This window comes from Saccopteryx bilineata, chromosome 6, assembly GCF_036850765.1.
Source record: "Saccopteryx bilineata isolate mSacBil1 chromosome 6, mSacBil1_pri_phased_curated, whole genome shotgun sequence".
Classification (NCBI taxonomy): Eukaryota; Metazoa; Chordata; class Mammalia; order Chiroptera; family Emballonuridae; genus Saccopteryx; species Saccopteryx bilineata.
The window spans coordinates 105393965-105466053 of record NC_089495.1 but is presented as its reverse complement, the minus strand read 5'-3'; the positions used below and the strand labels follow the sequence as shown (position 1 = coordinate 105466053).

At 38.8% G+C, this 72089-nt stretch overlaps 1 protein-coding gene across 2 annotated transcripts; it reads right to left on the bottom strand.

Annotated features, from left to right (window-relative positions):
• Window positions 1–13672: 13672 nt before the first annotated feature.
• Window positions 13673–41821, bottom strand: ITM2B (integral membrane protein 2B). 2 transcript variants are annotated; one of them, XM_066236321.1, is made up of 6 exons: window positions 41520–41821; window positions 21203–21346; window positions 18945–19151; window positions 17320–17430; window positions 16305–16455; window positions 13673–13926 (listed from the first exon to the last, which is right to left on the bottom strand). In XM_066236321.1, exons 1-6 carry the CDS (start codon window positions 41634–41636, stop codon window positions 13841–13843), a joined length of 816 nt encoding a protein of 271 aa, XP_066092418.1. In that variant the 5' UTR covers window positions 41637–41821; the 3' UTR covers window positions 13673–13840. The 2 variants fall into 2 exon arrangements, with proteins under 2 accessions (XP_066092418.1, XP_066092419.1); XM_066236322.1 differs by having other exon boundaries at window positions 21218–21346; window positions 41520–41818.
• Between the last annotated feature and the right edge of the window lie 30268 nt (window positions 41822–72089).

Genomic DNA, 72089 nt, shown 5'->3' with positions numbered 1-72089 from the left:
CAATGTGATTCAGCATGATCACAATCACGGGTATATTAGAGGTAATTTGAACTGTAGACATTAAAATAAGAAAATAAATTATGGCTACTGAAGATACAATGTCCAGTTCACTTTCTTAACATGGTAACACAATTAATATCAAATTTGCGGTATATATAACTTGCATTCCCATGGCCTAAGTAACTTGTGTTCCAAACCCTAAGTAAAATTCTGTAACTAAAAGGAAAGAAAAACACAGAAAGGGAGGTTTGGCTTAGTTTGACACTAGCCACTGAACTCTATACAATAATGTCATTTTTTTTTAGAAGACTATATAGAACCATGTTAAATATACTTAACAAAATTAATTCAACAAATGTTTATTGAGTATGTACTATGTGCTAGGTGCTATTCTAAGTAGTGGGGATATTGCAGGAACAAAAAAAAAAAGTGTCTGTTCTCAGGGAACTTACATTTTACTTGGAAAACAAATAATAAAGTGTGAAACAAATATAGGTCAGGTGATAAGAACCATGAAGAAAATAAGGCATTGTGGTAGGTAATAGCCAGAAGACCCTTAAGGGGACAGAATGGAAAACTCTTAGATCTTACTGGAGTGCAGGCATAGACAGGAGATTGTCAAATCCACAAAGACACCCAGGCTTGTTGATCCGTCTCAATGTGTGAAGAATAATGATAAGATAGTACAGTTTGTTTCTGGTTGTTGAATGGCTAGGTGTTGGGAAGCAAGACAGTGCTCAGTTCTGTGATCCTCTAACCTGGTGAATATCTCACTTCTTGTGGGCTGAAGAGACCACCAATCATGAGCAAACGTTATGAGGAAATAAGGGAGGCTGTGGGAAAAGTGTCCCCAGTCACTTTGTTTATTCTTTGCATTGCTTACTAACTCTTTTAGGACTCTTGAGCCAAGTTCTAGCCATCATTTTTGCCCATTTTGAACTTGAAGCAGTCTTCATGGTTTTGCCTGGGTAGGGCTAGGTAAAAATACAATACAGGCCCTGGCCAGGTTAGAGCACTGTCCTGATACCCCAAGGTTACAGGCTCGATCCCCAGTCAGAGCACATACAAGAATCAACCAATGGATGCATAAGTAAGTGAAACAACAAATCAATGGTTCTCTCTTGCTTCCCCTTTCCTCTCTCTTTAAAATCAATCAATAAATTAATTAATTTAAAAAATACAAAGGCTCTGAGTGGAAGTAGATGTGAGGTTCTCAGAGGCCAGATTACTTGTGGCCTTACAGTCAGTCCATTGTAAGAACTTTGACTTTTATTCTGAATAAAGATGTTGAGATTTGAGCAGAGGAGTGATATTATGTCTCTTGAGATTTAGAAACAATCACTCTATCTGCTCTGTTTATATTAGGTTCAAAGGGCTAAATACAGGAGCAGGAAGACCAGTTAGGAGGCTATTACTAATCCAAGCAAGAGATGATAGCACCCTTGCCTGGCCTGTGGTGGCACTGCAGATAAAGCATCAACCTGGAACACTGAGGTTGCTGGTTTGAAACCCTAGGCTTGCCCGGTCAAGGCACATATGGGAGTTGATGCTTCCTGCTCCTCTCTTCCTCCTCTCTTCTCTCATAAAAATGAATAAAATCTAAAAGAGAGAGAAAGAGAGAGAGATGATAGCACTCTTGACTATTTTGTTAGCAATAGAGAGAAGTCACTGAATTCCTGGTCATTTGTATATATTTTGGGTGCATAGATTTGCTGATGGATTAGATGTGAGGTTTATGAAAAAGAGGAATTAAAAACAACTCCACATTTTCAGCCTGAGAAACTGGGAGGTCAAAAAGAATGAAAGCAAATGTGAAGGCTAGGTTTGAGGAGAAAATCAAGTTTTTCTTTGAATATGTTAAATCTGACCTGCTGGGGATTTGAGAAGAGAGCTGCCTGTACCTTTTGGGGGAATTTAAGTGAGAAGGCATCCAAACTACAAAGTCATTTTGAAGGGATAGGTTATATATCTAGCTTGGACTTTAATTTCAAAACAATGAGAGATTAAAACTTACAAGTTGTTTTTAAAGCTGTGACTATAATCATACTGGGATTGCTATACTTTCATGTTACCCACTCCTCCCATCATAAAGATATGAGGTTTACAGTAAAAATGCTATCACAATTAAGTCACTAAACAAAGATTTTTAAATATGAGCTGTCCACACATAAATGTGCATAGCAACTTTATTTATAGTAGCCAAATATTGGAAACAACCAACATATCCATATTCAGGAGAAATGATAAACAAATTGCGGAATGTTAAAAATAAAAGTGAAATACTACTCAGCAATAGCAAAGAAAGGACCACTGATTCATGCAACAACATGGAAGGATGTCAGAAATGTGGAGAGAAAAAGCCAGACTAAAATATTACACACTGTATGGTTCCATTCAAATAAAGTTCAAGAACAACCAAAAACTAATCTATGGTCATAGAAACCAGAAAGGAGTTGCAACAGAAGGAGGAGGGTTGGAAAGGGCACAAAGACCCCTTCTGGGCTGAGGAAAATGTTCCAGTGACTGTTACACATGGATTCATAAAATTGTCAAATTTCATTGAATTGAATACTTACATGCATCTTGTTGCATGTAAATTCTATCTAAAACACAGAACAAAACATGAGCCAACTACCAAAAGGATTATATACAGAAAAATCTTTGCTAAAAGGAATCTACACAAATTTTAGCTCCAAGTTCCCTGCAACCAAAGCAAAAGGGGAACAACTTGTTTAGTTATATCACCTAATGTCAGAATGTACTAGAAGAGGACATTTTTCTAACAGTAAAGAATATTTAGATAAGAAACACCAGCTATCATGTAACATTTTCACTAAAACTTTCATAAAAGTTGAAGAAACATTTTTATCTTTTACAAAATGATAGCAACTTCAACTTTTATAAAAGTTGAAGGCTCATTGTTTTATTTCTATCACTCCTCAACCAAAGCTAAGAGAATCAGCTATGGGTCTACGAAGGCGTTTCTTTGGGAACTAAACAGCCATTGAAGGTAGGCGAAGTAGCTTTCTAGAGTGCCAACTAGAGGAACAAAGGATTCTCAGAGTTCCAGGGTCACCTTTCCTAGACGCTTAGGACAGGGTTTATGATGGGTTGGATATCAGATAATCAGGGGTTAACTAAAGTGTAATGCAGGGGTCCCCAAACTATGGCCCCGCGGGCCGCATGCGGCCCCCTGGGGCCATTTATCCGGCCCCCCGCCGCACTTCTGGAAGGGACACCTCTTTCATTGGTGGTCAGTGAGAGGAGCATAGTTCCCATTGAAATACTGGTCAGTTTGTTGATTTAAATTTACTTGTTCTAAGACAGGTAATAGCAAATGTTGGAGAGGCTGTGGAGAAAAAGGAACCCTCATACACTGTTGGTGGGAATGTGAAGTAGTACAACCATTATGGAAGATAGTATGGTGGTTCCTCAAAAAACTGAAAATAGAACTACCTTATGACCCAGCAATCCCTCTACTGGGTATATACCCCAAAACCTCAGAAACATTGATACATAAAGACACATGCAGCCCCATGTTCATTGCAGCATTGTTCACAGTGGCCAGGACATGGAAACAACCAAAAAGCCCATCAATAGATGACTGGATAAAGAAGATGTGGCACATATACACTATGGAATACTACTCAGCCATAAGAAATGATGACATCGGATCATTTACAGCAAAATGGTGGGATCTTGATAACATTATACGAAGTGAAATAAGTAAATCAAAAAAACCAGGAACTGCATTATTCCATACGTAGGTGGGACATAAAAGTGAGACTAAGAGACATTGATAAGAGTGTGGTGGTTACGGGGGGAGGGGGGAGAGGGAGAGGGAAAGGGGGAGGGGGAGGGGCACAAAGAAAACTAGATAGAAGGTGACAGAGGACAATCTGACTTTGGGTGATGGTTATGCAACATAATTGAACGGCAAGATAACCTGGACATGTTATCTTTGAATATATGTATCCTGATTTCTTGATGTCACCGCATTAAAAAAATAAAATTATTAAAAAAGTTGAAAAAATAATAATAAATTTACTTGTTCTTTATTTTAAATATTGTATTTGTTCCCGTTTTGGTTTTTTACTTTAAAATAAGATATGTCAGTGTGCACAGGGATTTGTTCATAGGTTTTTTTATAGTCCAGCCCTCCAATGGTCTGAGGGACAGTGAACTGGCCCCCTGTATAAAAAGTTTGGGGACCCCTGGTGTAATGTTTTCTGGAGTTAATTAAAACTACCATATTTCCCCATGTATAAGACGCACCTTAATTTTGGGGCCCAAAATATTTTTTAAAAATTTTACATAAAGTTATTGAACTCAAGTTTTATTCATCATAAAATTCATACAACTCCTCATCACTGTCAAAACTCCCATCTATTAGCTTGCCCTCATCTGTGTCTGAGGACTAATCACTGTCTAACAATGAGCGCAAAAACAAGCACAAAAAAGCAGGAAATGCAAGTAAAAAAATCTACAACCACTGTTAAGATGTATCCAGTTTTTAGACCTCAAATTTTTCGAAAAAAGGTGCTTCTTATACATGGGGAAATACGGTAGGTAGGGTGTAGCTACTAAAATTGTATTCAGCTAATTATCTTTTGTGATAAGAAATGTTCTAAGACAATGCCATATTCATGTCCAAAGGGAAAGCCATGCCTGGCTCTACTAAGTTGGCAGTGGCCGGGATGTGCGGAGAGTTAATGGATACCTTGGTTCCTGGAATTCTGAAAACTTAGTTCTGAGTCTCCTTCCATGCTTCCCAGCAGGAGTATAACTGACAAATTAGGCAAGGCAATACTGTTTTTTTGTGCAGGACTCCTTATTTTTATGGCATTTAGCATCCTTGGCCCCACGCACTGAATATAAATATCCCCAGTTATTGTGACAACCAAATGTTCAACCTACATTTTAAAACTTACTACCACCCCTTTGTTAATCACTCAGCCAGAAGTGTTGCTAACCTTTTGAATGTGGAAGAGCATCAGGCCCCAAATCCCTCTCTGTAAAGCATGCAAGACATAATCTTGGTTTGAAACATTTGGAGATATATATATTATCAGTCATCCACTCTGTCATATAAAAAAGTCTTGGTATGGCCCCATAGAACGTTGTATTGAGAATGGTGCTGTGTCAGCACCACGAGCCTGCCAGGGTGAAATAGCCTCCCAGTTAAACCCGCACCTCCTGAGTGAGACGATCCATAAAATGTAGTTCAACAAATATTAATTGTCCATTCAAATGCTGAAAATTACCTGCCAAGAAATACTTTGGTCTTAATAAAGTTGATATAGGACTTTTTTTTTTCTATCTATGGTTGATCAAGAAGTTAGTTTATTCCTTCATTCAGTGTTAAGACCTACTATGTGCCAAGTGGGAAGGACACAGCGGTAAGCATTACTCATAGTCTACTGCAGTGACTCTCAACTGTTTTTGTCTCACGGCACACGTAAACTAATCACTAAAACTCTGCGGCACACCAACAAATATAGTTTTTGCTGATTTGACAAAAACAATAGATGTAATTTTGATTCATTCACTCCAGACAGCTATTGTTGTGTTGGCTATTGTAATTTTTTATTTGACAATCTAAGGGAAAGGAGGTCAGTGCATATTTTAAAAAGTCTTGTGGCACACTGGTTGAAAATTGCTGTTCTAGTGAAAGGTTTTGGGGAGACAAATAATAAAAAGAACTCTGATGGTTCTATGAGGAAACTTTTAATCTGAGATCTGAAGAATGACTAGGCGTTAACTATATGCTTTTTGTGTGCAGATGGGAGGATGGGGGAAGAAAACTGTTTCAGGCAGGGCCACCAGCTTACATGAAGGCCAAAACACAAAGAAGAGGTTAGGCCAAAAAGAGAAAGGTGATAAAAGTCTAATGAGAGAAGAGTTTTAGGGCTTGGAAGGAATTGGGATTTTTTCCTAAGTGCAGAATACCATCATAGAATTTTATAAAAAGGACATTATCAGATTTCTATTTTGGGCAACTTACTTAGATTCAGAGTGAATAAATTTGAGGAGAAAGCTAGAATAGATTTTGGAAGACACATCCAGAAAACTGGTTGGGAACTGTCACATTATCCAGGAGACAAGGTGGTACAGAAAGGAATGATTCAGTCACTCAAGTAATTATGAGCTCCAAGCAGGTGCCAGTTACCCTATTAAGGCTATTGAGGAAATTTAGTGGGGAAATATATTCATCAAACAAGCAATAATGACAAAATATAAAATTGTAATCATCTTCAATACCACAAAGAAAAAATATATGCTATAAAATTGTGAAACAGGAGCAGCTTTCCTAATGCCTCAGGAAAGGCTTCCTTGACTAAGGGAAATCTGATCTAAATTCCAAAGGCTAACTAGGTGTCTAAAAGGGTATAATGGAGAATGGATGGTTGCATCTATTTTACACTTTCACGGTAAATGTAAAATAGCCAGTGTGACAGGATGCAAAGAGCAAAGGCTGTGTGATTAAGATGAGTCTGGAGAGGTGGGCTGGGACTGAACCATGCAGCATTAAGTATTTGGGTCTTGCTTGGCCTGTGGTAATGCAGTGGATAGAGTGTCGCCTTGGAATGCTGAGGTAGCCAGTTTGAAACCCTGGGCTTGCTGGTCAAGGCACATACAACAAGCAACAAGCAAGTAATGAAACTAAAGTAAAGCAACTATGAGTCGATACTTTTCACTGCCTCCCCACCTCTGTAAAATCAATAGATAAAATGTTTAAAAAAAACACTATTTTGGTCTTTATCCTAAGAGCCAGGAGAATCCCTGATGTTTTAAGCAGGGGATGTAATAAGGAATACATCAAATTCATGTTTTGAAAAGATTGTTGATTGCAAGTATGAAGAATGGATTTGTAGGTAGGGGTGGAGAAATGGATGTTATGAAATGGGTTAAGCCATGATTGCCTAAGACCAGAAAGATGTTGGGAAGTAGAAGATTTGGTGACTGTGAAGAGTATGAGATTTCTGGTTTTTGTGTTCCTCAACACACTCCCATAATCTAACCTGAAGGTGTATATCTTTTTACCCAGTAGGGCAAGAACCAGGTTGTCTAAAAATTACATTCTACATTCAACTGTATTATTTGAATTTTTCAAAAATGTAAATATAAGTTTAAAACATGAATATAGAAATCTCATCAAATTATTTACAAGTGTAAGCAGAACTAGGCCTATCCTGTTTTATGCTATTTAGGAATGGATTTGGAGCCCTCTCCCAGACATTCTGTAATACGACGGAAGAATTTAGAGTGGGATCGACAAAAAATACTTCAAAAACATTATCATACATCATGATTCATATTTTCTCAATAAAGCTGAACAATGATCAAGAGTTAAGAGAGTTGAGACTAAACAATGCTTCTTCCTGTTATACATTAAATGACCCAGAACGAAAAACGCTAGCACTGACTTTGGTAGAAACATTGAACACACTGACAGTTCTGTAGTTTGTGGAGATGAGGGGTTGTCCTTTTTATCGATATAAACAGACATGCATGAAGTCCTTATCTAGAAAACTAAGTGTCAAAGAGTTAAACATGCAAGGATTGGTGTCCAACACCCAGAGTAGGATTTGTATAATTCTGGGCAACAAACTCTTTACTAGGCAGAAGAGGGTATCTAGTAAATATTAAATATGCACTTAGCAGAAACTTGCGGATTCAGCCAACATGAATTCATAATGCATTCAAATATGGGTTTGGGACCTGTTCATTACAGTCATCTATTTGCTTTTCATTTACATGATTAAACTGCTTCTGAGCTTCTTATACTCTTTAGTCGCACTTCTGCTATTTGAGATAATTACCCTTTAGACATTGCAGGAAAGGGTTGTTTGTTTTGGGGGTTTTGTTTGTTTGTATCCCACTTACTCACATGGATATGGAGACTCTAAAAGTAATACAGGAAGAGGAGAAATGTAAAAATTTGCATTAAAAAGGAAGACTGGTGTTTACTTGCTAACAGATGGTAGTGACAGGGTTCACATAATGCCCACTACCATACAGAGCTATACAAAGCACTCACATCTAAAACATCTATATTTCATCACCTTTTGAGAGAGATTCTCACTCGTGTCATTATCAGAGTCCTAACAATTTGCCAAAATTTCATCTTCTCACTTCTGTGCTTCTCTCAACCAGTGCGACAGGGCTGGAACGTTGCTGGAAAGGAACTAGGTTTTGGCTCTCTTAGGTAAATACACACATACACAAGCGAGTGCCTACGGAACTCAGACAGAGAAGGACCCAACAGAAAACTGAGCAGACCTCTCTGCCTGCCTGATTTTTAGTCATCTTTTCATTATCTCCCAGAGCCTCAGGACGTGTTTTTCCAAGCCCATGGCTTCACCAGGACTGTCAATGGCAGGTGAGTTCAAAGGGTGTATTCCAGAATCACAGTTGAAGTTCCAAAATTTCTGGGAGACAACTGACAAAGCTGGGGTGAGAGTGTCCCTTCATACAACATTTATTTTAAATTTTTTCTATTGATTTGAGAGAGGAAAAGAGAGGCAGCAACTCGTTTCACTTTATTCCATTTAGTTGTCCACTCATCAGCTGCTTCTCATGTGCCCTAACCAGGGATCAAACCCACGACCTCAGTGTGGTGCACAGGGAGGACACTGCCCACTGAGCCACCCATCCAGGGCCTCATCTGACTCTTAATAAGGGAAATTGTCTTAATAATGATGGAAATAAAGTAAAATCATAAGTATAGTAGACTAATCTTGTCAAATCAATGAATATAACCAAAAAACCACAAACTGGTATGTTTCTGTGGGAAAAACAGTAGTGATATGTACTCAATCTGATAGAGAAGATTGAAATTTTTATTATTAAATTTATTAGAAATTATGAAAGTTAAAAAAAGGTAATTAGTGGCTGTGGCCGGCTGGCTCAGCAGTAGAACCTGGGCTAGCATGTGCAAGTCCTGGGTTCAATTCCTGATCAGGGCACAAAGAATCCCACACCTGCTTCTCCACCCCTCTTCCTTTCTCTCTCTCTCTCTCTCTCTCTCCCCCCCCCTCCTGCATCTATGGCTCGAATGGGTTTGAGCAAGTTGGCCCCAGGCACTGAGGAGAACTCCATGGACTGCCTCAGGTGCTGAAATAACCAATGGCCCCAAATGGGCAGAGTGTCGCCCTGTAGGGGTCTTGGCAGGTGGATCCCAGTGGAAGCTCATGCAGGAGTCTTTCTTCCTCCCTGCCTCTCAATGATAATATAAAGGTAATTAGCTTAAAAATGGGGTACCATAGTACCACTTCTTAGCTTTGAGCTGAATAGTCATGGTAACATAAATTCTGATGACTGAAACTTTGTCCTGTAACTACACTGCGAGTAAAAGATGAGGGCCTACATAGGTAAGTGTATGTAGTACACGTGTGTAAAGGGAAATGAATATGTAAGGTGTAAAAACTTACTTGACCTAATAAAAGATAAATGCTTTTAAAGAGATATAAAGGTTTCATATATAAGGAGCTTAGAAGTGCCCTAACAAGTAAAAAACAGAAACCCCTGAAAAATCAACAATTCTTGGATCCATAAGAGAAGGGTAGACCCAGGACAAATGACTGCCTCCAAGATCAGAGATAGAATACAGGTAGTCACTGCTTCCCAAGCAGAGACTCACAAAAGTAGACTTTTAAATTACAGAAAAATAAAAGGTAAAGAAAACATCCTGGGCCTTGGCTGGTGGCTCAGTGAATAGAGCGTCAGCCCAGTGTATGGACATCAATTTCATGTCAGGACATACAGGTGAAGTGACCATCTGATCTCTCCCCTTCCTTCTCATCCTTTTATCCCTCTTCCCCTCCCACAGCCAGTGGCTCAGTTGGTCCGAGTGCATCAGCCTTAGGTGCTAAAAACAGTTTGGTACTCAAGCATCAACCCCGGATGGGGCTGCTGAGTGGATTCCAGTCAGGGCGCATGCAGGAGTGTGCCTCACTATCTCCCCCTTCTCTCACCTAAAAAAAAAAGAAGAAAAAAAAACCTGAAAGAAGCCAGAGGAAAACAACTTACCTACAGAACAAAACTAAGAATTATGTTCAAACTTCTCTGAAACCATGCAAGCAAGAAGAGAGTGGAGTGAAATTTAAAGTATTGATAAGGAAAAAAAAATCAAAAAAACATAAAAACCCCTCACCAACCTAGAATTCTGTATCCTGAAAAAATTATCCTTCAGAAGCAAAGGAGAAATATTTTCCTAGACAAAACATGAGGAAATTTCTTGCCAGTAAACTAACTGTTAAATGTTAAAAGTTCTTTTAGAACAGGGGTCGGGAACCGTTTTGGCTGAGAGCCATGAACACCACATATTTTACAATGTAATTCTGTGAGAGCCATACAACGACCTGTGTACGTTATGCATTATCCAGTAAAAATTTGGTGTTGTCTGGAGGACAGCTGTGATTGGCTCCAGCCACTTGCAACCATGAACATGAGCAGTAGGAAATGGATTGTAATACATGAGAATGTTTTATATTTTTAACATTATTTTTATTAAAGATTTGTCTGCGAGCCAGATGCAGCCATCAAAAGAGCCACATCTGGTTCGCGAGCCATAGGTTTCCGACCTGTTTTAGAAGGAAAAAGTGTCAGAAACTCAGAGCTACATAAAGCAAAAAAGAGCACTTAAAGAAAAAGGTAAAATAAAACACTTTATTTTTATTAATTGGTCTAATACTACTTCAAAATTGTAATATCAACAATGTCTTCAATTATGTATATATCTTATGCATACACCATAGGTTTGTGTGTGTGTATAAATTGAGTTATGACAGTAACTCAAGGGACAGAAGAAATTATTTTATTATAAGGTACTCACACTACCCATGAAGTGGTTGTTATTTGAAAGTGAACTTGATTTAGTTGTGAATGTATATTGTGAACTCTAAAAACACCACTAAAAAGAATTTTTTTAAAAAGTATAACTGATATACTAAGAAAAAAAATGAAATCATATAAAATGCTTAATTAAAACCACAAAAGTCAGGACGAGTGAAAGACAAAAATAGGAATAAAAAATAAGGGCCAGAAATAGAAAATGGTAATCCAAGTATATCATTAATCACTTTGAATGTCAATGGACTATGTATCAATTAAAACAGAGGTCTGCCTGACCAGGGGGTGGTGCAGTGGATAGAATATCGTTCTGGGATGTGGAGGACCCAGGTTTGAAATCCCAAGGTCACTGGCTTGAAGCCCAAGGTTGCTGGCTTGAGCCCAAGGTCACTGGCTTGAGCAAGGGGTCACTCACTCTGCTGTAGCCCCCAGCCAAGGCACATATGAGAAAGTAGTCACTGAACAACTAAGGTGCCGTAACAAAGAATTGATGCTTCTCATCTCTCCCTTCCTGTCTGTCTGTCCCTATCTGTCCCTCTCTGTCAAAAAAAGAGAATGTCAGTGACTCAAAAAGCATAATCCAACTACATGTTGTCTATAAGAAACTCACTTTAAATATAGAGACACATGTAGAAAAAAAAACAAGTTTATACACCAAAATAACAATAACAACAAAACTTCCAAAAACACAAAGGTGAGCTAGTAGTAGGGAATACACAACTTTTTTCCCTTGTCTTTTTCCATATCTACCAAGCGCACATTGCTATTATAGTAATGTTATTAAACACTGTATTCAAAGTCTTTTTTTTTTTCCTGGGTGATAGAATTATAGGTGATCTTTATTTTCTAGTTATCAATTCATTCATTCATTTTAATGTCCATTTGTGGCAAAGACAATGCTATGTGTTCAGCAAATCATTTAGGTATCATCTTCCTAACACTTGATGACTATATTTCACCATCTCCCTTATCACTGGCTACTAGTTGTTTGGCTGAGCACTGACCAACCGAAATGGGGAGAAGTGATATATGCCTGCCAGGCCTGGCCAGAAAACTCCTGCAGGACCTACCACTCATCTCCTTCCATGTCAAGTTTGGAGATTCAAAGCCAGCACTATCACAAAGTGAAGAAGTCTGCATCCTTGGGAACTTACAGCTTGCCACAATGGAATATGATGAAGCCACTGAGATGTTGCAACTATTATAGCAGTTCAACTATCTTAACTAATACAGCATTACTATTCTCAGTGGGAAACAGAAACAAAGAGCTCCTTCCAAAATACAAACCTTTAATAGTGGCCCATGATCTACTCAATGAAGTCTCCAGCACAGCATGCAAGGACCTCCATGACCCGTCCCATGCACTTTACATTCTAAAAATCTCACTGTCCCTCCTAAGTCCACCCCCAGTCCCTGAACCTGTTCTTCCCATTATAGTACTGATCACAACTGTATTGTAATTGAATGGTCACTCATCAGTCCCTTTCACTAGTTTGTAAGTCTCCAATGAGGCAGCAGCTGTCATTCTTCATAGATGTATCTTCGAAGCTTAATACCTCATGTGCTGGATGCAAAGGATGCTCAGTAAATATTTGCTGAATAAGTAAATGTGCTCCTAAATGTTCATAGTCTGATAAAATACCATGAAATTTTAGAGCCTGGAAGGTAGGGAAAGCAATTTTCATTTTATCAGAATATATTCTCTTCTAAAATAAATTCTCATCCCCTGAATATCTGACTGGCTAGCATAAAGCTCTTACGATATTACTGAAATGAAACCAAGAGCCAAAAGTCAAATAACATCCCTTTGGACTAGAATTAGTTTTTAGACTAAATTCTTTAAGGGTTTGTGAGGCTTTAAAAAATTTGACTCCTTAAATTCAAAAGTAATTTTTTTTTTCTTGGAATTCTGCAACAAAATTATTCTTAAGTAATGTAAATGGTGGTGGATTCTGATTTATTTCACATAGGAAGCAAACTCAGAGATACAAAAATCACCACATAACTCAAAACATTTCACTTGTAAGGAGACATTACCAGAAAAGCACTGTATTTTATGTAACTTGGGAACTTTAGGTTTAATAATAGCCATTCCATTAAATACAAAACCATTATTTTAAAGTATATTAAACTGAATCTTTCAAGATTGAGTCCCAGATGTTACTATAATAGTATTCATGAAGTATAGTTATTTTAAAAGCTTATTTTTTTATTTTTTTTTAAATTTATGATTTTGCTCAGTGTACATAGAGAACTAGATTTTTAAAAAATACTTTCTTCTATTAAATGGATTTTATCTTAAGATATGAAGAACCAAATTACTCTTTGGTTTATTACATGGGAAAAACAACACACAGGCCTTTAGTCAAACAACTTTGTGATATTTATATTCCATTGCACAGATATGGGTTATACAAATTAGTAACACAAGTTATTTCTTAAAGTCCAAACATTTTCTAAAATATTATTACAGCATATGCCTAGGATATTAAAACACTGAGGTGGAAATCATACTCTAAATAGTTAAATATGACACTGAAAATACTGCATATTTTTATTAAAGAAAACTTAAATTGTGTGCTCAAATGCTCTAACAACTAAGTAGCAGGGCAACTAATAACTACAAATAAATCACGCTGGTCCATTTTTATGTATGCATTTATATGATTATTCTTTATATAACCACTGCTCTTGAAAATGCATAATTAAAACATAAAATCTCCATAGCTAAGATCTACGGTGAAGTGTACTATTATCTATGACTTTATATAACTACTAATTCAAAGATAAAGACACCACACACTTGAAAAGAAGAAAAGATTTTTTAAAAGGAAATGGTTTTAATTGAATTAATGAGATGAAGGGATAGTGAAGCCCTGTTTGCTACTTACATGAAAGAAGATTTTAAAAAATAATCACTGCACAAAATACAAAGGGTAGGGTTATGCTGTGATAGTAAATGTTTCTCCATGTTTTTCTTGACTGTTCAAGAACAAATCAAAGTTTCCACAGCAAATTTGTTTTCAAAATGCCGAATTGTAACACAATTGCCAACTTCACGTTTCTGAATACCTGTTTAGAAGAAAAAAGGTTATAAATTTTTGGTTCTTTAGTAATATTCACTTTACTTCTTATAGTTACCATTTAGACATATAAAAATATTGTACTCTATATTTTTAACATTCAAGAAATAAATATTTGGCCCTGGCCAGTTGGCTCAGTGGTAGAGCGTCGGCCTGGTGTGCAGAAGTCCCGGGTTCGATTCCTGGCCAGGGCATACAGGAGAAGCGCCCATCTGCTTCTCCACCCCTCCCCCTCTCCTTCCTCTCTGTCTCTCTCTTCCCCTCCCGCAGCTGAGGCTCCATTGGAGCAAAGATGGCCCGGGCGCTGGGGATGGTTCCTTGGCCTCTGCCCCAGGTGCTAGAGTGGCTCTGGTTGCAACAGAGCGACGCCCCGGAGGGGCAGAGCATCGCCCCCTGGTGGGCAGAGTGTCGCCGGGTGGATCCCGGTTGGGCGCATGCGGGAGTCTGTCTGATTGTCTCTCCCCGTTTCCAGCTTCAGAAAAAAAATACAAAAAAAAAAATAAATAAATAAAATAAATTTTCCTCTCTCCTGAACTGCATGTCTTAATAGATCTTAGTAACAATAATACCATATTTATAAACTTAGAAGTATATTTGACTGCAGTGCTGCTTTGTTGAAACTTCACACTAAAAAGAATTTTATTATATGCATAAATCGACTTTTAAAAAAAATTATGGCCCTGACCAAGTGGCTCAGTGGATAAAGAATCAATCCAGAGCACTAGAGGTCATAGGTTGGACCTCGGGACAGGACACATCCAAGAAGCAATCAATGAGTACAAAACTAAATGAAGCAACTAAGTGAAACAAGTTGATGCTTCTCTCTCTCTCTCTCTCTCTCTCTCCCCCGCCCCCTTTCTCTCTTACATCAATAGAAAATTTTTTTAAAATTATGAACCCTGGCCCTTGGCCAGTTGGCTCACCTGGCATGTGGATGTCCCAGGTTCGATTCCCGATCAGGGCACACAGGAGAAGCGCCCATCTGCTTCTCCACGCCTCCCCCTCAAGCTTCTCTGTCTTTCCCTCCCTCCTGCAGATATGGCTCATTTGAAGTTAGGTGGCCCCAGGTGCTGGGGATAACTCCATGGCCTCAGCCTCAGGCGCTAGAAAGAGCTTGCTCGCTCTGTTGCTGAGCAACCCAGCAGCACCCCAGATGGGCACAGCATCACTCCTAGTGGGCTTGCTGGGTGGATCCTGGTCGGAGTGCATGCGGGAGTGTGTCTCTTTGCCTCCCCCCTCCTCTCACTGAGTAAAAAAATAAAATAAAATAAGTTATGAACCATTGAGATAATTTAAAATGTTAAGAAATCAAGCAGCAGGTTTCAGGTGACTCATCAGCCTGAGATAAGAGTATAAACTACTAAAAGTGCTAACAAAAGCCAGGAAAGCACTTTTACTGGGTGCTGAAGGTCCAAAGAAATTGCATCACAGTGTATTTGTTACTACTTCTTACTTTCCTACAGCCCTGTCACATATACTTTCATTTCATTTTTATAATGATCTTGAAAGGAAACAGGGACACACTGTCATCCTTATTTATTTTATTTTTTTAATGAGAAAGAGAGACAAACAGATAGGAAGGGAGACAGACAAGAACAGTCAACTCATGGTTGCACACTTTAGTTATTCATTGATTGCTTCTCCTATGTGTCATGACTGGGAGGCTCCGGTCGAGCCAGTGACCCCTTGCTCAAGTCAGCATCCAAGGGATCATGCTGATGATCCCATACTCAAGCCAGCAACCCCACACTCTAGCTGATGATCCTGTGCTCAAGCTGGTGACCTTGGGGTTTCGAACCTGGAACCTCAGTGTAAATGCCCTAGCTACTGAGACACCACCAGTCAGGCCTGTCATCCTTATTTTTTAGTTGAGAAAACAAGATTAAGTGATTTAGCAAAGCTATATTAGTAATGTCAATGATTTTAATTCTTTAGCCAAATTCCTCTGGAATTAACCTGGAATTATCCTCAATGAGATCCAAAGGCAAATGACTTTCTCAGAATCCATATCCTTAAGAGCGTACACCTTAGCCTCTCTAGAGACTCTCTGGGCAAGAAGAACCCTTCCAGTATGGCTGCACCAAAGGGGCAGGATGGAAAGCTGGACTGGGTAACTACATGGAAAGTAACCTACCAGCAAGCATCACAAGGCAATGACATTTCACATTCACCTATTCTATCTGAAAAGTGTGGATTTAGAGTTAAGATAACCCTTCAGATATCTACAAATACATAGTGATAAAATAGTATTTTTTCTCACTCATGGCAAGCATATTGATAACAATGACTAGCCTACATCTAAATCTATAGTAGTTTAACACAACAAAGTGAAACAAACTTTTCTGCCAGCACTTTAAAAGGTATTACCTTTAATGGTGTCTCTGCGTTGCAGTTTGTAAGTTTCCTTGTCATGGCACAGCCGATAAATAAAGACGCCCAGGAGGTCAATGTTCTCAATGCGATCGGTGATAACCATGTGTTCATGAATCAGATATGACTGAGGCAAATAGGTGCCAGCCTACATTTGAAAAAGAATATATTACATGTATTTCTCAAGGTGTACATTGAACAGAAAGGAAAAGAAACAAAATTCTTAGAGATTATAATTGGAACACAGGCAGGCAAACTACTGCCCACCATCTGTTTTTATAAATAAAGTTTTACTGAAAAACAGTCATGCTCATTTGTTTACATACTGTCTATGGCATCAGAATTGAATAGTTGTAACATAGATCTTATTTCTTGAAAGCCTGTTTATTCTCCAGCCATTTTGGAAATCAAATATAATTTTTAAAATGGTATTTTAATTTCAAAATTAGAAGAAAAAAAAACAATCAAAACCACCCTGGTTGCCCTGGCCAGTTGGCTCAGTGGTAGAGCGTCGGCCTAGCGTGTGGAGAACCTGGGTTCGATTTCTGGCCAGGGCACACGGGAGAAGCGCCCATTTGCTTCTCCACCCCTCCGCCGTGCTTTCCTCTGTCTCTCTCTTCCCCTCCCGCAGCCAAGGCTCCATTGGAGCAAAGATGGCCCGGGCGCTGGGGATGGCTCTGTGGCCTCTGCCTCAGGCGCTAGAGTGGCTCTGGTCGCAACATGGCGACGCCCAAGATGGGCAGAGCATCGCCCCCTGGTGGGCAGAGCGTCGCCCCTCGTGGGCGTGCCAGGTGGATCCCGGTCGGGCGCATGCGGGAGTCTGGCTGACTGTCTCTCCCTGTTTCTAGCTTCAGAAAAATGAAAACAAAACAAAACAAACAAACAAAAAAACCCACCCTGGTTCCTCTTAGCTGTATTTCCAGAAAAATGGGCTCCTATAGTTAGTTTACAATGAGAAATTCCAAGATGCTATAGCAGCATCATTAATAAGAAATATTTTAAAATTTTATACCTTTATGTTAATAAGTAACTCCAGCAGGTTTCTGGGTGGCATAACAATGGAAGTGTTCAGAGGAATCACATAGCACTTATCCAGATTAATATCTAAGTAGGCCGTGAGTTTCTGGAAAGAAGATACATTTTTGTTAGATTAATTGTTATAATACAGGCAACAACCAGAACAAATTAAGATTTTGCTGGGATAGAAATGAAAGCAGTAATGGGAGAAGAAAAATTATTGCTACTAGTAAGTAAAATCCTTATCTGGAGTTTCTATAACTGATAATAAGCTATTAAAATTAACTGAAAATAACCTATCATCTGATTAAAAGACTTATAAATCCTAACGCCCTCCAAAGGCATTCATTGTATGTAAAAATGAACTTCTCATGTATGTATCTAGAATACCGTTAATAAAATCCTTAGAGAATTGAATAAGTCCATTAAATGATTGTCTGTGTTCTTGAAGACCATCAACAGAATGGTTTTGAGGGTTAAAATGAGTTTAACTAAACCATGTAAATATACTTAGATTTTAAGAGCTCAGCAAATGTTAGCTATTATTATTTACTATCTGATTTGTATAAAGTTTATTACCTTGAAGTAATTTTTCAAATTGGCTTGTAAATATTCATCAGATGTATGTTATCAGGGATGAAATGTTTGCAAAGCCAACTTCAGTTATAGGTTTGAATGTTCAAAATGGCAAACACATACCAGTGTAAAATCTGCAGGGACTATGTGATCTTCTGAATCTTGGTTTTAAAAAAATATTCTTGAGACAAATATTATTGCAGGAATTTAAATATCAACTAACTATTAAAAATACTATATTATTATGTTAATTTTCTTAGGTTATGCAAATTCCTCATTCTGAAGAGATAAAAGCTTAAGTATCTGGGGATAAAATCTCAATTGTGAGAAAAAGAGGTGAGCAAAATAAAGAGACAAAGAAAATTGATAAAATCTTGTAACCAGGTGGAGAATTTGGGATATGAACTGAATTTACACTTCAATTTTTCTGCACGGTATAACAATTTTCAATAGCTGGGGAGAAATGTAAAATGAGAACTTAAAATAAATTAACAAGACATCAAATGTTGATGAGTTCTTTTGTAAGACAGAAGAAACTCAAATTCATGTTTTTAAGTAAAAAGTAAACTCTAGAATAAATTAGTAAGTGCTGAAATTAAAACTATAGCCCCAGCTGGCTGGCTTAGCAGTAGAGCATCAGCCTGCCATGTAGAAGTCCTGGGTTCAATTCCCAGCCAGGGCAAACAAGAGAAGCACCTATCTGTTTCTCCACCCTTCCTCCTCCCCTTTCTCTCTATCTCTCACTTCCCCTCCCACAGCCAAGGCTCCATCGGAGCAAAGTTGGCCTGGGTACTGAGGATGGCTCCATGGCCTCTGCCCCAGGCACTAGAATGGCTCAGGTTGCAACAGCTCAAATGAGCAGAGCATAGCCCCCTGGTGGGCATGCCAGGTGGATCCCAGTCAGGTGCATGCAGGAGTCTCTCTGTCTCCCCACTTCTTACTTAAAACCAGAAAAAACAAAACAAAAACAACAACAAAAAAATCTATAAAAAACATAAATTTAAAAATTTGCATTCTTTTTAGAGTTTGGGACACCTGGCTCACCTTGTTAAAGTCATGAACAATGTTGGCAGGATCACTATCAGCAAACTCTGGGACAGGCACACTGATGAATTCAACTTCTTCTTCCTCAAAGATCTTAATATTTTCCTCAATTGTCTGGTAGCGAGCAGCTGGGGCATCTGCAGAAGGCTCATTTAAGATGACGTCATCTTTGATGTACTTGATTCCACAGTAGTACACGTCATCTGGCTATGGAGAGTTTAAATACTATTTCAGTAATTCAGTGGGGACAGGTTTTTAAATGTAAGCATTACTTAAGCTGCCACCTCTATCTAAATAGTAGTTTGCTTGCAAACTCTTACTTTTAGATGACAAGTCAGACAGTTTAATTACAGAGTTAAAGCATTCTTTAAGATCAGGTTTTGAAGTCCTGTAAACAGCTTTAGGAGAAGAAAAGCAGCTGACTCCCCCATTACTTTTGGTGGTCCACAGAAAGAAAATACGAAAGCAATTATCCAGCTGGTAACAATAAATCTGAAAAAACACACAGGTCTGTTTCTACTGGTAGGCTTTATTTTTATAAAAGAATATACTCAGAAATCAATGTATCTTCTGAAAGAACTTTTAAAACTTCTGATATAATTCACTGATTTTATAATTTTTCTCATTAGCCAAATGAGGAATAATTTTTCTGAAATTTCCACAGGTAGACAGGTCTGAATTTTCATATATATATATATATATATATATATATATATATATATCACAATTAAGCGTAAAATATCATATCACAGCAAATCATTATAAAGACTATACAAATTATACATATATGATAAAGACCAGGAGCCTGGCTGTGTGGCGCAGTAGACAGTGTCAATCAGGAACACTGAGGTCACTGGCTCGAAACCCTGGGCTTGCCCAGTCAAGGCACATGTGACAAACAAGCAATGAACAAGTAAAATGAAGCAACTATGAATTGACACTTCTCCCTCAACCCCCACAAAAACATTAAACAAAATCTTAAAAAAAAAAAAGACCAGAAGTATATAACAAAACATTAAGACAACAAATGTCTCTAGACAGTAAAACTACAAAAATTTTTTTCTTTATTAAATATATTTCTTATAAAAACTGTATTAAATAGCCTGACCAGTGGTGGTGCAGTAAATAAAGTGTCAACCTAAAATGCTGAGGTCACTGGTTTGAAACCACAGGCTTGCCTGGTCAGGGCACGTACAAGAAGCAACTATGAGTTGCTTTGCGCTCCTTCCCCCCCAACCATTTCTCTCTCCCCCACTCTAAGAAAAAGGAAAAAAAGTTGTATTAAACAAATATGAGTGCTATCAGTAATGTCTATTAACAAGCCTTCTTCTTGAAAAACATAGAAAATAAGCATGAAATTTATACATCCTATGGCAGAATAGTTCAAAATTACTTAAGTTATTTGAGTAAAGCCACTTTCTCTAAATTTTAAAAATATTAAAATATTTGAGGTAGTCATAAAAGCTCATTTCCAAAGATTCCTTAAGGAAAATAAATAAATAAACCTACTGAATTATTGCCCAGAAAATTGTATCACAAAACAAATATGATAATTATAATCAGAAGAAAAATCTGTCTTAACCCACTGGGATTACTATTAAGTACTTAAGTTTTAAACAACTTGCATCTTAAGTTACTTCAGCATTACTGCTGAAGTCACGAAATTCTTCAGTGAAATTAATGACAGAGAAAGAGGTGGAGAGAAGTACTCCTGTGTATTCCTTTGTCTAAAAGGCTGGGCAAACAGGTTCAGGGGACTTTTTTTTTTTTTTTTTTTTTGTATTTTTCTGAAGTTGGAAATGGGAAGGCAGTCAGGCAGACTCCCGCATGTGCCTGACCAGGATCCACCCGGCACGCCCACCAGGGGGCGATGCTGGGGCATTGCTCTGTTGCAACCAGAGCCATTCTAGCGCCTGAGGCAGAGGCCATGGAGCCATCCTCAGCGCCTGGGCCAACTTTGCTCCAATAGAGCCTTGGCTGCGGGAAGGGAAGAGAGAGACAGAGAGGAAGGAGAGGGGGAGGGGTGGAGAAGCAGATGGGCACTTCTCCTGTGTGCCCTGCCCGGGAATCGAACCCGGGACTCCCCAGGCCAATGCTCTACCACTGAGCAAACTGGCCAGGGCAAGGTTCAGGAGACTTTTAAACATAGCTTTAAAATAGGACCACCACTCTGGCTAAAGGCCACAGACTAAAAGTACAGGCTTACAGCAGGTAAGGGCCAATTTTCTAATACATGTGAAAGGCAAAAAAGTTCTTACCATTTTTTCACTTACTTGAAGTGCAAAATACTTGTACAGGTATGCTCCTCCTAGAATGACACCCGCAAGCATAAATGCTAGTCCAAAGCACATGCACCAACACCAGGCTCTTCTCTGGCCAACTGGTACCACTTCATCTGGGTCCTAAAATATGGAAACAGACTGATAATCAAAATCCATCTCCTGTCAGAACTGGTCATTCCTGAAAGAAACCTTAAGGATTACTAATTTTATAAATAAAGATAAAGAGACCAAGGAGTCAGGCCTCTCTCTGATCAAGATCAAAGTGGTGTGCCAAGACTCATCACAATGCCTCCGGGCTAAGAAACCAGTCCCCTGGGAGGACTTCTACCTGCTACCCATCTCTACATACTTGGTGCTTAATGTCTTCTAACATTTAAAAATTCACAAAACATTAAAACATAACTTTGTCATGCAATACTATGGTGCTGAGCCTTGTATATTATAACTTTAGGGTATAATAGATTATTTGAAGTAGAAAAAGAGTCCAGGAAATCTTTAAATAAGATCTTTATAGGAAAGATTCAATTTAAAAAACCTTATAAAGTCAAGACATACAATTAGCATACAATTGTTAGAATTCTGATTTTGATTCACTCAAGAATATAATTTAACATTAGAATGTTATGCGGGGTTAAGTCTTGGAATATTCCCTTTGCCCTCCTTTCTCAGTTCCTCCACTCTGGCATTTCAGAGTAATAGCTGATTTTGTATTTGTACCATTTTGTGTGCAAACAGTAGACAAAGGAGATTAGCTACCAGCCTAACATTACTAATGTCTCCAGAAATATAGTCAATAATACTGCAATAACTATGTAATGGTGCCAGGCAGGTACTGGAAATACCAGGGGGGAATACTTTGCAAAGAATATGATTGTCTAATCACTATGCTGTTACACTTTGCTGTAGTAAGTGTACTACTTATCAATATGTTGTATACATAAGACAACAAGTGTGCTGCAAGGGAGTAGTGAAAATAAGACTAGAAGAACTTACTAAGCCACGTATGAAATTACATCTGTGAATAAAAAGTTATAAGAGGCCCTGGCCAGCTGGCTCAGTGGATAGAGCGTTGACCCAGCATATGGACATCCTGGGTTCAATTTCCAGTCAGGACACACAGGAGAAGTGACCATTAGCTTCTCTCCCCATTCTGCTCTCCCTTCTCTTCCTCTTCTCCTATAGCCAGTGAGTGGCTCAAATGGTTTGAGTGTCAGTCCCAGGCGCTGAGTATGGCTCGGTTAATCCGAGTATATCAGTCTCAGGTGCTAAAAATAGCTTTGATACTCAAGCATCATCCAGCCAGGAGTTGCCGGGTGGATCCTGGTCAGGGTGCGTGTGAAAGTCTGTCTCACTATCTCCCCTGCTCTCAATTAAAAAAAAAAAAAAAAGAGTTCTAAGATTCCACAAAGTCATAAGTAATATAAAAATTGAATGATCAAGTATAGTGTTTTGCTTAAGCCCTTATCTGATCTGACATAAATATCAAAGGAGGTAAGAAATAGTTCCTAGCATAATTAATTTTACAATGGAGGCAGAGTGGAGGGATGGAAACAGTCATTTCTAAACAACTGGTTTCAGCTGTTGAGACAGTCAAATGTGCATACAACACCCACTGTTTGACAGGCTCTCTTTTCTAGTAGGATATAAGTGAATAGCTGAAGAGTATGGGATGACTCTTGTAAAAGAATATGAAACCTGGCCCTGGCCGGTTGGCTCAGTGGTGGAGCGTCGGCCTGGCGTGCAGAAGTCCCGGGTTTGATTCCCGGCCACGACACACAGGAGAGGCGCCCATCTGCTTCTCCACCCCTCCCCCTCTCCTTCTTCTCTGTTTCTCTCTTCTCCTCCCGCAGCCAAGGCTCCATTGGAGCAAAAGATGGCCCGGGTGCTGGGGATGGCTCCTTGGCCTCTGCCCCAGGCGCTAGAGTGGCTCTGGTTGTGACAGAGCGACACCCCAGAGGGGCAGAGCATCGCCCCCTGGTGGGCGTGCCGGGTGGATCCCGGTCGGGCGCATCCAGGAGTCTGTCTGACTGCCTCCCCGTTTCCAGCTTCAGGAAAAAAAAAAAAAAAGAATATGAAGAATATGAAACCCCCAACTACCACATTGATGACAAATTACCATGTCTTTTGGTATATCATTTTTAACTTGTCAGCAAACAATAATTTCAAGAATGTCTATTATATATGTTCTAGCCACTAGTTATACAGCCTCTGTCAAGAATTGATCTTTCAAAATCAGCCTAGAAAATGAACATGCAAAGAGAACATAAATATGTCATAGGTTCTAACAGGAGAATGTAGAGAGTACAGAAGGGACAAGATGGTTTGGGGAGGAATTCCCAGGGGAGAAAATACTAGAATGGAATACTAAAGGACAAATATTCATTACCTATGCAGAAGACAGCGTTAAAGGACATTACAGATAGAACAAAAAAAGAAAAAAAAAGAATAAAATCCTGGAGCTAGAATGTCATTCTTCAAGAGCCACATGTGGTACGGCTGGAGTGCCCAATACGGTGTGAAGGGGAACAAGAGATGATAATGGAGGGACAGGTGGAGCAGAAGCAACGTGGTATGCCATGCTATGGAGTTTGAATTCTCACATTCATTCAAAGTCACATTTCAGGTCTCTGCTCTCTGCCATCTGAGGAAACAAAGAGAAGACAGCCATCTACAACCAAGAAGCAGGAGCAGGCTCTCCTACACCTTGATCTGGGATTTCCCAGTCTCTAGACTGTGAGAAATAAATAGTTTTGTTTAAGCTTAAAAACAAACAAATAAACAAAAAAACCACTTTAAGACTATGACAGTAAAAAAAAATTTAATTTCTCAAAGAATGTATAAAATATTTTGCTTATCCACAGGCCATTTGTGCAACATCTCAACAGTGTAAACCATGGCTTAAGAATCAGAAAATAAAAATCTTTTGACTCCCCAAATTACAGACCCAAGTCCATGTACCACAGTCACAAAGTGCTGTGAGGTATTCAAAGTTCATCTAGTCTCTTTACTTCTCTAAATTTATAGTCATCACTTTCTACCCCGCAGTAGAATCACTCACATACAGATCTTCTCTCTTCCTAGGCTATAAGGTTCTTGTGAGTACCCATTCATATTCATTTTGTATTAGTCATACAGGCATGTGCTGTTTCCATCAAGGATGTACACATATAAAAGTGGTCCCATAAGAATATAATAAACTGAAAAATTGCTATAGGCTAGTTGATATGATAACTGTCATAATGTAACATGTTACTTCTGAGTTTGTGGTGATACTGGTGTAAATTAACCTAATGAGCCGCAGATTGTATAAAAGTATAGCACACACAATTATGCACAGTGATAATGATAATAAATGACAATGTTATTGGTTTATGTATTTACTACAGTATACTTTTTATCGTTTAGAGCATACTTTTTACTTATCAAAAAATGTTTGCTGAAAAATACTATGACATGTCATAAATACTTTTATTTCCTGTCCACCTCATCTCTTGATTGCATCATTTTCTCTCGTGCTTGACTTAATTGCATTGTTTTGTACAGGGCATGCTGTACAGGCTTGTAGCCTAGGAGCAATAGGCTCTACCATAAAACATAGGTATGTAGTAGGCTATACAATGTAGGTTTAGGTAAGTATATCTATGTTGTTCACATGACAACAAAATCGCCTACCACATTTCTCAGTATGAATCCCCATCATTAGGTAGTACATGGCTATTCAGGTAGCTCGTAATCAACCTTGGCACTTGGTTGGTACTGAACTAATATTTGATGAATTAAATCTAGATCTTTTTTTAAAAGCCTGTTTTTTTTTAATGATCCATAAAAATTACATCAGCAGCCAGCATGATGACGACATGGGCATGATATGACATACAGTACATATTTAGCAAAGAATAGTAGCCCTAAGAACTTAGCCCAATTCAACATTTATTAAGGGCCTGTTATTTGCAATGTACTGTGCTAGATCCTGTAGGAAATTCTAACATGATTAAGACATGGCTCATAACCAATTTACAGCCAAAACAAATGACATGCTATATAATAATCTGAGTCATAGAGAAGAATTAAAGTATTCAAGATACAAAAGTTTTAATCTAAGCTATTTATTAAGAATATTTTAATGATTAAATTTTAACACTTTAAAGAGTAAACTTAAAGAAAAAAGCCACATATAAAATTTAAGAAGAAAAACCACACGATCATCTCAAAATATGTAGAAAAATCCATTTGTCACAAAGTCCAACTCCCATTCATAATAAAATCTCTTTGCAAACTAGGAAGATGTGAAATTCTTTAACATGAATAAAACTAATCAACAATCTGTAGCAAAGCTCACAGTTAATGCTGAAACGTCAGACTTATGCATACCCTTTCAAGGCAGGAACATGAGGAACCCTCACTTTCTTTCCTTTCAACAATGTACTAGAGACACTAGTGACAAGAACAGGAACAAATATAAAGATTAAAAAAGAACACAAAACTGTCATGTGTAAATGGTATAAATGTCTATAAAAAATCTAAGAAAGTCAAATTATTCAAACTAATTAGAGATCTGCAAGACTGTTGAAGATCTGTAAATGAAACTCCACAAAGGCAAAAAACTACAGTGATCACAAGCAGTTTAGTTGTTGCCGTGGCCTAGGGCCGGTGAACGGAAGATGGAAGAGGCACGAGGAAACCTGCTAACCTGATGGAAATATTTCATATCTTGATTGTAGTGGTAAATACATGATTTTATACAATTGCCAAATTCAATCAAACTGTACACATAATTTAGGTCAATTTTATTGTATGTAAATTATATTTCAGTACGAGGAATGAGGGAAAAATCTACTGAGATCCCACATATCAGGCAATAAAAGAAAATGTAATAACACCCAGTGCTGGAGAAAATATGGAACAATGAGTATTTGGACCTTTCACATGGTTGACAGGAGTTAGTACAACTGCTCTGGAGAATAATTTGATAGTATCTAATAAAATTAAAGATATAACCTATGATTCAACAATCCCATTCCTAGGCCTATATATAGCCCTAAAAAGACTTTTGCATACATACATAAACATATATAGGTCCAATAATAATTACTGCAGAATTGTTAATAAGAAAAAAATGGAAATAAAAAATGTCAAGTGGAGAATAATGTTAAAGAGTCAAATAATAGTTAAAATGAAATCAACTAGCACTGTTCATTATGAGATAAATCTCAGAAACATAATGCTGCACCGAAAGCAAACAAACAAAAAAACTAGCAAGTCAGATAATACACACACAGTGTATGATACCTAGGAAGAGTTGCTTTACTGGGGTATGTACCTCCCACAGGCCTAATTTAAAACAAGTTACAGAAACAAATCCTCCCTATGCTCCCCACCTACTGCAATAAAACTGGGAGCCTTAAATTATGCTGCTGAGGTAGAGAGAGATCTCCCACAGGTGCTGTAGGATTATCATCTCATTAATCTTTCTAAAACATCAAATTTTTACCCCAGTTTATAAGTGAAGATACCACAATGGCCTATAATCACCTTTCAACAGTAGGTATGGAAAGATACGGCTTTCAGAAGCATTCTCACTCTTGCACTGAACTAATTTCTGGTTCAAGTAAGTCTTATCATATGATAAAGTAAAACTACTTACTTGTATCTTAAGCAAAATGAAGGACAAATTCTGGGCTAGTACTTTAATTACTTAAGAATTAGGTCACCTCAATCAGTTCCCTAAGAAGTTTCAGAAAATGTGCTTCAATGATAAAATGAACTCAGAAAAAAAGCAAGGGTTTTCATATAATTTTTATTCTGTTCCCATATTGACAAAGAACTTCAAATCCCCAGGCACTTCTTTTTAGAATGGAAAAACATTTTTTGCAAAGCTTTCAGATACACTATTTTGCATTATTATAGCAAATGTAACAATGCTTTAAGAACCAGAATACATAAGAAGAAAACAGCTGTTAAGGTTAAAAGTTATATTACAAAAAGGAAAAATATGTTATAAATACACTTCAGGTATAAAAATGAGACAAAATACAGAAAAGAACCAATACAATTGACTCAACCACTGAACCTTCAGAAGTAAATTGAGTTATTCAGCTGGCCAGGGATGTGTTGTCTGGCCTGTATACCGTTTTCCAAAATACAGAATTAGCTGGCAACATTTTTAAAAAATCTAATGATTCTGCCTGACCAGGCGGCGGCGCAGTGGATAGAGCGTTGGACTAGGGTGGAAGTACCCAGGTTCGAGACCCTGAGGTTGCCAGTTTGAGTGCGGGCTCATCTGGTTTGAGCAAAAGCTCACCAGCTTGAACCCAAGGTTGCTGGCTTGAGCAAGGGGTTACTCGGTCTGCTGAAGGCCTGCGGTCAAGGTACATATGAGAAAGCAATCAATGAACAAGGTGTCGCAATGAAAAACTGATGATTGATGCTTCTCATCTCTCTCCGTTCCTGTCTGTCTGTCCCTATCTATCCCTCTCTCTGACTCTCTGTCCCTGTGTAAAAAAAAAAAAATCTAATGATTCAAATTTTTAAAAGTGGATTGCTGAATAATGGTCTCGTTTTCTTAACTTCTTTCTCATCATTTTTGTCCCAGTTGAAAACAAAACATAAGTTCTTTTCTATAGTACATCACATGGTTTTGAACTTGATCTTCATTTCCAGCTATGACTAGGTATGCTCCCTTTTGAGAACCTAATTTTATAAAACCACCAGTCTAAACTACTTCCCCACATAAAGGATTTTGATTTCTGGATCTTAAGACTAGATTAACAAAGTTAATAAACCACACTCATCATTTATATGACTAAACAGGCATTCTTTAACAGAGAACAAATGCAAACAGCATCAGCAAACCAAAAACAGTGGCAGAGAGGAGCAGGTATTGGTTTAAGGCCAAAGACAACCCTGGTCCAAGGGCCTGAGGCATCAAAGAGCTGTTCCAGGCAGCTCCCAGCTCCCAAAAAAGATAATCGATGATAATGACAAAAGGCTACTTATGTTATAATACCACCATATGACATTTTAGAAAAGGCAAACTCTAAGTAAGAACAGAAAACAGGGATGGGATAAGAGACAGAAATAATTAAAAACTGTACGAAGGACTTTGGGGGGGTGTGGCAAAAATGTTCTGTATATGACTATATACATTTGTCAAAACTACCACAACTGTACACCTACAAGGCCAAATTATGCTGTATTCAATACTCCACTAAACTAAAATTCCTTTCCTTTCCCAATTTATGAGCAGCAAGGACAGCTTTTTCTCCCCTAAGACCCAATTAAATGATACTAAAGAAGCTGAAAAAGACACAAACCTGCAAGGGAGAGAAAAATAAAATTGATAGTAAACAGTTGTCAAAATTTTGGAGGATGAGAAAAGTTAGACATTAAACTTTTCCATCTCAATTGCCTCATCATAAATATGGATTATCTCTTAGGGCTGTTGTGGGGATTATATGAGAAAATGTGTAAATCATTTAAATCATTGTTTGGTACATAGTACATAGGAAATGCTTAGTAAATAATAGCTATTATTATTCCCATCAGCAGCTGACTCAGCTGGGAAGGTAAGCTAAAACAAGTACTATCTGTTAAGGTTGAAGCCAATAAAAAGCAATCTACAGCAAAATACTGAAAAGACCAATTGAAAAAAGACTTACAAATATTGGACAACAAAATTCAATTGTTTTCTATTCCAAAAAGAATTTTAACATAAAAACTTGCATTATCATTTAAAATCTACTTTTAAAATTTCCAAAATGCTTTCCTAACTATATTCTTAGAATCACAAAAGTTATATCAGAGATTGCTCCAATTTATTATTAAGATATAAAGGCATCAAACATTTGGGCCCTGGCTGGTTGGCTCAGTGGTAGAGCGTTGGCCCGGTGTGTGGAAGTCCCAGGTTTGATTCCTGGCCAAGGCACACAGGAGAAGAGTCCATCTACTTCTCCACCCCTCCCCCTCTCCTTTCTCTCTCTCTCTCTCTCTTCCCCTCCCGCAGCCAAGGCTCCACAGGAGAAAAAAAAAGTTGGCCTCTGCCTCAGGTGCTAGAATGGCTCCGGTTGCATTGGAGCAACACCACAGATGGGCAGAGCATCACCCCATAATGGGCTTACCCGGTGGATCCCGGTCAGACGCATGCAGGAGTTTGTCTCTCTGCCTCCCCGCTTCTCACTTCAGAAAAATACAAAAGAATAACAAAAAAAATTTGTTTGCATTTTCTTTAAATTTACTGATTTTAGAGAAAGAGGAAAGAAGAGAGGCAGAAACATCAGTCTGTTCCTGTATGTGCCCTGACCTGGGATCGAACCCACAGCCTTCTTGTATCAGGATGACGTTCTAACCAAACGAACTATCCGGGCAGGGCAGTTTGCATTTTCTTATTCACTTAAATCAGTATTTGAATTTTGCTTCTCATTTGACTTTTCAAGTAAGCTTGCTTTTATCTGTAAAAAAGTTCACAAGGGAAATGTGTGTCTGACATACCAAAAGGAAGCAGTTTTCTAAGTACAGTACTGTATTTTTCGCTCCATAAGATGCACCTAAGGTTTTAAGGAGGAAAATAAGAAAAAAAATACTCTGAACCAAATGGTGTGTTAAAATATTTAATAAAATATACCAAAATAATATTTCAACAATGTAAATTCAACAGCAGTATTAACATCCATTAGTACTGTTATTAACAAATGAGAAGAGATTTTAATGTTCATATACTCTTCTAGTTGTCCAGGAACCCCAGGAATTCATCATCGCTAGTGTCAGAATTTAAGCTCAGTTGCTCACAATTACTGGTATCACTGTCTTCGCTATTTTCATATATGGTACCATCTTCAGTGCCATCTAAGGCATTGCTAATGCCACATTTTTTGAATGACTGTACCATGGTTTAATTCTTCACTGCCATATTTTCACCCATTCACAAACGAGTGATTGTGGGTCTCCTCATTCATCCAGTTGGTGTCAGATAATGATCACCAGCAGCCATCCATTTGTTCCACTCTTCTTGCATAAATACTTTAAACAGTTTGTTGATGGAAACGTCAAGAGGTTACAACTGGCTGGTAAGACCCCCGGGAAATACAGCCAGTGTGGAAGTCCCAGGTGTCACTTCTTTAAAGTTGTTTTTGTGGTTTCACTAGTATGTGCTCTAAACTGGTCAAGCACTAACAGGGCAAATTTTTTCTGAGGCTCTCTAGGACATTTAGACCAAACTTTTTCGCACCCCTGGCCCCTCCCCTATCTGCCAGCAAGCCAGCCAGCCAATGAAATGCTATTAGGTTGGCAACAAGTGACATCAGCACTTCACACAGAGCTCCAGCAGCTGCAGCATAGCCCTCCACCATTGTAGCTTGCCTCTCACGTCTGCCTTCAATGATGCCAGATGAATGCACCCACACAACGTCTGCTCGCCTTCTCTCCTGCGCTGCATGCAACTGTGGAAACTGGAACCAGGAGATCACTCAGCAGATGCTGGGGTTCGGCACACCACCATGACGGATATGATTACGCTCATTCTACATATGTTTACTGGCACAGTGCCTTGCAGCAGCTAAAAAAAATAAACAATCACTCCATAAGACGCACGGGCATTTCCCCCTCCACTTTTTTGGGAGAAAAGTGCATCCTAAGGAGCGAAAAATACAGTAATTGTCATTACATGAATAACAAGTTATTGCGTTATTCTAGACTTTGACAGGGGGAGGTTTAAAAAATAAGAAATTACTCTAAAATTACAATGTCTACAAAAACAGATTTCTCATTAATGTCTTTTTTGTTAACACATTCTACAATATACAAGCAGCAATCCAGGCACACAAAGAAATTAAATTTTAAAGCCATTGTATAACAATCTAACTATTGTGAGAACTCTATAAAATCTGAACCAAATATTGACATTATATAAAATCAGCACAGGCCTAGGTTTAAAAAATAGGTCAGAACTAAAAATAAAACATTAAAAAAAAAATCAGGCTGTAAATGCTTTTAGTACTAGGATCATAACTTAATCACTTTATACAATTAGGGACAGAGTATCTGGTACAAAGCAGAATATTAATGTATAAATATGTACCTTAAAATCTATTCTTTTTTTCTACATAATTTAAAAAATTCGTATCAGTGAGATTTAAACACAATGGAGAGTCAAAAGAAAACCCCAGACCAGCACCAACAGGCAGGTGTTTATAAACAATAACACTACATACAAATTGTGTGTCACTTATTTTTGAAGTACAGCCCTTATTAGGAATAGAAAAGTTGGTCAAGATAGATTTCTCCTGCCACTGAGGGTTCATTTCTTCTGCCACTGAGGGTTCACATTATTCCTGTAAGAATATCAATTGTCTTCCTGAAAATTTTAAGTATGATAGGAGTGCTCTTATCTTTATCATTCACTATAAAATTGTCAAGATTAGAGGGTGGGGGAAAATGCAAAACTGTTTTAGACTCATTTTTGTATAAATCTTGGATCTTGATGTTATTCAACAAGATAATTACATTCACGTTCTAATATATTTAAAATGTAGAACTTTTGGTTAAGAAAAATTCCAAACATATTCTTCTAAAAGCATATTTTAAATATAGAAAGTTATATATTCTGTTCAAGTTAAAAATTTTGAAAGTTATACAAAATGACTACTAGAAAAATAATTCCAGTTCTTGATACAGGTGTATTTTTCTCTATAAAGTGAACATGTAAAAAGAGTTTTGAACCCTATTCCTAGCACCAAATATATGTACAATAAACACTCAGTAGTCATTTGATCTTGCTCTCTTACTCTACCACTCTCCTAGCTCTTGGATCCAGGGGCGTTGCTTTCTTGTGAAAACAGATACAGACATTTAAGTAGGTTGTGATTAATTTGGTTTACATAACTGGTTAGTCTATCTCAGCCACACTAGGTGCTTCTTGAATTGGGGTGCTTAGTAATTTAAAATTCCTAATCTAGTGTCTGGCCATGTAGTAGGTGTCTCTGAATCAATTTAGTTCTCAAGAAAAAAAAAAGATGCTTTGTGGATGGACCATAAAAAGTCCAATACATCATTTCACAGAGAAGTTAAGTATAATTATTTGTGTACTATCACCAAACTAATAAGGCCTAAATATCATCTGACTCCATGTGCATTTTAGGAAAGGAAAATCAACCATCTAAGTAGTAACTCAGGAAAATTAACTCTGGTAATAGGTAAAGTGACTCCATGTCACAACTGGGTAAGTCTCAGACCCAGCAACAACAACAACAACAACAAAACAGCCCCCGTTTCTACAGAATTCTATTATAATGGGTTTACAGCTATTAAACCACACATGTAGTAAGTGCTCTGTGTTAGATTTTTATCTATTGCTCATCAAATTACAAAGCACAGTAACAAAAAGTATCAAAACCATATGCACAGAAGCAAAAACAATAAAGAAAAATAATTCAGGCATACCAACACATAAGCACTTCAAAATAAATGAAAATGATAAGATGTTAATTATGAAATGAAATCCAAGTAAGTTAAGAGTAATAAAGCCACAAAGCAAAACCACAAAGTTGGTGATGAGTTGTTGCTCCAAAATACAACAGAGGCAGTTTTTGAATGTCAACCTGGGACAATGAGGTCCTAGGTTCAAAACCCCAAGGTCACCAGCATGAGAGCAGGCTCACCAGCTTGAGAATGGGAACATAGACAAAAATCCTATGGATGCTGGCTTGAAGCCCAAGGTTGCTGGCTTGAGCAAGGAATCTGGCTCAGTTGGAGACCCCCTGTGTCAAGGCACGTATGAGAAGCAATCAATGGACAACTAAAGTGCTGCAACTACAAGTTGAGGTTTCTCATCTCTCTCCCTTCCTATCCTTCTGTCTCCATGTGTCTCTGCCTTCTATAAAAAATAAACAAAAACACTGATCGCTGCAGATTCAACACGGAATGGAGGCAAAGGTAATTCTAGCACAGTAATTACTCTCAGGCCATCTGCATAGCAACATGCCTGGAGTGCAACCAGTCGGGAAGGTAAGACTAAATAACAAGTGAGTATCACCAAGAAAGCAAGAAAGATCATAGCTAACTGGTAAGTCTGCACATACAGAAAAGCAATTATACTTCTGTCATTGAGTAGGCTAATGAATTAGCAATACATAGGAAAATAAGCAACCCTTCCTGGCTCAAAGGAGCAATTATCAAATAATAAAAGTGTTTTATGAGAAAAATAGTATAAAGTCATTCTATACTACTCAGATGTAAATGTTTGTCATCAATTATAACAAAAGAAAGAATATCAACTTAATCAGAAATTACTATCACTATACCAGAATAGATTATGTTTGTAATATGTAAAAATAGATTTAAAAAAACCCACCCTAAAATAGAAACAAACAGAAACCATTAAATAGCAACAATACTGTTATACAATTGACTTGTGAGGGAAAGCAATATTACAAAACAAGAATGGGAATCAAGTGGGACTCCATATAGATAAAGATAGTGCAAAAGCACTAACATTTGATGAGGTTCTATGCACTGTTGTTCTGGTAACACAGGTTGGTACCACCACTGTATTTTACAAAGGAGGGAACTGAGGCTGGGGAGGATTCTTGACTTGCATAAGTTAACATCCAGGTTACAGTATCATCATTTGCTAGTTAGGATCTAACACAATCTGAAAATGGCTTTCAGTGAGGCACTAATCTATAAAAGCAAAAAATTAGTAACTGTTCTGCTTAATCATTTCTGTCTTGAAGTCTGCTACTTCTAAAAATCTTTACGTTTACTTAAAACAAGTGACATCTGCAAAGCTGAATAAATGCAAAAAGGAAAACTAGATATATATTACATTTGTCTCACATCACATAACTGTTCCATGAATGTCAAACCCAGTGTCAGAGTTGTAGTTGTAAAAATTCTAATAGCAATAATAATAATAGCAGCTAGTATCTATTGAGTCTTACTATGTTCCAAGCATTGTGATAAATTTACAGACCATCACATCATATTCCCTGTTTTGCTATGAGACAATAACTTACCCAAAGTATCACAGTTAAGTGGCAGAGACAGGATTTAAACTCTGAATTACAGTCCGTTTAAAAATGTAAATGACTCTTTGCTCATGGGCCATATAAACAGGCAGTAGTAGGCCAGTGTGCTAGCGCTGCTCTTCACTATAAAGAAGACTGAAAGCAGTGCTCCATGTCAGGCCTTTATTGTCCCTGACTAAAATTCTTGTATGAATTAGTTAATATTTAAAAAATCAGATTTCAAATAAATACCCTGATTCTAGGGTAACTAAAAATTAGAGGGTTGAGCAACACTGAATCCATTTTTTTAAAATAGAAAGAAGAATGTTCTAACTTTAATATGCAAAAAGGCCAGCTTCATTAATCTATCTGTTTGGGCGTAGGAGGAATTGAGTTTGCCCTTTGCTTAATATGACAAGCATTGCACTACCTTAAACTGATGGGCTTGCAAAATATTTTCCTTAGCATTAAAGCGAATGTAGGCTGACCTGTGGTGGCGAGTGGATAAAGCGTTGACCTGGAACGCTGAGGTCATCGGTTCGAAACCCTGGGCTTGCCCGGTCAAGGCACACGTGGGAGTTGATGCTTCCTGCTCTGCCCCTGCCCTTCTCTGCCCCACCCCCGCCTCTCTAAAATGAATAAAATAAAAATGAAATAAAATAAAGTGAATGTAAGAAAATAAAAGAGGCCCTGGCCAGTTGGCTCAGCGGTAGAGCGTCAGCCTGGTGTGCAGGGGACCCGGGTTCGATTCCCGGCCAGGGCATATAGGAGAAGCGCCCATTTGCTTCTCCACCCCGCCCCTCTCCTTCCTCTCTGTCTCTCTCTTCCCCTCCCGCAGCCAAGGCTCCATTGGAGCAAAAGATGGCCCAGGCTCTGGGGATGGCTTCTTGGCCTCTGCCCCAGGTACTATAGTGGCTCTGGTCGGGGCAGAGCGATGCCCCTGGTGGGCGTGCCGGGTGGATCCCGGTTGGGCGCATGCGGGAGTCTGTCTGACTCTCTCTCCCCGTTTCCAGCTTCAGAAAAATACAAAAAAAATAAAAAATAAAAAAAAAATAAAAGAATTTTTTTCCCTACAAAATCTGCTGGTAGTAGTATATAAAGCAGAACGAAAATACTAGAAAGGTTGGCTAACAAAATAAACTATAAGAAATGCAGATCTTAGACAGACTTGCTCTTAAAATCATTTCCCCAGCATAAAGATGGGTCTTCGTTTCAATGTTGCAGTGATCCAAGTGATTTACTTAACACTGCAATTTACCTTTTTGGCTCTTTTATTACATAACTTTAAACATTATAATTATATTTAAAGTAAAAGAAATGCAAAATTTAAGCTTTATTTTTAACTCATTCTGCAAAATATAGACTTAAATTTTTAAAATTAATGTTGACATAAAAGTTAAACATTCTCCTAAAAAAAAAAAAAAAGTTACACATTCAAATACACAAAAATCTACCGAAACTATGCCAAAAAAGGCTGGTGCAAATATTCAAAATCTCACAGTATTAAATATTTGACATCATACTGAGTGTCAAATTCCTAAATAAATTTCCAAGACATTGAACTTCAAAATGTTAGTATTCATCAACTGTGCATATTTTATTCCAACATTAATTTTTCTTCTGACATATTTACATTAGCTCTAAGTCATAAAATTATTGCTGGAAATTTATTAGCATTACAAAATAAGACATTAAATGAAAAATTAGAATATCCATCTATCATAAAAACGAGTAATTTCCACATTTCTATAATTCAAGGCTGAAATTCTTCTGCTTAAGAATATTCATGTTTTCCCAAATGGCAGAATTATAGAAATACTTCATAAAAGTTCTTTTTAGCTCTAGTCAATTTAAGAATGTAAATAATCTTCAATTGTTTAAAATAATTTCATCCATTGAATTGTTGGTAACACTGGTACAATTATGTCGATTTTCTTAAAGCTATTAAGACTGTGTATCATACTAATTAAAGGGGAGAATCTCAATTAAATAATGTTTGAATGATTTTCTTTGGGTCATATCTGTAATAAAATTTCAAATTTTCAATTTTCAGTTTCCTACCCTATAAAAGATTCTCATTGTTAAGCTTTGTGCAAAGAATATAAGAGAGCTAAGAAATAACTCTTCACACATAGTATAAGCTTCTGGGAAACATAGCTCCACTGTTACTCTTTTCTACATCACACAGACCAAAACACCCTTTCAGAAACTCAAAATTGCCAAATTCTTTATTTAACAGGTAGTAGTTGTGGCCTGAACAAGTTTTTCAATGGCAAAATCCTTAACTCCTTCAATCTGCGCACTAATTAAAAATGGCTGGATAGCTCCGTTGGTTGCAGCAGTGGTCCCCAATCCCCGGGCCAAGGACCGGTACCAGTCCCCAGAGAAATAATAAATAACATATTATTTCCATTTTATTTATATTGAAGTCTGAATGATGTTTTATTTTTAAAAAATGACCAGATTTGTCTGACCTGTGGTGGCGCAGTGGATAAAGCGTGGACCTGGAAATGCTTAGGTCGCCGGTTCGAAACCCTGGGCTTGCCTGGTCAAGGCACATATGGGAGTTGATGCTTCCAGCTCCTTCCCCCCTTCTCTCTCTCTGTCTCTCCTCTCTCTCTCTCTCCCTCTCCTCTCTAAAATGAATAAATAAATAAATAAATAAATAATTTTAAAAATGACCAGATTCCCTCTGTTACATCCATCTAAGACTCACTCTTGATGGGCTTGTCTCGTAAGTTCGACAATTATATTTAAAAATACCACAGTTATTACACCGGTTGCATAATTTTATTTTGTGCATTTATCTGTCCCACTCTAAAGGCCGGTTCATGAAAATATTTTCTGACATTAAACTGGTCCGTGGCCCAAAAAAGTTGGGGACCACTGGGTTAGAGCATCATCCCAAAGCACAGAGGTTGACAGTTCAATCCCTGGTCAGGGCACACACAGGAACAAAGTGATGTTCCTGTCTGTCTGTCTGTCTCTGTCTCTCTCCCTACCTCTCTCACTAAAATCAATAAACAAACATAAAAAAAAGTGTCAAGTTTAGCAAAAAGTTTAAGAGAATAAATTTATCATCGTATTTGCAAAGAAATATTTTTTCTGGATCTTCTTCTACAGATAACAATGATAGACAAAGCAGTCCAAGAAGCTTTAGTTACAATTTGAATTCAGAAAATATTTCCTTTTGAATAAACAAAATGCCTTTAGAATAGACAATTCAGATATTTAAGTTACAAAACGCTAGACTAAGAGAAATAAAATGTCTCACAATTATAACATTTTTCAATATACACTGAAAGCAAATCAAGCTTCAGCAATACATAATGAAAACTAAACAACTTTAAAAAGCTTGTGACTATGTGTGTTCCAAGAAATATTTCTGGTTAAAAATACTTATATTCCCTTAAAATCTTTCTAGTTTGGTAATTCTGTAAAGTCTTAAAGGCTTATGATTTTGCCATGGATAATATACATGCTTGTCTAGTCAGAAGAAAATATGTTTAAGATGACACTTGACATACCCCAGTCAGGTAACTTGTCCTCCAATTGTACAATATATAACCTTGTCCACTCTCTGCAGCAGCAACACAGTAGGAGCATCTGGTGGGGCATGTGTACACAGGAGGTCCTGCCAAGTCACTTGATGTGCATGGAACAATTAGTTCATCTCCCAGTACTAAACTTCACTTCAGATACCAATACCCTAATGGTGAACCAAAACGTAATGACTGAAGTTTTTACCGACTCATATTTATGAACACTGGGTAATGATATGCAGTTGTTAGAAAAGAGCCAACCTCCCAAACCCCTCTCTAAAGATCAACACATTTCAGTGAATATCATCATATAGTTTCTGTCCCTCTTTTCCTCTGCCCCCTAAAAGAAAAAAACACCAGAAAAACTAAAGACCACAACTACCACCAAAAACTAAATTACCAAACCCTCCAGCCCTATTTAATGCAAACAGGAAATGGCAGAAAGTGCAAACAGCTAGGGCCCAAATAGCCATTTTGTGATGGATAACTTAGGCCTTACTGGTTTAGTCATCCTTCACATTTTTTCAGGCTTTCATCCTGCCCCATCTTCTCCCCTACACAAGCGCTTGATTTTAAAGATTTCAATGTAGGGTAGAGTTTTAAACTCCAATGTCTGCAACTCCAGGGTAGGGTAGAAAAAAGGCAACATGATTTTTCAGCAAAACACCATACGGGAATATCTATGAAGCAAATTTTAGCTTGTTCGAAGTTGGATATTGGAAAAGCTTTTCATCATTAGGCATTACAAGAAAATGAGTTGTAAGGTACTGTTCTACAGTGAGGCAACCCAAAATGAATATTTGATTACATAATATTCTAGCCATCTCCTTTCTCTTTGACTTATTGCTACTTAATATGAGAAAGAAATGTAACATGCTAAACATGAGAAAGATGAAAGGGTGACGAGGGAGTTATTTTTCACAATAAAAACAACTTAATTCCTGCCAAATATAATCATAGTTTTACCATCTTCATAGAATTTTTAAAACTAGAAGAATCCTTACAGACCATTACAGATAAGGAAAACTAAAAACTGAAGGCAAAGTTCAGACAGGGAATAACAAAACTGGGACCTCTGACTCAGCACATTATTTTCTTTGATATCTGTATATCTATAACAACCATTTTTGCGAAGTTCAAAGCAGTAGACACAAACTTAAATGAATTTCTGCCTATAACATAAAATTTCAAATTCACCTGTTACACAGAACATACGTAAGTACTCTTTGCTGTTTCTATACCTCTAAGAGCTTTGTGCTAATTGGGACAGGTGGAGGAAGGTTAAGGGGAAAATTCAGGAAAGAATAATAGAAACCTGGTTGAGTTAAAATAATCAGTAGACATGGCTATTAGGATTAACAGCTCCTGAAATGACAAGATTGAAGAATGGGGCAATAGAACTGCTTCCAGTGGGGTTTCAACTCTGAAGTAAGATAGGACCTAAAGAAATAAAGATAAAAGCAGTGTAAAAGTACTGGAATGCAAGCTATATTGGAGTGATAGAATTCTTGAAGCATAAGGTAGGTACTGGAATCTGTATCTTTAAACCAGATCTGAGATGACATGAGAGTAGGTGACACTTAAGGGTGCATTTTGAGAAACACTGTTTTTTAGGATATTGTGGTCTAGAAGGGTTAAAGTCATTACAAATTCTTGTTCAGGAGTTCTGGTCCATAACTAGCTTTACTTGATCCTCTCAACCAACCAGGCAAGAAAATGCCCCAAAAAGGTGATTCTGTGCAGAATGCAAACAGTCAAACCAGGTGGTTACTGTAGTCACTGAGGAGCCAGAAAACATTATGTAATCACTGCCCAAGCTCTAAGATGAAGAGACAGTTCTTTCACAGATGTCTGTTATAAAGTAAGGTTTCCATTAACCATTAAGTGAATGACTGATTATAAGGATTCTACTTTTAAGGGAGAGCAGTATTTTGTCACTTGCTAAAGAACTGAGCTCGTAGTTAGAAAAAGAATTACGTAGTCATTTTGTATCTGCCTGTTCCTCCATGACTGCTGTGTGGCCACAAAGGAAGACTCCAGCCCTCACAGCTTACTTCCAATATTTTTCTTCGGATATGGGGGTCTGAGGAAATAGAGACGGAAAACAAAGCACACAGCTATGAATGGTTACTTTTTTATAAAGGCTATGACCACAAAATTTGAATATTGTAAAATTGTGAGAAATACTGAGGTTCTAAACAGGGTCACCATTTCAGAAATGACTGAAAATGTCAAAAATTTGATAGAAAGCTGCCCAGCAAATTAATTCTGATTTTTGTGCAGTTTCAAATCTCCTTCACTACGGCGGAACAGAGCAAAGCGGTCTGAAATGACATCATCTGATGCTTTCTCCACCCCCTCCTTTTTTAAATGGGAGGAATCATATTCATTTATAAGACTGAAAAGGATACATTAATAGAATTAAAATCTACCTACATATGTATTTGAGACTGTTGCCAGGGGGCACCGGCTATTAACCTATTTCAGGAATGTTACATAAATATAGAGCTAAGATAATAATTTGCTGCTGGAATTATGGTCTGTGCATTCCAAACATTTTCTTTTGAGACCAAGCCTATTTACAGTGGATTCAGAAAAACAATACCAATACCCAAACGCAATCCTTTTAGGGAATCAGTTCACTGTGGCAAGGCCGTCATTTAAAAATCAACCTCTGACCTCTGTGTTTTTTTTAACTAGAATATTTCCAAAAATAAGTACAGGCTAACATTTTTACATCTAGATTCATATTATGTTCTACAATACACTAAAGGCCTACTTTTCAGTAGACATTTTCATTAGACTAGATAAAAAATAATGCTTATTACTCATATCTGCACACAAAGAATTGAGTTTTTAAAAGTTAAAACGAAGTTTATCCTACTGGTAAGTCTTGAAAATTGCTATCAAAAATTGGCACAATTATGGCTTTACTACTTATTTTATAAGGGATGTAGGATGTTTGTTTCCTACTTTTGTCTTCACTTAGCCTGAGGCGTCCTATAAAGATGTTGATATAATTTAAAAGCCAATTGTCAGTTTTACGCTAATATCCACATAGTAATTACTGATCTTTACCTGTAATATTTGTTTTAGTTATAAAATCAACAGCCAGAACCTACTCTGAGCAACTTCGCCCTGATTTCCCCCCTCATTCGCTCCTTGCTCCCTCTCCAGATCCCACAAGAAGTTCGCCTGCCAATACCGAAGGGTCGTGAGAATAGGAAATAAAAACGAAGATGCTTTTAAAATTAAGAGGCTTCCACTAGTTGGGCTTAGTCCAAGTGCTGTTCAGCCTGGAAACGAAAGTAGGAGGCAACAGAGGTTTAGGCTTGCAATGATGTCAGCCATTTTAGGGACATTATTTACACTGGGAGGAAGTGCCAAACTCTGTTGTTGTCTTTGTGGTTTTGCTTGTCGCCGCTGGTCTCCAGGTTGGACAAACCATTCCCGGCCCCACGAACATTCCCCCCAACTGCACCAACGACCGTCCACTCGGCATAATTCTCCAATCTTCCTCTCCCCAGGCCTCCCAAGCCCCCAAGCCCCCAAGCCCGTGTTCGACACCGCTTCCTGCACACGCACTTTCTTACAAAGAAGCAGCGAGGCCGGAGAAGAAAGGGGAGCAGCCCGAAAGAAAGGGCGAGCTTGGCTCCCTCCGGCCTGGCGCCCAGAGCTGCCCCGGGCCGGCGCAGATGTGCCCGCCCGGCCCGGCGCCCCCTCCCTCCGCGGCCCCGGCCCCGGCCCCCGGACCTTGCAGTCCACCTCGACGGCGTCGGGGGGGATGATGAGCGCCTCCTCGCTGCTCTTGGGATCATCCTTCTTGGCCTCCTTCTGGGCCAGAGCCGAGTTGAACGTCACCTTGACCATGGCGCAGCCTGGGGTGCCCTAGGGGGGCGGCGGCGAGCTTGAGGCGCGGGCTGCGGGCTGCAGCCTCCTAGGCCGGGCTCGGACTCCGGGCGCTGCTCAACAACGGCTGAGCAGGGTGAGAGGCTGCACGACGACAGGGCGGCTTCTGCGGCACCGTTCCCGCAGCCTCCCAGCTCCCGGGCGAGGGCGGAGACAGTGCAGCCCGGGGGCGGGACGGGGCGGAGAGGGGGCGGAGCCGCGGACCCTGGCTGAGCTCCGCGCCGAGCCAGGCTCTGCCTTCGCCCCCAGGCCCCACGCGTGATTCCACAGTGAAGGGAAGGGCGCTCCTGGTTGCGGGCCTGGATTTTCCAGTTCTGAATTAGCTTCCGATAAGTTTATTGCACTCACTGTTGCAGTTTTGTAGCAAGATCTGGTGCACTTTCCTGGGTCCTGGGTTCGCCGCATACGAAGTATTCACCTCTGGCATCAAGGGCAGATCTGCTGCCCCACTGCGAGTCTAAAGGCCGTGAAATTTGGGGGCGTCCACACCTGCATTTTCTCATTTTGTTACGGAACCGAATCATTGGGGAACAGAAATGTCTCATGTTTATCTTTGTGATCTAAATTCTTTATCTTCCCTGGACCTCACCCAAGGGCGTTACCTTACTCAGACTTGCCTGGTCTTCTCCCTCTCCCTTGGAAAGCTAATGCCTGCCCTGCCTAGTCCCAGAGCAATTCAGAGGAAGCCTTTTGGCAGATTTTTATTTCATACATCTCACATTCCGAAAACATAATGTTCCACTTATGCAGACTTGGACAAAGCCAGCATGCATACTGGCCTGGTTTGTGATTCCAGGCAAGGTACTCGATGAGGATGAGTCTTTAGTAGTATTCTGGGAAGAAAAAAATTTAAGGATGAAACCAAATTTTGAAGAAATTTCACTTACAGCTAATTCAAGAGAGGATACTGGCCCGCACTGTTTTCGGATTAATTACTGTGTCAACAGATGGCCCTTTGGACAAATGGTTGATTTTGTACCCTTCTCCCACCGCACCCTGTTGGGATTCAACCAGAGATGTGGGTGTTCTCTAGAATGTTTCAGCTGTGTCAGCTCTGACGTGGGTCAACCACAAAGAAAGTAGCTTGAGTCTAACTGAGGTCCTTGGGGACTTGGCTCTGCTCAAGGAGGCGGTTCTGTGTCTTAGACTTTCCTGAGAATCAGACCACCAATCACTGAGGAACAGCACAAGATCTCAGAATCTTTTGGATCATGTTATCCAAAATAAATGGATATATATAAATGACTCTGTGTGCGTGCGTGTGTGTGTGTGTGTGTGTGTGTGTGTGTATAATTTCCTTCCTGTTCTTTTTCTGTTATGATGGAATGTTGAAAAAATACTCAAGGCATTTTACACTAGATAGGATTAGGGAAGAAAAAAATCTGAACAACACCATTAAACAAATTGGGAAACAGAGGCAAAGAAGGAACAAAGGAGCTTGACAGAAAAGGATATTACCCCCTCCCCCATTTCTATTCTAAAAGATTCAGGAATAAAAGACCATTCATTATTTTATGTGTCAGCAATTTTAAATTTTGTGTACCAGCAACAGTTTAAAATCATTTGGCAAACAGTCTGGGAATAATCCACTGGTTTTGTTTTGCATTTTATCTGGTAGGTCTACAAACTGTGGTACACAACGGCAGAGATAATAAGCTGGATCCAGATCAAACATAGCAAATCCAGTCCCGTGATTTAATACAACATTGTCCATTGACCCTGGAAACTAAGGAGTGGGGAGAGCAGAGTCAATGACTCAACAAAAGAAAGTTAAAAATATAGTCATAAGTTACCATTAACTATTGAATGTCAGAGAGTTTTAGAAGATCTTTCTTTTCCTTTTTTTCACATTGATTTTTTTTTTAATTTTTTTATTCATTTTAGAGAGGAGAGAGAGACAGAGAAGGTGGGGAGGAGCTGGAAGCATCAACTCCCATATGTGCCTTGACCAGGCAAGCCCAGGGTTTTGAACCGGCGACCTCAGCATTTCCAGGTCAACGCTTTATCCACTGCGCCACCACAGGTCAGGCTCACATTGATTTTGAGAGAATAAGAAGACTATTTTTAAAGTGATCATAGCTTTACATTTCACTTTGATTTCCACGTTTGTTTTTCTATCTAAGGGGCAGGGAAGACAACATAGAGCCAGCCAAGTAAATTCAGGAATCTTAGATCATTTAGATTTGTGTGGTATGTTTGGACAGAGATTTCTTTCTTTCTTTTTTTTTTTTGGTTCTATCCCATATATCTCCTGTGCATTCTCCTTCAGGTTTAGCCCAATGATTGGAAAAACATTTTTTCAAAGATGAGACTTAGTGAAACAACATCACAGAATATGCCCTTTGAAATGTGCTCTTAAATGCCTTCTCTTTTAACCCAAAGTGTTACTTTAACTGGACTTCTTGTGGCTTTGTCTTAGCTGATTATAAGAGAAGTGTTTCTTCTATGTAAAAGGTGAAGGCTTCGACTTGCCTCTCTTCAGACTTAACATTGTTTTTCTTTCTTCTTTATAACTTTAAACAACCCTTATTATTTCTAAATTTCTGAGCTCCCAAGTTTACATTTCTTATCACTTCCCTACCTCAATACCTCATATGTTTTTCAGTTATTTTCTTTTATACCATGTCATTATTTTCCATGATGAACTGGTTAGATGAGGGTGTTTTTTTTTGTGTTTTTTTTTTATTGTTGCTGTTATTGCTGGGGTTTTTTTTGTATTTTTGTTTTACTGTCAGAATCTTGGGCTATAATATACCAGTCCTTTGGGAATTATCCTAATAATAAATGAAGTTCTCTTTTGATTTGATTGAGCATTTGGGGGTTTTATTTTGTTTGGTTTTGATGGTGAAAAGACTAGATAGGTTCTGTGCTGAGTGTTCTAGCCATCAGCTACTGGTTTCCTTCCTTTGAGCACAGCTTTCTAAGTGCCATGTTTAAAATGTGTCTCTTTATATTTAAAAGAGAGGAAGTAAAAAAAGGAGACAAGATGAGAAAAACAAAATTTATAAAAAGAAAATGTGAGAAATGGCAGAAAAGCACAAAGAGAGTCCAGTGAACAGCATTCACTCAGAAGACCTGAAACCTGGTCTTGCTGCAACCTCATTGTGCCTCTATTTTATTAGCAATATGCAACAAATAAACCAATATTCATAGCATGACGGTAGAGTCTAGAATGATCTGGAGTGACCAGGTACAGTTTTATAGAGGTGGTAAGAATTTAGTTGGGGGAGTGGAAAAGATTTGCATGAAGCAAAATGAAGAGGAAGAAGAACCTGAGTGGGGAAAAAAGTATGAAGAACGCCAAGATCATAAAAGAGCACTTAGCAAAAAGAGCAGCATCTGGAGGAGGGCATATGCTGAGTAATTATAGGGAATAACAGCTAGATTGAGAAGATGCAGCCATAAATCTACACTTATAGTACAATAACTAGTGTGGAGATTCTTCTAATGGGATTACTAAAAGTTTCTGCAAATAACCTATTTTTTTAAAGGTTGCTTTATAAAGATTAATCTGGATTTTGGGTTAATGATAAGGAAGGAATCACCAAAGGCAAAGAAATGTCAGGACCACTGAAATAGTTCTCCTTTCTTTTTTTAAAAATGAGGATAAATGAAAGAAGTTTCTAATGCTTTTTTATTTAGGTTAGAATAAAAGATACCATATAAATTAACATTACTAATAATAATGTATAAAAGAGTTTGTGTGTTTATAAGTCAAATAAGGTCAAAGATCTAGGCACAAAGCCTGGCTGAATATCATACTCTTTGAGTAGTAGAAACATTCATGTACATCCTCGTGCCTCCTGACCATCCAGAATATAATTGTACATGTGTGAGGCAACATTAAAAAAAGGCAAATGTATGTTCTTCTTGTTTCCATAAATTGGTCATCAAATAAACATGATTTTAAGTTAATAAAACTGGAACTGGAACTAATTTTATTTTTTGAAACTAAAACTCACTCTTGGAAGTCAGCGAGCATGAAAAGAACTCACTACTCAAAGGGTTAAAAAGGTCTGCCCTACTCTAGTTAAATCTTACCAACTGTTGCATTGGGCTTAGGACTTCCAGGGAAATAGCACAAAGGTGTTATTGTCATGATCATTATTTTGGCAACATGGACTGTGGAAGGACACAGTAATACTTGTCTATCACGAATGCATATATACTGCCCCCCTACACACAGTGTGTGTATTTGAGACTGTATGTTTCTGTGTGTACTCAAAACTTTCCAAGGCCCTCTATCACCAATGCAGCCTATACCCTCAGTGCATTCTCTTTCCGCTCTATTCTGGCCAGCCTTAAGTATAGAAATTTGCCCTGCTTATTTATATATTTATCAAAATTATTATTCTAATTAATACAGAGAAAGCAAGTAGTTTGCCATTTCAAATCCAATTTTGTTACAACAAAAAAGGAATATGAAGTTAGTATAAAAAATTTCTTTCAGTGAGTTTCTTAGGTATTTAACTAAATTTTTAGACAGTTAGTTGCATCTTCTGTGCTGTTTCCTAAAATTAGATAAATCTGACACATAGAGTAGGACACATATACAGACCCTGAAGGCAGACCCCATCTAACACTGATTTGTAAAAATGTATGGATCACCTAGGATCTAATTAAAATCCTGATGTGACTCCTAAATATTTTTTCCTTCCTCATTTTTTAACCTTTTCCCCACAGCTAAGATAAAACAATGCTAACTTTACGTGAATTCTGGTAAATTACTTAACATTCTGGCACTTTAATGAAATAAAAGAATATCACTTAACCTTAACTCTGAAAATATTGTTTAAAGTGCAGATGCATTCATTAGTGGAATATATGACAATATATGCTATCTCCTAGAAATATTTTTATAAACATAACTGCAAAAAACTTTAAAAATTAATTTGTCTAAAACCTTTAAGAGAACGACTGAGAGATTCTAATAATGGTTTGATATATCCCATCTCTAAATATCTTTGTATCTTATATATTGTATTTCATATATACTCATTAATTACATCTAAGGCATATGTGCAATTTGAACCTAAGCCAAAGTAGAAAAAAGTGCTGGGCAGGATATCAAAACACAAACTTGGCTGTCTTTGGACACTCAAATTTCTGAAAATCATAAATGTGATGTGTAATGTTCTCAGACTTAATAACCAGAGGACTTTGCCTGGTGTTCAAACAATGTTTAGCTATTAGAATCAAAGTCCTTCAAGAAGTCTTCTGACAGTTATTTTTCTGCCAAGTACAAGACCAGATTGTAATTAAATTTAATGGGAAGGTCATGCTTATTTAGACAGACTGAAGTTTTAAAGCCACAACAAAATTACTTTTCTCATGATCATTAAACAAAAATAATCAAAAATCAAGGATAAAGTTGAACTATATTGGTCTCCGGCACAACTGTGGTCAATGGAACTGTGATCAAAGATCACTAAAATGAACTTTCCAACTTCAGACGCCAAGATACATTGCATTCGGCAATGGTTATTAAACAAAAAAAAAACATTTATAAAGCAGCATAATTAATGGATAGAAACAGCAAGGACTTTATTCCACACTTAGTCCCAAACCTAGCCATAGCTAATGATGAGGAAACACTATTTATTAACTCAGAGATCATTTCCTAGACCAACGTGACAGTCCATGCCTAGCCAAAACTTTCCCCTATTCTCTCAGCCTTTAGTGGACACGAAGACCTGGGAAAGGCCCCTGTGGGGCAGCTGTGTTAGGCTTGCTCACTGGTGTACCAGCTGTAAGCACTTAGCTTGATTAGTGTGTGAGCATGTGGTAGAGGCACATGTGCATAGCCTATGTAAGGCTATGGGTACTTGTGCTCAAGAGAGATGGTGGATTGTGGATGCAGAGATTGCTTGCCCACCACTGTAAGGGGTCATTTTGCAATTTGTTTGCCTGAGAGGCAGTTTCCCCTGCCTGTGTGCTTGTCTGCCATTGTGAGACTTTATTAAACGAACTGGCCCAACCCTTTACAGCTCTGCAGTTTTTCTACTATCTACCTGAATCCAATGTGCACCTGCCTGGCCTCAGCCTCCGGCATTACATCTGGCATAGTGGGCAGGGTTCGGAGCAGATTGGTATGGAGCCGCAGACACTCTTGAAGGACAGAATAAAGAAGTGGCTGTTCCCAGTGGCTCTCTTGTTAGGAACTGTGGGCTCAGTGTTTTTTACAATCCTGTGAGAAGAAACCAAGAGCTCTGTGTGAGAAACTGAGCGTGGTTGAAAGCTCCAGGATGAGCTGCATACTGAGAGGCAACAACTGCATGAACTGGAATGAGCGCTGGAGAAGGAGGCCAACCAGGTTTGAGAGCTGCAGGGCACCAATGGCGCCTGGAACTGGAGCAATCTACAGGTTTGTGAGATGCAATTTGCCCTGGAAGTTGAATGTTGGCAGCGGCAGTTGTTGGAGGACAAACTGTGGGTTCAGTTTCAAGCCAAGAGCCGGCAAGGAGCTGTGCGGGCAGAATGGCTCTGAGTCGGTGGGAACAGGCGTTTCCAGCTCCTCTTCTGAGGATGAGGAGTCTCGGGCTGAAGCTGCCATCCGCACACTCAGAGCTTGGCCAGAGGTCATCCAGAGGTAAGAACCCAGCAGCAGAGTACCTACTGAGTCCCTGGTAGGCTTGCTTTGATTGTGGGGCATAAAGGTGAATGGCATCATGCTCTCTGGAGCAGAGGTGGAGAGGTTGGCCACTGTTGCTCTTCCTTGGGGCAGCATCTTCAGAGCTGCCCTGATGACAGGGATGAGGGGGGAGGCCTGAGGCCCTATGTAAACCTAGTTGCCTATAATGGACTTTTACCTTGGTGATTTGCACAGATAGCTGGGCTGTGTCTACCATGGACTGACTCTTGGACTGCAACCAGAGTAGGGGCACCGGCTCCCTTGTTAGATGGACATGCTACCTTTCAACAGTATGAGAGACCCTAATTGGGGGGGGGGGCAACTCTGGTGGACACACTCCTGCACCAGAAAGCTGCTCTCACCCAGTTGCAGAGACACACCAAAGATATTTTTGGTTTCAATGGACATGGCCCTGGACTGTACAGGCTCCCCCATGATGGATGGCCTTGTTGGCACTGTGGGGTGGGGAGTTGGAGGTGCCAGTTAACTCTCTGGGCAGAGTGCTCAGGGAGACATTGTGAAGGGTACTTTTGTAATTGTCATTTTTGGAATGTATGTAGTGTACCTATTGTGAGGCAAGCAACACTAAAAGGGTGGAATGTGGGACAGCTGTGTTAGGCTCACTCGCTGGTGTACCAGCTACAAGCACTTTGCTTGATTAGTGCGTGAGCACGTGGCAGAGGCACGTGTGCACAGCCTATATAAGGTGCTTGCGCTTGAGAGAGATGGAGGATTGTGGATGCACAGATTGCCTGCCTGCCACTATGAGGGGCCATTTTGCTGTTTGTTTGCTTGAGAGGCAGTTTCCTCTGTCTGTGTGCTTGTCCGCCATTGTGAGTCTTTATTAAAACAAAATGGCCCAATGCTTCTCTGGCCCCATAGTTTTTCTACCATCTGCCTGAATCCAATGTGAATCTGCCTGGCCTCAGCCACCAACATTATAGTGCCAAAGAGGAGAATATGTATATATGTCTTGTAATGCTGATGGTTGAAGCCAGGCAGTTCTCACTGACTTTGGGCAGACAGTAGAAGAATTGCAGAGCTGGAAAGCATTGGGCCATACTCATTTATTAGAGGCTCACTGTAATGCTGGTGGCAAAGCCTGAAGCTGACTCTTGAGCTCCTGAAACTACAGTTGTTTCTCCCACAGCTGTCATTGCCAGTGTTCAGCTTCCAGGGCCATCTGCAACTCGTGAACCAATAACTCTTTGTCTAGAGACCACTCCAGTTCCAGGTGCCATTAGTGCTTAGCCTGCACCTCACACAGCAACCCTTGGACCCAGTCAGCCTCCCTCTCCAGCGCTCACTCCAGTCCACACCATCATTGGTGCTCAGTATACAGCTCATCCTGGAGCTTTTGACCTCACTCAGCTTCTCACACAGAGTTCTTGGTTCCTTCTTTCAGGATTATAAAAACACCCAGCCCATGGTCCCCAACAGGAGAGCCACCGGGAACAGCCACTCCTCCACCTCTCAAGGGTATCAGTAGCTCCATACCAATCTGCTCCAAATCCTACCAACTATGCCAGATGTAATGCTGGTAGCTGAGTTCAGACAGGTGGATTCAGACAGACGGAAGGAAAACTGCAGAGCTGGAAAGGGTTGGGCCATTTCATTTAATAAAGCCTTACAACGGTGGATAAACACACAGGCAGAGGAAACCACCCCTCAGGCAAACAAACAGCAAAATGGCCCTCACAGTGGTGGGCAGGCAATCCGCCATCCACAATCCCCAGTCTCCCATCTCTCTCAGGTGCAAGCACCCATAACCTTATATAGGCTATGCGCATGTGCCTCTGCCACATGCTCACGCACTAAGCAAGAAAAGTGCTTACACCTGGTAACCCTATGAGCAAGCCTAACACAGCTGCCCACACTCACAAAGACAGGTGAGCAAATAAACAATAAAAAAATCTGCTTTTCTCAGTAAGGGCAAGGGAGCAGAGGAAACCATATCTCATGGTAGCAGGAGAGCAATCTGGGAGAATCACTGCCCAGGGAAAGCACCCGAAGCCTTACATAGGCCACACACATATGGCACCACCACACACCCATGCACCAATCAGGCAAAGTTCTTCCAACCAGTAAACCCGTGAGCAAGCCTAACACAGCCGTTTTTCTCACATATATATGTATGTATATGTACACTCTTTAGTGAGGTGATAGCTGTAAAGCAAATTGGGTGGTTATAACCAATTTATGAAAAGGTATAATAAATGAATTGAGCTGTATGACCTATGCCGGGGACCAAAAGAGGTCTTAAAGAAGTGTACTTAAGAATCTTCTGTTGGCCCTGGCTGGTTGGCTCAGTGATAGAGCGTTGGCCTGGTGTGCAGAAGTCCCGGGTTCGATTCCCGGCCAAGGCACATAGGAGAAGTGCCCATCTGCTTCTCCACCCCTCCCCCTCTCCTTCCTCTCTGTCTCTCTCTTCCCCTCCTGCAGCCGAGGCTCCATTGGAGCAAAGATGGCCCGGGCGCTGGGGATGGCTCTTTGGCCTCTGCCCCAGGCGCTACAGTGGCTCTGGTCGCAACAGAGCGAGCCCAGGAGGGGCAGAGCATCGCCCCCTGGTGGGCAGAGCGTTGCCCCCTGGTGGGCGTGCCGGGTGGATCCCAGTCGGGCGCATGCGGGAGTCTGTCTGACTGTCTCTCCCCGTTTCCAGCTTCAGAAAAATAAATAAATAAAAATAAATAAAAAAATAAATAGATAGATAAAAAAGAATCTCCCTGTTACAGCTTGCTCCCTACACAGCACTCAGATACAAAAGGGGTTGTTTTATTCTTTAATCCATACTGGACTAATCTACCTGGGTCCCAGGCCAGTTTAACCTGCATGCAAAAGAATATGGGAATTGTGAATAAACCCACCAAAGCAAGAGATATCTACTTGGATTTTGTCAACCAATAGTCTTTGGCACAAATTCACTGCCGACAGGAATCCCCAATTTGTGGTGTGGTGAAGAAGGGAACTTTATTTAGTGCAAGCAATTCAATTGCGATACAGCAGAGCTGTGAGAACAGCGAGGCTGTGGAATAGTTTTATAAGGTTATAGGCTCAACAGCTTCCAGTTAGGAAGCAGCCTTGATGTGAAACAGCTTGGCTGTGCACAGGCCCTGGGGCAAGGTGGCCCTGGCTAGACAGCTCATTTCTGCTCTGCTGTGCTTCTGCATGCCAATCTGTTCTGGCCAGTCTTGGGTGGAAAGGGAAAGTGTGCTCCCTGAACCAGAGGGGAGCTGACACATAAATAGAAGTCCCTCATTCTGGTCCCAACTTAGTTGATCCTCATGCAAATGAAGATTCCAAATTCTAGAAGTTTGATTGGTCCAAAAGCATTGTCCTGATTGGTCAGAATGGAACAGTTCTGATTTATCTGTGACAGTGCTGATGGGGATATAGCTGCACAGCTCTGACTAGAGGGTAAGCCTCAATCCTATTGGCTGAAATAAGATTTCAGGAACGCTTTTATAAAGGCTGGCTTCATTGCAGAAACAATGCAGGCAGGGAGTTGCATGCAGGAGGCAGGCCACTCAGTGCAGGCTTGTCCCTGAGATGCAGTTTGCGTGAGAACCTCCTGTAGAGAAATGGCTGCTAGACTCTGTTTTGTTTTGTTTTTTCTTAATTTGAGCCCAGTTAACCACCAGGAGCACTTCTTAGTAGACGTTTTCCTTCTCAGGGTCCACAATATTTTACTTTGAGTCTGGTATAATCAACTTCCTTCTGCATTAAATCATTGTGTAGCAGAGAGAACTTATGCCTAAGAGAAAAATAGTTGGTACTTTGAGTAGGAAAGCATCTAAAGAGATTGTTTCTGCATAATCTTTCATCTATACTGCTCATAAAAATTAGGGAATATTTCAAAATGAATATGAAGCAATAAAAAAAAGCATTTGATTTTTTTTATTGAACAAGAACATCAGAAAAGCAAAGGACAAGTCAAAAAAGCTGTTAGATTGTGCAAATGAGATGTAAAACCAACTTTTATTTTATTCTTGAAAATGCACTATACAAAAGGCTGAAAGTACTGGAGTATCTATTTGCATGTTCCCTGATCCCTAAATTTTTGTGAGCAGTGTAGTTTTCCTCTGGCCTATTTTAAGAAAAAGAGGGGGGAGTTTGATTTATTAAAATTCTAGAGAACCAAGATCCAAATATTTACGTAAAAGCCTCTTTTATATTTTTGTGATTCCCCTTAAAGGATGTTTCAAGCAGATAAAATAAGAGCATAGCCAGGATATACCCTTCAAAGGCCAAGAGAAAATCAGGCATGTTAAGTATACTGAACTCGGAAGTTTCTCCCTAGGATATTCTCGGGGCTGGTTGATCACTCTGCACTACAAGCATTTAAAAATCCATCTTGAGATAGTACCTGACCTATGCCACAAACAGCATGTTTAACTATCAATTTTTTTAGAAACCACACAGAGACAAAAAATATATATATATAACATGCTAAGATATATACCAAGGAAGTGGTCTGCCTTTGGTTTCACCCATGAAAACAGCAATAGAAATATAAAATAGTAGCTTTTTCCTCAGCTCAGGGCATTCTCTTAGGCAGAGAAGGATTGAAGAACCAAACACAGTAAGATAGACCCTGAGAGAAAAAATTACATAGAACTGCAAATAAGCCTCTAGTCAATAGAAAAGAAACAAAAATTGTCAGTAGTTCAAGAAATACCCAACACTCAGGAACTTTCCTAAAGTAGTCTAGTTTCAGAGAAAGCGCCTCACAGCACTGAAAGGCAGGGTAAGGCCTCAGAGTGGCCAGTGCACTATTCTGAAGAGGATCACTTGTCCTTATTGACCCTTTCAATGCCTGGGCTTTCGGTGCTGTGGGTCTAACTGCTGACGGAGTGTGTTGCTCCAGATAGACCATAACTAGTTTTTCCATTCTTTGGGTTAGTCAATGTTTAAACTTTGATATTCATTTCTTTCTGAAAGTGAACTAGTTACATTTCACAAGCAGAAAGATGATACTGTGGTGGCATAATAAAACATTATATTGTAGTCATTACCAAGAAATAGCATGACTATCATTCTGAGACACCAAAATTAATATTCTGAAGATTAGAGTACAGATAACAGAAACAAACATAGTACTGCTGACAGGAGTTATTTTTTGTTTGTTTGTTTTCTTATTCAGTAAGAAGAGGGAAGGCAGAGAGACAGACTCCCGCACTTGCCCCAACCAGGATCCACCCAGCAAGCTCACTAGGGGGTGATGCTATGACCATCTGGGGTGTTGCTCTATTGTTCAGCAACCAAGCTCTTCTTAGCACCTGAGGCGAAGGCCATGAAGACATCCTCAGTTTCCCAGGCCAACTCGCTTTAAATGAGCCATGGCTGCAGGAGGGTAAGAGAGAGAGAGAGAGTCAAAGAGAGAGAGAGAGAGAGAAGTGAGAGGGAGAGGGGTAGAGAAGCAGATGGGCACTTCTCCTGTGTGCCCTGACTGGGAATCCACACACCAGGCCTACAGTCTACTACTAAGCCAACTGGCCAGGGCCTGCTGACAGGGAATTTTAATGGCACTTAATGAGAGCAATTCAATTCAGGTTTTTATTTATTTTTTACTTAGACAATTATATTTAACAGGGTGACATTGGTCAACCAGAATACAAAGATTTAAAGAAAACATCTCCACATCATTTGGATAGTTGGTTATGCTCTATACTCATCACCCAAAGTCAAATCATCCTCCATCACCCTATATTTGTTTCTCATTATGCCCCTCTCCCTCCTCTCAACCCCTCCCTCTTTTCCCTTCCCTTCCCCCTGGTAACCACTGCACTCTCATTTATGTCTATGAGTCTCAATTTTGTGTTCCATCTATGTATGGAATCATACAGTTCTTAGCTTTGTCTGATTTACTTATTTCTTTCAGTATAATGTTATCAAGGTCCATCCATGTTGTAGTAAATGATACTATGTCATCATTTCTTATGGCTGAGTAGTATTCCATTGTACATATGTACCACATTTTCTTTATCCAATCCTCTATTGAAAGGCATTTTGGTTGTTTCCAAAATTAATATACAGAAGACTATTGCTTTCTTATATACCAACAATGAAACTTCAGAAAATAAACTAAAAAAAACAATCCCTTTTATAGTTGCAGCAACAACAACAACAAAAATACCTAGGAATAAACATAACAAAGAATGTAAAGGGCCAGGCTGACCAGGTGGTGGTGCAGTGGATAGAGAGTTGGACTGGGATGTGGATGACCCAGGTTCGAGACCCCAAGGTCGCTAGCTCAAGCAAGAGGTCACATGGTCTGCTGTAGCCCCCCCCCCCCGTCAAGGCACATATGAGAAATCAATCAATGAACAACTAAGGAGCTGCAACGAAGAATTGATGTTTCTCATCTCTCTCCCTTCCTGTCTGTCTGTCCCTATCTGTCCCTCTCTCTTTCTCTGTCAAAAAAAAAAAAAAAAAAAAAAAAAAAGAATGTAAAGGGTCTATATACTGAAAACTACAAAGCATTATTAAAGAAAATTGAAAAAGACACAATAAATGGAAAAATATTCCTTGTTCTTGGATAGGAAGAATAAATATGGTTAAAATGCAATATACAAATTTAATGCAATTCCCATCAAAATTCCAATGACATTTTTTAAAGAAATGGAAATAAAAATCATCAGGTTTGTATGGAACCATAAAAAAACCTGAATAACCAAAGTAATCCTAAGGGAAAAAAATGAAGCTGGAGGCAATACAATACCTGACTTCAAATTATACCACAGAGCCATGATAATCAAAACAGCATGGTATTGGCAGAAAAATAGACACTCAGATCAATGGAACAGAATAAAGAAATAATGCCATTTTTATATGGTCAAATCATCTTTGACAAAGGAGCCAAAACACACAATGGAGAAAAGAAAGCCTCTTTAATAAATGGTGCTGGGAAAAATTGGAAAGCCACATGCAAAAGAATAAAATTTCATTATAATTTCGATTTTTAAAAACCATTTGCCACAGGCTGGCCTGTGGTGGCACAGTGGATAAGGGCATCAACCCAGAGCACTGAGGTTGCCAGTTCGAATCCCTGGGCTTGCCTGGTTAAGGCACATACAAGAAGCAAGCAATGAACAGCTAAAGTGAAGCAACAATGGGTGGATACTTTTGTTCCCCAATGCCCCCAGTAAAATCAATAAATAAAATCTTAAAAGAAAATCGTTTGCCGCAGTACCTATACACTTTATAGAAGTCAAATCCAAACTAGGAGTGAGAAAGGTCTTTTGTTGATAGCAAGTAGATGAGTGGTTGCAGAAGATGGTGCAAAGATAAAGAATATAATAAAAAGAAGAGGCCCTGGCCAGTTGGCTCAGTGGTAGAGCATCAACCTAGCATATGAAAATCCCGGGTTTGATTTCTGGTCAGAGCACACAGGAGAAGCGCCCATCTGCTTTTCCACCCTTCCCGTTCTCCTTTCTATCTCTCTCTTCCCCTCCCGCAGCTAAGGCTCCATTGGAGCAAAGTTGGCCCAGGCACTGAGGATGGCTCCATAGCCTCTGCCTCAGGTGCTAGAATGGCTCCAGCTGCAACAGAGCAATGGCCCAGATGGGCAGAGCATTGCCCCCAGGTGGATCCCGGTTGAGTGCATGCAGCAGTCTGTCTGACTGCCTCTCTGCTTCTAACTTTGGAAAAATACTATATATATATATATAATAAAAAGAAACTGAGCAGAGGGAATGGCGCATGAGAAGTAGAAGAAAGGAGGCATGTCATTAAGAACAAGTATATAGTTCTGAGGCAAGAATTCAAACTAATAAATCCTGCTGTCTAATGAAATGCACCCAAAAGAAAATAAACAACTCAGTTGAAGACATTTCCAAGAAGTTTCTCTCTTAAACTTCCCAAGGAAAGCCAACATTTCAGAAGCTCTAGTAGCCATGATCAAATGGTATCTTCAAACAAGTGAGAAGACAGGCAAGACCAGCACACTTCAAATCATGATGTAGTGAAGAAGACAAGGTAGAGGAGAAGCATTGCTGACCTGAAGTTAACCCTAACCAAAATGGCAGAACAGACAGAGCTTTTGCTCCTGAGGTGATGGCGTTTGCTCTCATTTGGGAGCTTTTTCCTCTAAGCCAAACTGAAGAATGTTTCTCATAGCAGCCAGCCTCTGGGAAGAGCCCAAGGAAAGTCACACACACACACAAAAAGAAGTTAAAAGAGTGTTTTCTGTCTCACACATCCTGTGCTTTTTACAGCTGCTATATTGAAAGATAAACATTACTTTGTGGTCGAGTTCTTTCTCCCTTAAAGAAAAACAAAACAATATGGCCCTAAGGAGAAAAAGAGCTGTAGGAGAGCTAAAGACCTGGGAAAGGCAGGCTGCTTTCACAGTTTTAAAAACAAAAGGAAACACAGAAAGAAACCTATAAAAAAATAAATGTATGAAACACAGCCACAACCGAAAGAGAGAAAGAAAGAAAGAAAGAAATTTTTTAAAAAAGAGAAAAAAGAAAAACAGTGAAGGCCTTGCACCTGCTCCCAGTGCCCAAAGGCTCCCAGTTGGTTCTCAAGTAACCTCAATGCATACTCTGGTTTCTCTTCAGATCGCATAAATCTTTCGGCTTTTAAAGTAACCTCAATGCAGACACTCTGTCAGGTGGGACTGTTAACAGGGAAATGAGATACCTTAACTGTACAGCTGCATTCCACTTTTAGGCTTCATTCAGTTAGCAGTTTATTAATTCAACTTGGGTTTTAGTGAAATTTGAGTGTTTTCATATTCTTCTTAACTATATGGCTCACAAAAATTAGGAGATATTTTAAAATGAATATGAAGTGATGAGCAGTATAGATAATTAAAGCCAGTTTTTTTAGGAAGCTAGTATAATTTACTTGTGGGTTTAAAGACATCCCACTTTACCACTGGGTCACTTCCACACAGTCCTTTGGTTTCACAGTAGATACCAAAGATGGCTCTTAGTACTATATCCAGGAACCCTGCTGTCATCACAAAGAATACCACTAAAAGCTATGGTTTCTTGATAGAGCAGAGAATGTGAGAAGTTCTTAGAAATCAACCTGTATGGAATTGGTGGGGGCAGTGGATGGAAATGCCTGCTGGACAACATATTGTTATAGATAACATATGCATTGAAGGGTGTTGCAAAGTGGCTTCTTTTTTTTTTTTTTTTTTTATAATAAATTTTTATTAATGGTAATGGGATGACATTAATAAATCAGGGTACATATATTCAAAGAAAACATGTCTAGGTTATTTTGTCATTAAATTATGTTGCAAACCCCTCGCCCAAAGTCAGATTATCCTCCGTCACCCTCTATCTAGTTCTCTGTGCCCCTCCCCCTCCCCCTAACTCTCTCCCTCCCTCCCTCCCATGTCCTCCCTCCCCCCCACCCTTGGTAACCACCACACTCTTGTCCATGTCTCTTAGTCTCATTTTTATGTTCCACCAATGTATGGAATCATGTAGTTCTTGTTTTTTTCTGATTTACTTATTTCACTCCTTATAATGTTATCAAGATCCCACCATTTTGCTGTAAATGATCTGATGTCATCATTTCTTATGGCTGAGTAGTATTCCATAGTGTATATGTGCCACATCTTCTTTATCCAGTCTTCTATTGAAGGGCTTTTTGGTTGTTTCCATGTCTTGGCCACTGTGAACAGTGCTGCAATGAACATGGGGCTACATGTGTCTTCACGTATCAATGTTTCTGAGGTTTTGGGGTATATACCCAGTAGAGGGATTGCTGGGTCATAAGGTAGTTCTATTTGCAGTTTTTTGAGGAACCACCATACTGGTTGTACTACTTTACAGTCCCACCAACAGTGAATGAGGGTTCCTTTTTCTCCACAGCCTCTCCAACATTTGCTATTACCCGTCTTGTTGATAATAGCTAATCTAACAGGAGTGAGGTGGTATCTCATTGTAGTTTTGATTTGCATTTCTCTAATAACTAATGAAGCTGAGCATCTTTTCATATATCTGTTGGCCATTTGTATCTCTTCCTGGGAGAAGTGTCTGTTCATGTCCTCTTCCCATTTTTTTATTGGATTGTTTGTTTGTTTGTTGTTGAGTTTTATGAGTTCTTTGTAAATTTTGGATATTAGGCCCTTATCTGAGCTGTCGTTTGAAAATATCAGTTCCCATATAGTTGGCTGTCTGTTTATTTTGATATCAGTTTCTCTTGCTGAGCAAAAACTTTTAATTCTGATGTAGTCCCATTCGTTTATCTTTGCCTTCACTTCTCTTGCCATTGGAGTCAAGTTCATAAAATGTTCTTTAAAACCCAGGTCCATGATTTTAGTACCTATGTCTTCTTCTATGTACTTTATTGTTTCAGGTCTTATATTTAGGTCTTTGATCCATTTTGAATTAATTTTAGTACATGGGGACAGGCTGTAGTCGAGTTTCATTCTTTTGCATGTGGCTTTCCAGTTTTCCCAACACCATTTGTTGAAGAGGCTTTCTTTTCTCCATTGTGTGTTGTTGGCCCCTTTATCAAAGATTATTTGACCATATATATGTGGTTTTATTTCTGGGCTTTCTATTCTGTTCCATTGGTCTGAGTGTCTATTTTTCTGCCAATACCATGCTGTTTTGATTATCGTGGCCCTATAATATAGTTTAAAGTCAGGTATTGTAATGCCCCCAGCTTCATTCTTTTTCCTTAGGATTGTTTTGGCTATTCGGGGTTTTTTATAGTTCCATATAAATCTGATGATTTTTTGTTCCATTTCTTTAAAAAATCTCATAGGGATTTTGATGGGAATTGCATTAAATTTGTATATTGCTTTGGGTAATATGGCCATTTTGATTATATTTATTCTTCCTATCCAAGAACAAGGAATATTTTTCCATCTCATTGTATCTTTTTCGATTTCCCTTAACAATGCTTTGTAATTTTCATTATATAGGTCCTTTACGTTCTTTGTTATGTTTATTCCTAGGTATTTTATTTCTTTGTCGCAATCGTGAAGGGGATTATTTTTTTGAGTTTGTTTTCTAATATTTCATTGTTGGCATATAGAAAGGCTATGGACTTTTGTATGTTAATTTTGTATCCTAAGACCTTACTGTATTGGTTTATTGTTTCTAATAATCTTTTTGTGGAGTCCTTCGGGTTTTTGATGTATAGGATCATATCATCAGCAAAAAGTGATACCTTTACTTCTTCTTTTCCGATATAGATGCCTTTTATTTCTTTGTCTTGTCTGATTGCTCTGGCCAGAACTTCTAGCGCCACGTTAAATAAGAGTGGAGAGAGTGGACAACCCTGTCTTGTTCCTGATTTAAGGTAGAAAGTCCTCAGTTTTATGCCGTTTAATAGGATGTTGGCTGATGGTTTATCATAGATGGCCTTTATCATGTTGAGATATTTTCCTTCTATACCCATTTTGTTGAGAGTCTTAAACATAAAATTGTGTTGTATTTTATCGAAAGCCTTTTCTGCATCTATTGATAAGATCATGTGGTTTTTGTTCTTTGTTTTGTTGATATGGTGTATTACATTAACCGTTTTGCGTATGTTGAACCATCCTTGAGATTCTGGGATGAATCCCACTTGATCATGATGTATTATTTTTTTAATATGTTGTTGTATTCGGTTTGCCAGTATTTTGTTTAGTATTTTAGCATCTGTATTCATTAGAGATATTGGTCTGTAGTTTTCTTTCTTTGTGCCATCCTTGCCAGGTTTTGGTATGAGGGTTATGTTGGCCTCATAGAATGTGTTTGGAAGTATTGCTTCTTCTTCAATTTTTGGAAGACTTTGAGTAGAATAGGAACCAAGTCTTCTTTGAATGTTTGATAGAATTCACTAGTATAACCGTCTGGGCCTGGACTTTTATTTTTGGGGAGGTTTTTAATAGTTTTTTCTATTTCCTCCCTGCTGATTGGTCTGTTTAGGCTTTCTGCTTCTTCATGACTCAGTCTAGGAAGGTTGTATTGTTCTAGGAATTTATCCATTTCTTCTAGATTGTTGTATTTGGTGGCATATAATTTTTCATAGTATTCTACAATAATTCTTTGTATATCTATGATGTCTGTGGTGATCTCTCCTCTTTCATTTTGGATTTTATTTATTTGAGTCCTGTGCCTTTTTTCCTTGGTGAGTCTTGCCAAGGGTTTGTCAATTTTGTTGATCTTTTCAAAGAACCAGCTCCTTGTTTTATTGATTTTTTCTATAGTTTTTCTGTTCTCTATTTCATTTATTTCTGCTCTGATTTTTATTATCTCCTTTCTTTGGCTGGTTTTGGGTTGTCTTTGTTCTTCTTTTTCTAGTTCCTTAAGGTGTGAAGTTAAGTGGTTTATTTCGGCTCTCTCTTGTTTGTTCATATAGGCCTGAAGTGATATGAGCTTTCCTCTTATTACTGCTTTTGCTGCATCCCAAAGATTTTGATATGTCGTATTTTTATTTTCATTTGTCTGTATATATCTTTTGATCTCTGCGCTTATTTCTTCTTTGACCCATTCATTTTTTAGAAGTATGTTGTTTAGTTTCCACATTTTTGTGGGTTTTTCCCCCTCTTTTTTGCAGTTGAATTCTAGTTTCAAGGCTTTATGATCAGAAAATATGCTTGGTACAATTTCAATTTTTCTAAATTTGCTGATATTGTCTTTGTGGCCCAACATATGGTCAATTCTTGAGAATGTTCCATGTACACTAGAGAAAAATGTATACTCTGTCACTTTGGGATGAAGTGTCCTGTAGATGTCTATCATATCCAGGTGTTCTAGTATTTTCTTTAAGGCCACTATGTCTTTGTTGATTCTCTGTTTGGATGACCGATCTAGAGCCGTCAGCGGTGTATTGAGGTCTCCAAGTATGATTGTATTTTTGTTAGTTTTTGTTTTAAGGTCAATAAGTAGCTGTCTTATATATTTTGGTGCTCCTTAGTTTGGTGCATATATATTAAGGATTGTTATGTCTTCTTGATTCAACTTCCCCTTAATCATTATGAAATCACCATTTTTGTCTCTGAGTACTTTTTCTGTCTTGTAGTCAGCATTACTAGATATAAGAATTGCTACACCTGCCTTTTTTTGGGTGTTGTTTGCTTGGAATATTGTTTTCCAGCCTTTCACTTTGAATTTGTTTTTATCCTTGTTGCTTAGATGTGTTTCTTGTAGGCAGCATATAGTTGGATTTTCTTTTTTAATCCATTCTGCTACTCTGTGTCTTTTTATTGGTAAGTTTAATCCATTTACATTTAGTGTAATTATTGACACTTGTGCGTTCCCTACTGCCATTTTATAAATTGCTTTCTGTTAGTTTTGTATCTAGTTTGATTCTTCTCTTTTGTTTTTCTATCATTTGTTTTTGTTTGTTTGTGTTCCATACTTCTTTCCTCTGTTGCTACCTTTTTTAAGTCAAGTGTTTTTGTGGTGGTTTTTTCAAGGGTGGTTACCATTAAGTAATGAAAAGGGTACCTACCATATTCATTGTAGTACCCTATCTTATAAGTATTTCTGCACTTCATCGTCCTTTGCTACTGTTAATCTTCATCCTCTCCCCCCTTTTTTTCCTTTGTTGTCACAGTTTAAGTTTGGTTTTATTGTGTTCTTGGTGGAGCTGTTACTTGTGGTGTTGTTTTCTTTTGTTCTTTGAATCTGGTTGGAAAACCCCCTTTAGTATTTCCTGGAGTGGGGGCTTTCTGTTGATAAATTCTCTCATCTTTTCTGTATTTGTGAATGTTTTTATATCTCCTTCATACTTAAAGGATAGCTTTGATGGGTATAGTATTCTTGGCTGAAAGTTCCTCTCTTTCAGGGCTTTAAATATTGGGGTCCACTCTCTTCTAGCTTGTAGAGTTTCTGCTGAGAAATCTGATGATAATCTAATAGGTCTTCCTTTATATGTTGTACTCTTCTTTTCCCTGGCTGCCTTGAGAATTTTTTCTTTGTCATTGGTTTGTGTCATCTTTATTATGATGTGCCTTGGAGTGGGTTTGTTGGGGTTAAGAAAACTCGGTGTTCTGTTTGCTTCTTGAATTTGAGGCTTTAGTTCTTTCCACAGGCTTGGGAAGTTCTCGTCTATTATTTGTTTGAGTATATTCTCCATTCCATTTTCTTTCTCTTCTCCCTCTGATATACCTATTATTCTTATGTTATTCTTTCTGATGAAGTCAGACAATTCCTGTAGGGCTTTCTCATTTTTTATTATTTTTGAGTCTCTTTCTTCTTCTCTCTGTTGTGCCTCAAGTTGTTTGTCTTCTATTTCACTAATCCTATCTTCAATCTGGGCTGTTCTGTTAGCTAAGCTTGTTACCTCATTTTTCAGTTCGTGAATTGAGTTTTTCATTTCTGTTTGATTTGTTTTTATAGTTTCAATTTCCTTGGTAATATATTCTTTGTGCTCATTGAGTTGTTTTCTGATCTCCCTATATTGCCTTTCTGTGTTTTCTTGTATATCTCTGAGTATTTTTAAGATTTCTAGTTTAAATTCTCTGTCATTTAGCTCCAAGGCTTCCAATATGTTAAGTCTTTTCTCCATAGATTTTTCCACATCTATTTGTGTTACCTCTCTTTTTTTTGTATCCATAATATTCGATTTCCTCTTTCTTATCGGCATCTGAGGGTGGTCTTGTTGATAGCACTAATTAGAATTAATAAAGAGTAAAAAGTAAAAAAAAAAAAAAAAAGTAAAACACCCCACAAAAAAAAAAACAGTAATAATTTATTATTTCCCCCTTTTTTCTCTCTTCTCTTTCTCTCCTCTCCCCTCCTCAGGGAAATATCGTGCCTATAATGGAGGGCCTGATTTGGGGTGAAGAGTTCAAGGGGCAAAAAAAAGGGAGTAGGGACCTACTAAATGCAAAAAAAAAAAAAAAAAAAAAAGGAACAAAATCTTAGACAAGCATAAGATGATTTGCTTGTAAGTGATGGTCAACTAAGAGATATAATGAGAGGGATAAGAGGGAACCAGAAAAAAGGACCAAAAAAGAATAATAAAGAAGAAAAATAAAAATAATAAGTAAAAATCTGTTGTATTAAGAGGAGCAAAGACTAAATACAATGGAGACCTTGGGTTGGGAGGACCCAAAATGCCACAAAAATAAACAAACAAGAAAAAAAATAAAAACAAAAGCAAAAAAGAGAAATAAAGCCAAAAAAAAGCCTTGAGTCCCAAATTAACTAATTTGTTCGTGATTGAGGATTATATGGGAGGAAAGTAAAATGAGAAAAGAAAAAACGAATAGAAAGGAAAAAGTAAGAAAAAGAGAAAAACGAAGGAAGAAAGAAAATAGGAAGAGAAAAAAACAAAATAAAGCAAGACAAAAAAAAACAAAAGAGGAGAGAGTGAGAGTTAAGTGTTTTGGAGTATAACCTTAAAGGAGGGTGAGGATGAATAAGAGAAATAAAATGCAACACTCATGGGTAGTGTAGTTCAAGAAAGGGGAAGCATAAGATGGGCAGAGAATAGAAGGACCGAGGTGGAGGAAATAAAGGCAATAAGATAGAAGAAACAAACAACAACAATAAAAAAATTAGTAGAACAAGTTGTAAAGTCTGTGGATTTTTCTTGATTTTGAGAGGTTAACTTCTTCCTTTTTCTTTTCTCTCCCTCTTCTTGGTCAGTGACTCTGTACCCCAGGCTCTGCCCCTGTGTCACACTTAGGTAGGGATTTGCAATTGATGGGATTCTATGGCAATGTCATATAATTGGCTTTAGTCTTGCTGGTAGTCAAGGCTTGTTGGTGTTTGCAGGGTCCAACGATGAGAGAGTTTGCTTTCCTGGATTCTCTCTCCTAGTCCCCCCTTTCTGAATTAGCAGCCTGGTGATCCAGCTATAAGGCTGCAACTGCTTCTGCCTGGGGAGTAAGAGGCTCAAAGAGCTGGGAAATCCCCACTCTATCCCCACTCAGTGCAAGGCTTTGGGAAAGGCTCTGACAGTCAGGGCCTCCAGTGTAATCAGGTGGGGGTGGGAGTCGATTGTTGTCAAAGTGACTGTTCAGTGCCTATCATTTAGTTGGACTTCTCAACCCAGGCTTTCCACACTTTGTAGCCTGTTTTTGCTGGGAAGAAGAGGCACTAGTCTCTGCTTGCGACTAGTGTAGTATAGATCTTATTATCTGCCAAGTCCTTCTTGTTAGCGTTTATCCCTGAATATGGAGGCTCTATCAATCAGAAGTTGCCCCCGCCCCTTTAGCGAGAGGCACTAAAAAATATCACGCCTCTTGTCTTGGATCGCTGAACTGAGAGAGATCTTATCAATTAGAACCGAGGGTGCGCAGATTTCATGGGTTAAGCTAATTTCAGTGATTGGGTCGCAGCTGTGCTTCCGAAGGTATTTTAGGCTGCCTGCGCGCGCCCCTCCCCCAACGCTTGATTGTTAGCTTGAATGGCTGGGTGAGGTGCCCCGCCCACGGAGAGAATCTCCCAAGCCTCTCCCGCTCGCCCTGCTGCTGGCGGCTGGACCACACCAGGCGCAGGATAATGGAGCCCCCTGGGTGTGCGGGCCAGCAGGGCGCCCTGGGTGCGTGGAATGCCCAAGGCACGCGTGCGAATGGGGCGCTCCGGGCACCGGTGGCCGGCGACCCCCACTTGCAGTGTGCGGGCCGCTGGGAACGTCAGCGGTGCTCAACCGGACCGGGTGCGCAGCGGCGGCTCTTGGCTCCCAAGTATGGGCTGACTCACCACAGGCGCACTTCCTCGCGGTTTGAAAGAACGTCCCTGTGGTAGATTCCTCTACACCCTCGTCTCTCAGATTCAAGTGATAACAGTCCTTTTGCTATCAGTTTGTGTGGAACTCCGGAATGCTCCGAGGATAAATTTTTCTGTTTCTAGTTGATAAATTTGTTGTGATTTAGGGGAGAGCTGTCGGACGCGCTGCTCACGGCGCCATTTCCCTGACGTCACTCCCCGGCTTCTTTTACATAAGTCTACAATGTGATTGGCATTGTATTGGCTTCCCATGGCTGTTCTAGCAAATTATCATCAACTTGAAGGCTTAAAACAACAGAAATTTATTTTCTCACAGATCTGGATGCCAGAAGTCCTAAACCAGTGTCATCTGACTGAAATCATGGTGTTGGCAGGACTGCGTTCCTGCAAGAGGCTGTAGGGGAAAATCCATCCATTGCCACTTCCTGCTTCTGGTGGCTGCTGACATGTCTTGGCCTGTGGCCTCACTGATCAAATCTTCAAGGCCAGCATCTTCAAACAGTTTTATACTCCTTTTTCTCCTTGTCCTCCTCCCTCTCTCTATAAATGTAATTTCCCTCTGCCTGTCTATAAGGACAATTTGTAATGGCGTTTAGGGCCCACAAGATAATCCAAGACAATTTCCTTAATTTAATCATGTCTGTGAAGACAAATTTTCCAAATAAAATAATATTTGTATATTCTAGGGATTAAGACCTGATATCTTTGGGGTCATTATTCAGTCCTCTATAGACATACATTCTATTCTCTCTCATAGCTATGGTAAGACACAATACTCACAATATTCTAGGAGTCATCATTAGGCTACTTGGAGAACTCTAATCAATTAATAAGTACTTTTACCTACTCTATGCAAAGTTTCATTAGCAAAACAAACAAAATTTGAAAAAAGAAGAAGTATGAAATAATCCCTGCCTCAGAGTATAACAGACAAATATGGTTGGGAAGACAAGACTAACATACTGCTGAAATAAACAGAAACTATATGAGACAGAAGATATTTAAATGGTATAGATTATAAATGCTATAAAGTTTTAAAGAAAGGAGATCTTTTTGAAAAAGAATAGAAAATATGAACAATTTAAAATCCTGCAGAGATAATCTGTATATTTTTCACTATTTGGAGAATTCCAGATAAAACTACTTGTAATTCCTGAAAAATGCTATTGAATAAAATACTGGATGATAACATAACCTTACTTGCATTATTGACTTTTACAAATGCTTGAAGTGGTATCCTGATATTCAACTGGTCACCTTCATGATCAGAAATTCTGGGATTAACCGTAATAATGTTGATATACTCCATAATGATGTATGAATTAGTTTGTAAAAGATAAATTCTTTAGCCTGACCAGGCAGTGGCACAGTGGATAGAGTGTCGGACTGGGATGCGGAGAACCCAAGTTCGAGACCCCAAGGTTGCCAGCTTGAGCGTGGGCTCATCTGGCTTGAGCAAAAAAAAAAAGAAAAAAAAGAAAAAAAACAACTCACCAGCTTGGATCCAAGGTTGCTGGCTCAAGCAAGGAATTACTCAGTCTGCTGAAGGCCCACAGTCAAGGCACATATGAGAAAGAAATCAATGAACAACTAAGGTATCACAACGAAAAACTGATGATTGATGCTTCTCATCTCTCTCTGTTCCTGTCTGTTTGTCCCTATCTGTCCCTCTCTCTGACTCTCTCTCTGTCCCTGTAAAAAAATAAATAAAATTTTTTTTAAAATTTAAAAAAGAAAAAAATAAGATAAATTCTTTAAACATGCAAATTTCAAAGGCTCGTAGGCCCTCAAAGTTTCAGGAAATTAGAACACAGTAAATCCCCAAGTTTTATAATACATCCAACTCATACTTATGAATGGAGTGCCATAAGGACTCTTGGTAATCAACTGCAGCTGGACATCAGTGAAAATGATATTATAGTTACTCGACTCCCATGGCAAAGAACTAACTAATGAAGACCTTATGGAACTAGGGCACTTAGAGAAGAAAACAGAAACCTAGAAACCCCAGAACTGAAAAAGTTTTCTAAAAAAGACTTAGTTGATGCTTTTTCAACTCATTGAAGCAGGAAATGGCAAAGTTAAAGGAGCAAGATAGGTTGATCAAAGTTTACTGTACAGTTACTGAAGGCCTGAGATGCTACCAGATCATTTATGATGAGAAAAAGAAAAGCTCTGTACAAACCTTCCTTGATGCCTACTTCAAGAAACTGACTCTAGCAGCAGAATCAAACCCTGACCTAACACTGGTCCCATCCTTTCCAATAAGTCCATCATCTTCTCCATCATCCAAGATTATTAAAGATTGTATTTGAAAATGTTTATTTATATGCACAGAAAGATAAAAATACTATGTTAAGACAAATATCTGTTTAAGGTGCATTTAATAGGTAAATGTACCTGTTCCAACTTACATACAAATTTAACTTAAGAACAAAGCTACAGAAACTATATCATTTGTAACCTAGGAACTGCCTGTATATATAATGTATATATATATAATTGATATATATATATCAATAGCTATTTTTGTACTTCTCTAGGCTAATAGTTGTTATTGCCATCACTGTCATCAAAAATACTATTATGGTATTAGAAAAAGTAGATTTGGAAACAAAACTGTACAAGTAAGAGATGAGATCACTACATGATGATAAAAAATATATTAACACATAAAAAATTTTTTTTAAATAAATTTTTATTAATGATAATGGGATGACATTAATAAATCAGGGTACATATATTCAAAGAAAACATGTCTAGGTTATTTTGTCATTAAATTATGTTGCATACCCCTCGCCCAAAGTCAGATTGTCCTCCGCCACCCTCTATCTAGTTCTCTGTGCCCCTCTCCCTCCCCCTAACTCTCTCCCTCCCTCCCTCCCATGTCGTCCCTCCCCCCACCCCTGGTAACCACCACACTCTTGTCCATGTCTCTTAGTCTCATTTTTATGTTCCACCAATGTATGGAATCATGTAGTTCTTGTTTTTTTCTGATTTACTTATTTCACTCCTTATAATGTTATCAAGATCCCACCATTTTGCTGTAAATGATCTGATGTCATCATTTCTTATGGCTGAGTAGTATTCCATAGTGTATATGTGCCACATCTTCTTTATCCAGTCTTCTATTGAAGGGCTTTTTGGTTGTTTCCATGTCTTGGCCACTGTGAACAGTGCTGCAATGAACATGGGGCTACATGTGTCTTCACGTATCAATGTTTCTGAGGTTTTGGGGTATATACCCAGTAGAGGGATTGCTGGGTCATAAGGTAGTTCTATTTGCAGTTTTTTGAGGAACCACCATACTTTCCTCCATAATGGTTGTACTACTTTACAGTCCCACCAACAGTGAATGAGGGTTCCTTTTTCTCCACAGCCTCTCCAACATTTGCTATTACCCGTCTTGTTGATAATAGCTAATCTAACAGGAGTGAGGTGGTATCTCATTGTAGTTTTGATTTGCATTTCTCTAATAACTAATGAAGCTGAGCATCTTTTCATATATCTGTTGGCCATTTGTATCTCTTCCTGGGAGAAGTGTCTGTTCATGTCCTCTTCCCATTTTTTTATTGGATTGTTTGTTTGTTGTTGAGTTTTATGAGTTCTTTGTAAATTTTGGATATTAGGCCCTTATCTGAGCTGTCGTTTGAAAATATCATTTCCCATTTAGTTGGCTGTCTGTTTATTTTGATATCAGTTTCTCTTGCTGAGCAAAAACTTTTTATTCTGATGTAGTCCCATTCATTTATCTTTGCCTTCACTTCTCTTGCCATTGGAGTCAAGTTCATAAAATGTTCTTTAAAACCCAGGTCCATGATTTTAGTACCTATGTCTTCTTCTATGTACTTTATTGTTTCAGGTCTTATATTTAGGTCTTTGATCCATTTTGAATTAATTTTAGTACACGGGGACAGGCTGTAGTCGAGTTTCATTCTTTTGCATGTAACACATAAAATATTAACAACACTAAATATCCCAAGAAAAATGCTGAAAACAAAAGCTAGTCTAGAAATACAAAAAGAAATAAATAGAAATATATTTGTAATTAAAGACTTTAAAATTCTACTAAAATGACAGGTCAATTAAACAATCATGTAACTGAACAATGAAATGAGTAGAATTAATAGACATGGAGCAAAAAGGAGGAGATTTTCTCCTCAAGAAATAGGATGAGATTCAAAGGTGCATAATTAACACAGAAGACTATAATTCTGAAACATGTCTCTTTTTTATAATCCAGTAACAAGAGATGAATTAAAAAGTAGTCAACTAAAAGCAAAGAACATTTGTTTAAATGACACCTGGGCAGAGAGGAAATAACTATTGATGAAATAGGTCTATAGCGGTTGGCAAATTTAAGTTTATAGTTGTGAGTACGTAAAACATAAAAGTTTATTCTTGTATTATTGTTTATTTATATATTATTGTATTTATTATTATTATTATTAACCTACTTTTGCCCACCCTTGCATATTACCCCAGAAACAAATTGTATACCCTTAAATGTGTTCAGTGAACAATGTGGTTGATAGTCCAACATTTGTTCCAATACAATCACATTGAGAAAAATCTGGTTTTGAATTGGGTACATACCCAAATCCTGCCAATGAACATAGATAGGTCTGTGAAGAAAAACTTTATAGTTTTCTTTCTTCCTTTCTTTCTTTCTTTCTTTCTTTCTTTCTTTCTTTCTTTCTTTCTTTCTTTCTTTCTTTCTTTCTTTTTTTACAGAGACAGAGAGTCAGAGAGAGGGATAGATAGGAACACACAGACAGGAATGGAGAGAGATGAGAGGCATCAATCACCAGTTTTTTGTTGTGACACCTTAGTTGTTCATTGATTGCTTTCTCATATGTGCCTTGACCTTGGGGCTACAGCAGACCGAGTAACCCCTTGCTTGAGCCAGCGACCTTGGGTCCAAGCTGGTGAGCTTTGCTCAAACCAGATGAGCCTGCGCTAAAGCTGGCGACCTCAGGGTCTCGAACCTGGTCCTCTGCATCCCAGTCCGACACTCTATTCACTGCGCCACCGCCTGGTCAGGCAGAAAACTTTATTGTTCTTATGAGAGAATCAGAAGAGGAGATAGTCTTCTTCCAGACTTGCCATATAACTGGATATGATGCTTGAGATTGTTTAGCTGCTTTGTTACCAATATTAGCAAATCTAAATGCTAAATAGAACCTGAGAGTCTTTTTCTTTTTTTTTTTTTTTAAGTGAGAGGAAGGGAAATAGGCAGACTTCTGCATGTGCCCTGACTGGGATCCACTTGACAAACCTCATCTGGGGCCAATGCTTAAATCAACCAAGCAATCCTTAGCACCCAGGGTGACACTGGAACCTGTCGAGCCACTGGCCCACATGAGGGGAAGAGTGAGAGAAGGGGAAGAGGATAGGGAAGAGAAGCAGATGGTCTCTTCTCTTCTGTATGACTGGGGATCAAACCCAGGACATCTATATATATGCTGGGTCGATCAATGGTCTATCCACTGAGCCACCAGCCAGGATGAACCTGAGGCCAGGGTGAGGGCATCTTTGATGGCATTATTGAAATGATAAGTTGACCACCTGTAGATCCTGTCCTACCTAGACCTCTTATTAAGTTAGTTATTTCTTCTTAAATAATTTTTTTTCTGTTATTATACTGGAATGGAGCCTGGCTGATACCAAGTATAAAATTAAAAAAAAATGTATGTGTCTTAATGCAAATATTTTTAAAGAGCAACAAAATAGATCCTGACCAAGTGGTAGCACAGTGGATAAAGCATCGACCTGGGCTGCTGAGGACTCAGGTTTAAAACCTTGAGGTCACCAGCTTGAGTGCAGGGTAACTGGCTTGAGTGCATGATCACAGACATGACCTCATGGTCTCTGGCTTGAGCCCAAAGGTTGCTGGTTTGAGCAAGGAGTCACTGGTTTGGCTGGAACCCCCCCCCCCCCCCCCAATCAAGTCACATCTGAGAAGCGATCAATGAACAACTAAGAATGCTGCAACTATGAGTTGATGCTTCTCATCTCCCTTCCTGTCTATCTCTCTTTCTCTGTCTCTCTCTCTCTCTCTCTTTGTCTCTTTCGCAAAAAGAAAACAACAACAACAAAATAGAGAACATACGTGAAAATATGTATCTACTAGAAATGGCTAACATTTAAAACAGGTTTTACTGTGAGGTGGGCACTGGGCTGAGTACTTTATATACATAAACTTATTTAATCCTCACAATGTTTCTAATAAGGTCGTTACCATTATCATTTCTATTTACCAGATGACAAGGTATCTGTTGATAAATTTTTTATTTTTAAATTTATTCATTTTAGAGAGGAGAGAGAGAGAGAGAGAGAGAGAGAGAGAGTAGGAGGAGCAGGAAGCATCAACTCCCATATGTGCCTTGACCAGACAAATGCAGGGTTTCAAACCCATGACCTCAGCATTCCAGGCTGACGCTTTATCCACTGCGCCACCACAGGTCAGGCCCAATCTGTTGATAATTTGCTTATGATTGGCATTGCTAGGCTTTGACTCCAGGCAGTCTAATTCCAGAGTGCTATTATAAATTTTGGTATATTGCCTCTCACTTGTATATATCTCTCTCTGATTAAAAAATAGTGACTAGTGACTGTTTTAAATAAAGAATTAAGCACATACACGTCAACATTTCGAATTGCACTTGATAAGTAGTTAAAAGAGCTATGCACAATTTGTTAGCTATCTGTTATGCAGTAACAAGCCAACCCCACATTTTGTGGTTTAAAACAAATATATATATTGTTCATAAATCTTTAATTTGGGCAGAGCTCAGCAAATTGCTTTATCTCTGCACACTTCCATCTGCATTAGCGGGATGTCTGGTTTGGGCACTAGTTAGTTAAGATGACTCATGCACATGGCTAACAAGTTGGTGCTGGCTTTGTACTGATTTCAGTCAGGACTGTGGTTTGAGATCCTCACTTCTGCTCCACGTGGGCCTCTTCATAGCAGTTTGGGCTTTTTCTTTTTTCCTTTAAAAAAAACCCACTATCAACTTTTTGTTTCTTTTTTTCTTTTTTTCAATTTTACTAGGGTGACATCAATAAATCAGGATACATATGTTCAAAGAAAACATGTCCAGGTTATCTTGTCAATCAATTATGTTGCATACCCAT

What these genes read in the sequence shown, in the direction of transcription:
- ITM2B (XM_066236321.1), bottom strand. Translation starts at nt 41,636, where the DNA reads ATGGTCAAGGTGACGTTCAACTCGGCTCTGGCCCAGAAGGAGGCCAAG. An exon ending in CCGTCGAGGTGGACTGCAAG is followed by an intron (nt 21,347 to 41,519) that starts GTCCGGGGGCCG and finishes TCCATATTTTAG; the next exon opens with GACCCAGATGAAGTGGTACC. An exon ending in AGTTACTTATTAACATAAAG is followed by an intron (nt 16,456 to 17,319) that starts GTATAAAATTTT and finishes TTTCAAATGTAG; the next exon opens with GCTGGCACCTATTTGCCTCA.